The following is a 60,948-nucleotide window of genomic DNA, read 5'->3' as shown; positions in this document are numbered from 1 at the left end:
AAACTATAACCAGAAGAGTGAGGTTTCTTCCCAACCCTGACCTCCAGATCCAATATGGCTGCCACATTATTGCGCTACTCACGGTCTGTTCCACATTATGTTCTCACCAACCCCGACCTCCGGATCCCATTTAGCTGCCAGTTCAGTTTGGCAATAACTCATTCATACACAATTTAATGAAAAACTAGCCTTATGGGTGACTCAATTTGTTCTGAGAATTCTTAAAATGTTCTCTGCTGCACTTCAACGAAGCAAAGATCAACGTGCTTTAACTCGTGGCTTTGCTGCTTATTTCTAAACTTTTGTAATTTTTTTTTACTTCGCAAATAACTGAAACCCAAATTTATCCAAGTGTACCTCTAATGGCAACCCAACTACTTAGTTATTTGCACAAAACTTTCCTTTGGCCCAATCAAAAACTTAATTGCAAACTTGAAATTTATACATATATATTTAGTTTGTTTTCATCTTTGTGGTTATGCTTTTTACCTTCCGACAAGTTTGTACCTACAATAGTTTAACTGTGCATGTAGGTACATCAGTAATTCCCTCACATTTAAGTGTGTAGCTCAAGAAATAGGCTGAATTCTCTTACTTTTATATTCTGAGAAACAGAACACACTTTTGCTACAGCCCAATAAGTTCCCTAAACACAGGTTGAAAGAGAATTTGTGAGTAATGTTTAAATAACGGTAACATCTATAGACAACCTGAACCACAAGGTAACAGACTAGACATCCTGGCTCTCATCTCTGGTTGGATTACCTTTTATTTAATCAGACTGTAAACAAGAGGTATTAGGTCTTGACATTTGAAAGATTCTGTATGAGCAGAAAAACAAAATAAATTCAATTTCAACTTAAAAGATGACAAAATATTTCAATTTTTTTTTCTGTTTTTTTAATTCTGTACATATCTCACAGTCTGGAAATTACCAATGCCAAAATATCCCTTAAAGTGCCATTGCTGGGGTAGCAGATACAAATCCATCTCGTATTAGTATCAGATCAGAAATAGATTTTTATGGCACAGAATACAAGTTTTTTTTCTTTTCTCAGAAAACAAAAATTCACAAGACAACTTACAAATGATCCTATTCCAACCAACATCATTTTCAATGTTTAGTGTACACAGCACTGTTTTAATATATTTCTAGGTACCATACGATGACAAGTTGTGAATACACTTTGATGACTAAAGCACAAGGCAAAACAATCCCGAGGTGTTGGAGTCCAGCAGCCTCGGTGTACAGTCTAAATGCATTCACACTGTAGTAAAAAGGACATTGCCTTTGTGGTAATCAATGCACATTTAGTTAGCAATAACTCAGTTAGTGAGGAAACATTTTAGTGTTGAAGTCTAAAGAAGCAGTTATATGTTTTACAGTCATCTGAAGTCATCCCAGTGGTTTCCAGGCAGCCAACAATTACCTCAAAGTATAAGCTAAAGTACCTCTCTTATAGACGTTGGTCCACATGGGAGGGAGAGCTCACAATGGTGGTGTTTTTACAAAAAAGAATTTTTTTTTTTTTTTACAAATAACAGGAGATGATGGGCACATCTCAACTGGAATGTCCACTGAGACTCAGATGGGATCAAGCATGAAAGTCGGTGTAATGCTGACCTTATGTTACACTCAAAAACAGCCCAACGCCACATCATTTACTTTAAGACCACATTCAGGTACAATAGCAAAAATCATGTAATGGACAGTAAAACAGGGTGGCCAATTAAGAGGAAGTCTGTTAAAAAACAAATAGATTTTAGGAGAAAGGCAGGTGACAGGTGGTTTTGACTGAAACACTGAGTTAGGACATGAGGAACAGGGCTGGGTTTGCTATGATAAAGCACATACATGCAACTTTCAAAAGCCTGCATGCCAATTAAAAAAAGCCATCTTTTTAATAATGCTCAAAAAAACTTCATGTGTACAGATAAATCAAGCCAGTTTATGTTAATAAGAGTCCACATTTATTTTCCACTTTTATTTAAGTATGCACTTTTAACTTTTTTCAAAACATGTTTGGTTGATAAGCATCTCAATAAACATGCTATAACTGTAGTGTCAAAATCATGATAAACAATTTTCAAGGGAGGAAACATAAAAAATATAAAGTGGATGAAGGAGTTAAGCCAACAAAAGACTGTGTATAAAAGGAGACTGGGTAGGAAGTAACACTGTTTGCCACCAAATCCTGGAAGTAGTGTCAACACAATGCGGTGAACGGGAGTGAGCTGCTAAGTTGACCAATGGGTGGCGAGGTTGCTTAGTATCCAGACCTCCTCAGGTACTCAGCCATTGCATGTGCTTTCTTGTTAAGATTTCCACCATGGACCGCCTCCTTTCCCATGACTACAACCAATACTGGAGCACAAGGGGAAAAAAAAAATAAGACAAATGAACAAAAAGAAGACCCCCCCCCCATACAGGATTAAGGAGTAAGAACAAAGGTGACAGTATCTTATCACTCTTCACTGCTATTAAATGTTTCCAAAACATTTGACTGCTTGCAGGAGAAATCTTAACAGCAATATTTTTTTCTCTTTTGTCCCTCAAATTTTTATCTAGGTGCGCTTGAAAACATTAAAACCCTGAATCCCTCAAGTATTTTGCCATTGAGTAAGCCTTCTTATTCAAGCCGCCTCCATGGACCCCTTCTTTGCCCATTACAAGAACCAAAACTGAAAGAGAAAAGATGGAGAAAAAAGGACAGTTAAGAAAAGTAAAAAGGGTAAAGAAAAAGCTTTCAAGGAAAGAAATGTAAATGTGCACCACTTGGAATTTATATCTACTTGAAGCTATTTTTTTGCACTACAGCAGTGATTCACACATTTTCTGTAACAATGCATCTTGGAATTAAAAATCTAGCTTATGACTGGATAAAAGACTAAATTAGCTTCCCCAAGTACACTACAGAAGCTGCAGTAGATGTAGCTACAGAACTTATTTGTAGCATCTCGTTGCAAGGAATGAGTTTAAATGATGAAATGCGTATGCAAAGATCAAAGAAATTGTGAACACTTTCAAAACAACGCTGTAATATCCCGAGAGGTGCGACATTTAATTAAAGATCATTTAACTAAACATCAAGAGTCAGGAAGAGGAGAAAAAAGGTCAGACAGCTAAAGAAAACAGTTTCTCATTCTACCAACTAGAGGCACACTTACGATTACTATTTTACACTGTTTTAAGAAAAAAACAAAACCAACTTTCTCCCAGAGTACTGTTTTAATGTGGCCATTTTCTGTGTTAACCAATAAGCTCATAATCTTTCATGATGAAGTTTGCAGCCATTTTAAAAGTTGCCTTAAGAGGCTTGCCTTACACAGGATGGAGATTACAAATTAGTTCTGCTGTCATGAAGGCTAATAAAACTTTTAGCTTTTTCAAACTTCTGGGAAAAATACTTGCACCCATCATACTGTTTAAGAAATGTTGAATTTGGGTGTGATTTGATAAATTTGTTGAACATAAATAATTAGTTCCTAAACACTGAATGTGAGAAACCTGAAAACCCAAATAGGAGACAAGAGGCTTGTGTTGCAAATGAATTACTTCTTTCAGGATGCATTCTGTTACTAAGGAAAAAACTATGATTTCTTTATGATTTGTTTAGGGCCGTTTTATACAGGTCCTTCTCAAAATATTAGCATATTGTGATAAAGTTCATTATTTTCCATAATGTCATGATGAAAATGTAACATTCATATATTTTAGATTCATTGCACATTAACTGAACTATTTCAGGTCTTTTATTGTCTTAATATGGATGATTTTGGCATACAGCTCATGAAAACCCAAAATTCCTATCTCACAAAATTAGCATATTTCATCCGACCAATAAAAGAAAAGTGTTTTTAATACAAAAAACGTCAACCTTCAAATAATCATGTACAGTTATGCACTCAATATTTGGTCGGGAATCCTTTGGCAGAAATGACTGCTTCAATGCGGCGTGGCATGGAGGCAATCAGCCTGTGGCACTGCTGAGGTCTTATGGAGGCCCAGGATGCTTCGATAGCGGCCTTTAGCTCATCCAGAGTGTTGGGTCTTGAGTCTCTCAACGTTCTCTTCACAATATCCCACAGATTCTCTATGGGGTTCAGGTCAGGAGAGTTGGCAGGCCAATTGAGCACAGTGATACCATGGTCAGTAAACCATTTACCAGTGGTTTTGGCACTGTGAGCAGGTACCAGGTCGTGCTGAAAAATGAAATCTTCATCTCCATAAAGCTTTTCAGCAGATGGAAGCATGAAGTGCTCCAAAATCTCCTGATAGCTAGCTGCATTGACCCTGCCCTTGATAAAACACAGTGGACCAACACCAGCAGCTGACACGGCACCCCAGACCATCACTGACTGTGGGTACTTGGCACTGGACTTCTGGCATTTCCTTCTCCCCAGTCTTCCTCCAGATTCTGGCACCTTGATTTCCGAATGACATGCAGAATTTGCTTTCATCCGAAAAAAGTACTTTGGACCACTGAGCAACAGTCCAGTGCTGCTTCTCTGTAGCCCAGGTCAGGCGCTTCTGCCGCTGTTTCTGGTTCAAAAGTGGCTTGACCTGGGGAATGCGGCACCTGTAGCCCATTTCCTGCACACGCCTGTGCACGGTGGCTCTGGATGTTTCTACTCCAGACTCAGTCCACTGCTTCCGCAGGTCTCCCAAGGTCTGGAATCGGCCCTTCTCCACAATCTTCCTCAGGGTCCGGTCACCTCTTCTCGTTGTGCAGCGTTTTCTGCCACACTTTTTCCTTCCCACAGACTTCCCACTGAGGTGCCTTGATACAGCACTCTGGGAACAGCCTATTCGTTCAGAAATTTCTTTCTGTGTCTTACCCTCTTGCTTGAGGGTGTCAATAGTGGCCTTCTGGACAGCAGTCAGGTCGGCAGTCTTACCCATGATTGGGGTTTTGAGTGATGAACCAGGCTGGGAGTTTTAAAGGCCTCAGGAATCTTTTGCAGGTGTTTAGAGTTAACTCGTTGATTCAGATGATTAGGTTCATAGCTCGTTTAGAGACCCTTTTAATGATATGCTAATTTTGTGAAATAGGAATTTTGGGTTTTCATGAGCTGTATGCCAAAATCATCCGTATTAAGACAATAAAAGACCTGAAATATTTCAGTTAGTGTGCAATGAATCTAAAATATATGAATGTTAAATTTTCATCATTACATTATGGAAAATAATGAACTTTATCACAATATGCTAATATTTTGAGAAGGACCTGTATTGTGCCTATTTTTTTTATTTTCAAAGCCCTGTGTGGTTCTTGATGGGTAAAGGTTTACTTACACTGAATGAAGGCCTCAAGAGTAATCTAAAGCAGGATATTAACTGCTTATGTTTGGACAAAATCTCACTTCAAAAAATTCTGAACCATCTCCTAAATGGAGATCAGGTTGGATAAAGTAGGTTGGACGGTCCTGGTTAGCCAGCAGCTAGTCAGAGCGTGGTCCAGACCTAAGACCGCTAAGCCTGACATAACTCCAGGATCAGAAATACCCTAAACTAAAGAAGGCCAGAGAGAGTCATTGTTGCAGATCTCAACCTACCAGAGTCTTCTGTGTAAAAACACAAACACTAAATAATTTGTGTGCAAATAAACCATTTGCCAAAATACCAAACACTAGTGTATAAAGTCTTATGGTGTTTTTAAAGCTTGGAGTTGTTTGAAGGTGGCCTGTGTTTTGATTGCATTAATCTTCGTCTAAACTGAAGTTGTTAAAAGGAATGATCAACTGCAGGTAAGATACCAACTACTCGCCATAGAACCCTGCTTTGAAGAAAAAACAGCAAGATACCTTTAAAAATCATGTCATTTAACCAGCACTACTGTTTTTGTGCACAAGGGCCAGTTTGATGCTACAGCAAATCTTGAGACAATGAGCTTCAAGAATTCAAAATATACGTTTTTGTTTTTTATTAAATTCATATATTTCTTATATTGATATTGTTTTAATCCACATCCTAGATGCTCAGTGACATCAGGAACAGGGATTATTAATGGAAAACTAGCCTTATGGGCGACTCAGCTCCCTCAATAAACGATGTGCACTGCATCTCTTACATGAATAAAAATAAGCTTGGGTACATAGTTAATACTCTCGTTTTCTCAAAGTATTTGTAAAAAACTGTTACCTTTTCCTGCTTTCCCTACAGAAATATTATATGTAGGTTCTCCTCCCTGGCTCTTCGTCCGGATGTCCATCGTCCAGTCGCCATCATCCTGGAGGCTGTCTCTAAGGACAGAACACTTCTTTGAGCCCAGAGTGAGACCGTTTGTGTAAAACGACTCCCTGTCTTTACCGACAAGGACGTCAATTTCCTGAGACTGAAAGACAAAGCACGAGAAACATTTCATTTAAGACAATCAATTCCTTTTTCTTTTTTTTTCTTGAGGATTAAACATGAGGGGAAAAAAGTGCTGCGGCTTCTTTGATACAAGTAGTCGTTCTAAATTCCAACAGAACAACCTAAAACATTATCTCCATTTGTGCATCAAAGCATGGCATTAAACCTAGATTTCTCTAAACACTCAAAAGTGCATCGAAATGCATGCTACTGTTGCAAAGTTCATACAAACACTGTGGAAGCTTAGCTTTAAACCATTTCATGATGGGAGTACAGGCCTGGCTAGCTGGCAGGTGCATCTCTAAAATACATTTTCATAACATTTTTATTTTGCACTTTTTGTTAGAATGTGATTCTCCATTCTTGCATTTTTCTGTTTTCTGTTGAGAAGGCTGATCAATTAATTCAATAATAAAATGACTGAACACTGTATTTAAAAATCGTCAACGATAATATGCTACGTTTGCGCATTCTTACCTCGTGCATTGCATGAAAAGATACTAGTGCTTTCAGAATTGATAAATTAGTCATTTGAGAAAGAGAACAAGAAGGTTTCATATAAAGATGACGAAAACCAGTGTCGTTATGCACCAAGCTCGCCCCATGGCATTTTCTGAATGAAATAAAACAAAAACACTAATTTCCTTTATGGTTTAAATGCAAACAGGTGGTTGGTCTAACTGAATATCAAGGCGTGTGCCGTCTGCGCTATTAGACTAGCCAGTCATTAGCCTGAGTTAGCCTTTATGAACCACAGGTAGTCGGTAAAGTAGCAGCTTAACTTCAGCTAATCGAAGCAGCTGCGCGCACAAAAGCATGCACGTTCTCCTGCCAGACGCCGTCTGCTAGCTGCTTTTAAATTTGCCCCACGTTCAGTGCTGGAGCTTCAAATCTGTATAAACGCTATCCAGCAGTACATTATTAAAGCCCGAGTCCTGTCTTGTCACAGAAGGTCTAATCTGGCAATGTTTCCTTAGGATGTCTAACATCCAGCGCAGGCCACCTGCCCATAAGCTAGTTAGCCTACTGGGCTAGCTCTGTGCCGTTAGCTCGGTTCATTTAGAGCCTGCGAGATAACGGTTTTAGCGCTGCGGAGCGCCCTCGTGGTGAGGCACACGCCAGTACGGCCAACCAACAGCACCGCTTCTCTCCAGTTAGTTTATTTTTATTACTTACCGTGATATTGTTGAATGTACCACCGGCATGCGCTGCCCAAACATATTTGGCGTCTGTATACCCAACAATGGCGCTATCCTGACAGCTGCCATCGGCCATCAGGTTTTCCACGTAGCTTTGCCAAGACATACTCAAGGACCTGACGCTATAAATTTATATATAAAAACACTATAGCTTGGCGGGAAAGGTTGCGTAGAAAGACACACAGTCAGGAAGGTGAAAGACGTCTCCCGGTGAATTTAGAGTCTCCAATCTAACCCACACTTCGACGTTGACCAACGCGAAGGCTGGGGCAGCAAAGAAAGCCAGGGCAGTGAGGCGGCGGCTGGGTGTAGTCCGTATCAGATCACTCCGCACAATGAGCTCCCGGGCGGTTTTATGGCAGCACGCGGTGGAATAAAGAGGGACTTATCAGCTCAGCCAAGAGTCGGTGCTGTGGGTCAGAGGCGGATGGACATGTGCTCTTTTCATTCAGTTTCATTATTCCTTCTCTCTTCCCCTTTGAGTATTTTTCATGTTGTATAACTGGGTGACAAAGGCAGTCTTGGCAGACATTGTGCACTGTAACGTACTAGTGCAGAAAAGAGCGCTCTTCAGATGTTCATTGAATGTTTATTGGATGTAATCATAAAATAATCTATGCTTTACCTACCAGTAATGTATTACAAGGATTGTTAAACAAAAACATAATATACAAGCATAAAATCTGACTTAAGAGAGGAAATTCTGAAAATGTATAGAATGAACATTCAGATTATTATTAGCTGAATAACGATTTTAATTTATTAAGAAGGCTGCTATTGTTGCTCTCGCTCTCTTTCTCTGAATAATAACCTGAAACTTCTAAAACTACTGTCTTAACTTCAGGGACAGTTTGAGAAGGAATAATGACTCCAACAAAGGAAGGCCTTGAGGTCCAACAGGTCCTGTTGCCAGAAAACAGCCCAATCAGAAGACAGGACAGCAGTAAACTCCAGTTTGTTGACTACCTTGTAACCACCCTGGGCTTATGCTCCAGTCAGCTGTCTCTCTCTTTCGTTATCTGCTGGAAAGATTGTCGCCCTTGGCTCAAAGCTGCTGTCTGCCCGGGGAGGTTACACTGAGGCTTCAAGGCTGTTGGCTTTTTGGCTATTTCATTCTTTGGAATTGCAAATCAATCAGTCCATCATTCTCTGTTCATCTCTCTTGTCTTCTCCCCTCTTTATACATTGCACTGACTCAGCACTAAGAGCACACACTATGGCAGACTAAAGTAGAGTGTAATGCCTTGTGTTTTTTGAACATATCAAAGCAAAGAAAAACCTTTTCAGAGGGTAACATTACTAGATATATTACTAGATGTATAACAACATCTGGAGCCTATGTACTCCTTCAAGATCTGCCAATAAATGCGTTCATTCTGCAAAAAAAACCCCACAAGAATTCATTAATATTCAGCAGCTCAGAGAAAAAGCCTAGCAGGAACAAGACCATTTCTCTAAAGAGCATTGATTTGACATGAATGACATGAATCTACATAAATTGTTTATCATAGTAAATTTAAAGTCACAAACTATGCATCTGGACAATCTGAGGGGCACACTCTGTAAAATAGAGGATTTTTAGCTCAATCTAATCGTCACGATGAAGGCATTTTGGACAGACCCAGTCAGAATAGGGAAATGTTTCCATCTTTATATAAATAAATAGGTCCGAGGTCAGTTTTTGTGTATTTCTTAACACTACAGTTGGTATGAAACCCCTCAACGGATAGCACCAGAGAAAGTAGTGATCCAAACGTTTTGAAGGTATGAAAGGGTGAAGAGACAAAATGACCAGAATTTGTACTGTTCTTATCATATTTTGTACAACAACAAGGATCAGTGCCACAGTCAGTGAAGCTAGGCTTTACGATAGTCTTGATAATATACACTTATATACCAGCGGCAGCAATCCCAGAACCCGTTGGTGGACACCGGCAGTAAGGGATGATGTCAAGCTGAAGAAGGAGTCCTATCGGCTGTGGTTGGCTTGTGGGACTCCTGAGGCGGCTGACGGGTACCGTGAGGCCAAGCGTGCTGTGGCCCGGGCTGTGGCAGAGGCAAAAACTTGGGCCTGGGAGGAGTTCGGTGAGGCCATGGAGAAGGACTACCGTTTGGCCTCGAAGCAATTCTGGCAAACCGTCCGGCGCCTCAGGAGGGGGAAGCACTGCTTCTTCATTTTCAATTCTTCAGTGCTTCGGATTCTTCATAAAATGAAGAACATTATGGAGAACCCTGAGACCGTCCTACAACAACAGAGTATCTTCAGTCAGAGGCTTCTTCAGATCTGCTTTAAGACGGAGCGCTACAGGAGATCCTTCCTGCCCACAGCCATCAGCATCTACAACGGCTCTTTGAGGAAACCGTCATAATGAGCTACAACAACATTTAATTTCCCTTTGGGATTAATAAAGTATTTTTGAATTGAATTGAACTGAATTGCCAACACTGTTTATAGTGGGGGTGGGAGGCTGCTGACCTCGACTGAGGACATTATCGGGCGGTGGAAGGAGTACTTTGAGGATCTCCTCAATCCTGCCATCATGCTTTCCCTGGTGGAAACAGAGGCTGGGGACCCGGGGTTGGACTCCTTCATCACCCAGTCTGAAGCCACCGAGGTGGTTAAAAAGCTCCGTGGTGGCAAGGCTTCGGGGGTGGATGAGATCCACCCTGAGTACCTCAAATTTCTGGATGTTGTGGGGCTGTCATGGTTGACACGCCTCTTCAACATTGCGTGGCGGTCGGGGACAGTGCCTCTGGACTGGCAGACTGGGGTGGTGGTCCCCCTTCATAAGAAGGGTGATCGGAGGGTGTGTTCCAACTACAGGGGGATCACACTCCTCAGCCTCCCTGGTAAGGCCTACGCCTGGGTATTGGAGAGGAGAGTCCGGCCGATAGTTGAACCTCGGCTTCAGGAGGAGCAGTGTAGTTTTCGTCCCGGCCGTGGAACACTGGACCAGCTCTATACCCTCAACAGGGTACTCAAGGGTTTATGGGAGTTTGCCCAACCGGTTCATATGTGTTTTGTGGACCTGGAGAAGGCATTCGACTGTGTCCCTTGTGATGCCCTGTGGGGGGTGCTCCAGGAGTATGGAATCAGGGGCCCTTTATTAGGGGCCATCCGGTCCCTGTATGAGTGGAACAGGTGTTTGGTCCGCATTGCCGGCACTAAGTCGGACCTGTTCACGGTGCATATTGGACTCCGGCATCGCTGCCCTTTGTCACCGGTCCTGTTCATAACTTTTATGGACAGGATTTCTAGATGCAGCCATGGGCCGGAGGGGGTCTGGTTTGGGGACCAGTGGATTTCGTCTCTTCTTTTTGCAGATGACGTGGTCCTGCTGGCCCCCTCTAGCCAAGACCTACAGCATGCGCTGTGGCGGTTCGCAGCCGAGTGTGAAGCGGCTGGGATGAAGATCAGCTCCTCCAAGTCAGAGGCCATGGTACTTGACCGGAAAAGGGTGGCTTGTCCTCTTCAGGTTGGAGGGGAGTTCCTGCCTCAAGTGGAGGAGTTTAAGTATCTCGGGGTCTTGTTCACGAGTGAGGGAACAATAGAGCAGGAGATCGACAGACGAATCGGTGCGGCTGCCGCAGTAATGGGGGCACTGTGCCGGTCCGTTGTGGTGAAGAGAGAGCTGAGCCGAAAAGCAAAGCTCTCGATTTACCGGTCGGTCTACGTTCCTACCCTCACCTATGGCCATGAACTTTGGGTCATGACCGAAAGAACGAGATCCCGGATACAAGCGGCTGAAATGAGCTCGCTCCGTAGGGTGGCCGATCACTCCCCTAGAGAAAGGGTGAGGAGCTCGGCCATCCGGGAGGGGCTCGGAGCAGAGCCGCTGCTCCTCCACATCGAGAAGAGCCAGCTGAGGTGGCTCGGGCATCTATACTGGATGCCTCCTGGACGCCTTCCTCGGGAGGTGTTCCAGGCACATCCCACCGGGAGGAGGCCCAGGGGACAGCCCAGGACACGCTGGAGGGACTATGTCTCTCAGCTGGCCTGAGAACACTTTTTGCAAAGATGGCCAATTGGCAAATCCTCTGATCATAGGAGGGGAGGTGCGTCTAGCTGTTGAGGCTAATCTATCTATCTATCTATCTATCTATCTATCTATCTATCTATCTATCTATCTATCTATCTATCTATCTATCTATCTATCTATCTATCTATCTATCTATCTATCTATCTATCTATCTATCTATCTATCTATCTATCTGTCTGTCTGTCTGTCTGTCTGTCTGTCTGTCTGTCTGTCTGTCTGTCTGTCTGTCTGTCTGTCTGTCTGTCTGTCTGTCTGTCTGTCTGTCTGTCTGTCTGTCTGTCTGTCTGTCTGTCTGTCTGTCTGTCTGTCTGTCTGTCTGTACACTCACCGCCCACTTTATTAGTTACACTGTGCTTCTACCCACTTTTGGACCCACTTTTGCCTTCAGAACTGCCTTAATCCTTTGGGGCATAGATTCAACAAGGTACTGGAAACATTCCTCAGAGAGTTTGGTCCATATTGACATGATAGCATCACAAAGATCCTGCAGATTTGTCAGCTGCACATCCATGATGCGAATCTCCTGTTCCACCACATCCCAAAGGTGCTCTATTGGATTGAGATCTGGTGACTGTGGAGGCCATTTGAGTACAGTGAACTCATTGTCATGTTCAAGAAACCAGTCTGAGATGATTCGTGCTTTATGACATGGCGCGTTGTCCTGCTGAAAGTAACCATCAGAAGATGGGTACACTGTGGTCGCAAAGGGATGGACATGGTCAGCAACAATACTCAGGTAGGCTGTGGCATTGACACGATGCTCAATTGGTACTACGGGGCCTAAAGTGTGCCAAGAAAATATCCCCCACACCATTACCCCAGCACCACCAGACTGAACCGTTGATACAAGGCAGGATGGATCCATGCTTTTATGTTGTTGACGCCAAATTCTGACCCTGCCATCCGAATGTCGCAGCAGAAATCGAGACTCATCAGACCAGGCAACGTTTTTCCGGTCTTCTATTGTCCAATTTTGATGAGCCTGTGCGAATTGTAGCCTCAGTTTCCTGTTCTTAGCTGACAGGAGTGGCACCCGGTGTGGTCTTCTGCTGCTGTAGCCCATCCGTTTCAAGGTTTGACGTGTTGTGCATTCAGAGATGTTCTTCTGCATGCCTTGGTTGTGACAAGTGGTTATTTGAGTTACTGTTGCCTTTCTATCAGCTCAAACCAGGCTGGCCATTCTCCTCTGACCTCTGACATCAACAAGGCATTTGTGCCCACAGAACTGCCGCTCACTGGACCATTCTCTGTAAACCCTAGAAATGGTAGTGCGTGAAAACCCAGTAGATCAGCAGTTTCTGAAATACTCAGACCAGCCCGTCTGGCACCAACAACCTTGCCACGTTCAAAGTCACTTAAATCACCTTTCTTCCCATTCTGATGCTCGGTTTGAACTGCAGCAGGTCATCTTGACCATGTCTACATGTCTAAATGCATTGAGTTGCTGCCATGTGATTGGCTGATTAGAAATTTGCGTTAACGAGCAGTTGGACGTTGGACAGGTGTACCTAATAAAGTGGCCGGTGAGTGTACATCCCGTTTGTGTGCTTCATTATATGCCACTTTTAAATAGCCATCGCCGTTACATTTTGTACGTTTTCTAGAGGCACCCCTGCTGCCATTACTGTTGAAAGATTCCTTTTCCAAAGCTTCAGCAGTTCGGAAAAAATGTTGATATAATACACACGCATCATTGGTAATATAGGTAAATATAGGTAAATAAGCTAATACAGGTCCTTCTCAAAATATTAGCATATTGTGATAAAGTTCATTATTTTCCATAATGTCATGATGAAAATTTAACATTCATATATTTTAGATTCATTGCACACTAACTGAAATATTTCAGGTCTTTTATTGTCTTAATATGGATGATTTTGGCATACAGCTCATGAAAACCCAAAATTCCTATCTCACAAAATTAGCATATTTAATCCGACCAATAAAAGAAAAGTGTTTTTAATACAAAAAACGTCAACCTTCAAATAATCATGTACAGTTATGCACTCAATACTTGGTCGGGAATCCTTTGGCAGAAATGACTGCTTCAATGCGGCGTGGCATGGAGGCAATCAGCCTGTGGCACTGCTGAGGTCTTATGGAGGCCCAGGATGCTTCGATAGCAGCCTTTAGCTCATCCAGAGTGTTGGGTCTTGAGCCTCTCAACGTTCTCTTCACAATATCCCACAGATTCTCTATGGGGTTCAGGTCAGGAGAGTTGGCAGGCCAATTGAGCACAGTGATACCATGGTCAGTAAACCATTTACCAGTGGTTTTGGCACTGTGAGCAGGTGCCAGGTCATGTTGAAAAATGAAATCTTCATCTCCATAAAGCTTTTCAGCAGATGGAAGCATGAAGTGCTCCAAAATCTCCTGATAGCTAGCTGCATTGACCCTGCCCTTGATAAAACACAGTGGACCAACACCAGCAGCTGACACGGCACCCCAGACCATCACTGACTGTGGGTACTTGACACTGGACTTCTGGCATTTTGGCATTTCCTTCTCCCCAGTCTTCCTCCAGACTCTGGCACCTTGATTTCCGAATGACATGCAGAATTTGCTTTCATCCGAAAAAAGTACTTTGGACCACTGAGCAACAGTCCAGTGCTGCTTCTCTGTAGCCCAGGTCAGGCGCTTCTGCTGCTGTTTCTGGTTCAAAAGTGGCTTGACCTGGGGAATGCGGCACCTGTAGCCCATTTCCTGCACACGCCTGTGCACGGTGGCTCTGGATGTTTCTACTCCAGACTCAGTCCACTGCTTCCGCAGGTCCCCCAAGGTCTGGAATCGGCCCTTCTCCACAATCTTCCTCAGGGTCCGGTCACCTCTTCTCGTTGTGCAGCGTTTTCTGCCACACTTTGTCCTTCCCACAGACTTCCCACTGAGGTGCCTTGATACAGCACTCTGGGAACAGCCTATTCGTTCAGAAATGTCTTTCTGTGTCTTACCCTCTTGCTTGAGGGTGTCAATAGTGGCCTTCTGGACAGCAGTCAGGTCGGCAGTCTTACCCATGATTGGGGTTTTGAGTGATGAACCAGGCTGGGAGTTTTAAAGGCCTCAGGAATCTTTTGCAGGTGTTTAGAGTTAACTCGTTGATTCAGATGATTAGGTTCATAGCTCGTTTAGAGACCCTTTTAATGATATGCTAATTTTGTGAAATAGGAATTTTGGGTTTTCATAAGCTGTATGCCAAAATCATCCGTATTAAGACAATAAAAGACCTGAAATATTTCAGTTAGTGTGCAATGAATCTAAAATATATGAATGTTAAATTTTCATCATTACATTATGGAAAATAATTAACTTTATCACAATATGCTAATATTTTGAGAAGGACCTGTACATGTTGCCATGTGTTAACTCATTTTCAGATGATTATTTGATCAGAGCTCTGTGAGATGTTCAAAGCTTGAGATACTGTTTTAGAACCTAACTAGTTTTCTCTCTGATCTCTCCTTGGTCTTCATGATGCTTTGTTCACTAATGTTCTCTAACAAACTTCTGAGGCGAGGCCTTCACAGAAAAGCTGGGCTTATATTGAAATAAATTACACACAGATGTAGTTCATTTTTCAAATTAGGTGAGTTCTGAAAGCCAATAGTTGCACTGGGTGTTAAATAGGGGTATCAGAGTAAATAGGATTAATTATCTACACCGGCTGTAAAAGTTAGCATTAAAATTTATTTCAAGTCAAAGTGTCTCTACTTGGTTATGAACTTTTTGTTTGTGTTGGGGGACTATATGTGTAGAGTTTTCACATATGGAAGTATTAAATCATCTTGTCACCACGTGAAATCTGTGGTCAGATAGTGTTTCAAATAAAGCTGCAACGGTTGTGCAGCAACTGCCATTTCACTGTGCCTTAATTTGTCAATTGTATGGCTCAATCTCGGGAATTTAGTCCCATATATATTTTATGAAACTACTATCATACAGTGAGTGCTTACTTTGGCATACCTGTATAGAAATCACAAAGACATTTTATTTCAGTTACAACTGAGGAAATTTGAAATTACACATGATGGAGATTAAGGGTCCTGTCCTGATAGCTAATAGGCCAGAGGCATGGAAGGTATGTCTAAATAATCACAAGACTCACAACCTTTAAATAGTTGTATCATTTAGAAATACACTTTCTATCTAATAAGGCCTCAGAGGTTTGTTAGAGAACCTTAGTGAACAAACATCATCATGAAGACCTAGAAACATTTCAGACAGATCTGTGGTGGAGGAGTTTAAAGCAGAGTTAGGTTCTAAAACAATATTGTAAGCTTTGAACATTGTTCAATCCACCATTCACCATTAAAACCCCCAGTCGGTCGTGGCAGATGGCCGCTCACACTGAGCCTGGTTCTGGTTCTGCTGGAGGTTTCTTCCTGTTAAAAGGGAGTTTTTCATCTCTGCTGTCGCTACATCAGAATCAGCTTTATTGCCAAGTTCGTACATACAAACAAGGAATTTGCCTCCAGTACACTTTGCTCTTTTGTTCTGTTTTTGCATTACACAATATACAAATTTACAATTTACAATGTACAATATACACATATCTAATAAAAAAGGTGCATTTGCAACATCTGTATGCTGTTGTTCTGTACTGTATTGAATGTTCAACAGAGAAACAGCCTGGGGGAAGAAACTTTCTCTATGGCGGCTGGTTTTAGTGAACAGTGCTCTGTAGCGGCAGCCTGAGGGTAAAACTCTAAACAGTTTATGTGCAGGGTGTGTGGGGTCTGCAGAGACTTTAGCAGCTCTTTTCTTGACCCTAGACCTGTATAAGTCCTGGATGGAGGGAAGGTCAGCCCTGATTATTCTCTCTGCAGTCCTGATTATTCGTTGCAGTCTGGACCTGTCCTGTTTTGTGGATGAACCAAACCACACTGAGATAGATGAAGACAGGACAGATTGAATGATGGCAGTGTAGAAGAGGACCAGCAGCTCCTGTGAAAGGTTGTACTTCTTGAGTTGCCTCAGGAAGTACAGTCTCTGCTGGGCCTTCTTTCGAACAGTGTCTATGTGTGAAGACCATCTCAGGTCCTCAGAGATGGTGGTTCCTAAGAACCTGAAGTGGTCCACGGCCGATACAGTGTTGTTGAGGACGGTGAGGGGGGCGTATGGGGGTGGTGTTCTCCGAAAGTCCACCACCATTTCCACAGTCTTGAGTGGGTTCAGTTCAAGGTAGTTCTGACCGCACCAGTGTACCAGCCGATCCACCTGCTGTCTGTATGCAGACTCATCACCGTCCTGGATCAGTCCAATGACAGTGGTGTCGTCTGCAAACTTAAGGAGTTTCACGGACGAGTCAGATGAGGTGCAGTCATTTGTGTACAGAGAGAAGAGGAGTGGAGATAGAACACACCCCTGGGGGGCACCAGTACTTATTGATCTGGAACGGGAGAAGATGCTCCCCAGTCTCACCTGCTGCTGTCGGTCTGTCAGGAAGCTGTTGATCCACTGACAGGTGGAGGCTGGGACCTTGAGCTGGGTGAGCTTCTGGTGGAGGATGTCTGGTATGATGGTGTTGAAGGCCAAGCTGAAGTCTATAAACAGGATCCTGGCATACGTCCCTGGGTGGTCAAGGTGTTGCTGGATGAAGTGTAGACCTAAGTTAACAGCATCATCTGCCGACCTGTTTGCTCGGTAAGAAAATTGCAGGGGGTCCATGCATGCTTAGTATGAGGGATTGCTGCAAAGTCAACGCCAGTGACTGTCCACTGTCTCTACATGCTCATCCGGGAGGAGTGAATGCTGCAAGTCACTGACTGAATGCAATCTGCTGGGTTTCCTTAGATAGAAAAACTTTTTATCCAATTTGAATAAATAACTAACTTTGACTGCACAGTTCAATGGTTAGGATTAATTGGAATGTATGTATCTGACTTTTGTGAAGTGCCTTGAGACAACATGTGTTGTGAATTGGCGCTATATAAATAAAACTGAATTGAATTGAAAATAAACTGAATTCAGAGCTTGCTGTCCACCTAAACTAACCAGAAGGGCAAGGGGAGCATTACTGTTCGAAACAGTGAAGAGGCGCATGGTAACCCTGAAGGAGCTGCAAAGATCCACAGGTCAGGTTGGGGAATCTGTTGACAGAACAACAACATTTATTAGTTGTGCCTTCTAAATATCTCACTTGGCAAGAAATCAATAAGAAATCCTATATGCAGTTTGCCACAAACTATATAGGGGACACAGCAATGTGGAAGAGGGTGTTCTGGTTGAATGAAACTAAAAGTAAATAAACTATTTAGCCTACATACAAGGCCACCTCAATGGGCTTACCAGGGCTGAAGCCCAGAGGCCTACAACGTTTAACAGCCTATCATTTTGGCTGAAAAAAACCCCAAAAACATTGTTTTATAACATATCATGTTTCTAGTCAATCACCTTATATGCTCATTTTGTCTACTAACTGATCCAAATTACAAGTGACCCAAGTCACATATCAGACTAAACTATGCACTAATGATTATTGGGTGCGTCCCTCTATGATTAAGATAACTTAGAAAATGTCTGGAAAGAAATTCAAGAGCAGTGCTCAAAACAGAAGACACTTAATGAGAAGGAACTTTGTGAAAAGATTACTCCAAAACATACCAAAGTTGACAGAATTCTTCAGATCCATTAATACAGAAGTTAGGGGTTTTTTAGGGGGTGAGGGCCTACGAAACTTCTTAGCCCCATGGCCTATCAGCAGGTTTAGGTCGCCCTGCCTACATGCACAACACTTTGTGATGCAAAACTAACACAGCACATCACTGTTAACGCACCAACCCTACTCTTAAAAATGGTAGTTACTTTATCATCCAGTGGGATGCTTTTCCTTAGCAGAGACAGCAAATAGATGTGTAGAAGATAGAGCTGAGTACAGGGCAGTATTTCAATCTAACTGTGCTTGAACTATTTTGTTAAAAAAGAATGAGCAAAAATGTAAGTCTCTAGACCAGGGGTCTGCAACCTTTACCTTCAGAGCCGCAAGTGGCCCATTGGACCCTCCATGATTTGGCTAAATGATAATTTTATCATTTTGATTTTTTTTTTTTATTACATTTAGTTTCCACAACAGAAAGACACGAACAGTACCAGTAATAATTTTTAGATCTATTATTTTACATGTCATTAGGTCGGCAACTGTGTGCTTTTTTTTTTTTAAATATCAACATAACATAGAAGAAATTGTATCCATCCTTCTTTTTGTATCCATTCTTCTTTTTGCTAAAGTTTTATATTTTTCTTTATTTCAAAACCTAAAAATAGAAATAAAATTGTGGTTCTTGAAAAATTACATAAAATTTCCTATAGTAGATATTTGTCAAAAAATATTTGATGTAAAAATGTGCAAAGCTGGTAGAGACATATTTCAAGTAGTACTAAAGTTCTGGTTTTGACTCAGCTGGGGCTGAATACGTGTGCACTCCAAACTTTTCGAGTTTATATATAAAAAAGGAAAACAATGTTTCAATTTTCCTACATTTACAATTATGCACTACTTTGTGTGGGTCTATTAAATAAAATACCAATAGTCTGTGGTTGCAGCAGTGACTACATTGATTTACAGAGCTGCATCAAAATGCATTCCTAAGAGTAGGACAAATGGTTAAAAGAAAATGGTTCCATGGTGGAGTGATAAATGTAGAGATGCTATAAAAAAAAGTAAACAAGGCATTTAGAATTTTAAGAAAACATTGAAGTCAAGATAATATCCTTAATTATCAAAGAAAGAGAGCTATGGTATGGAAAATCATCAAGATATCTAAAAAGACTGCATAGAGAAATTTCTGCCGTTCCATTGGTAGAGACATAAATTTGGGTGATTGGTCATTGGTTAAAAAGATGTGTGGGAAAAGAAAAAAAATTGAATTCCTGTAATAGTAGATGGAGACTATTTGGCAGTTACAAATTAGGAAAAAGCTGAAATACTGGGTAAGAAGTTTGCAAGTGAACAGTGGTAACCATTTAGATGATTTACATAAACTGCACAGGAAAAAAACCATTTCAAGAACAAGTACTGATATAATAAAAAAGATAGTAATGGCTCAGCACTGGATTTGGAGTTTACAACATATGAGATGAAAATGGCACTAGCGGGAAGTGGATATACAGCTCCAGGTCAAGATCAAGTGCCATGCGATGCTTAGGCATTTACCTGAAAGAGCTTGGAGCATTATATTAGAACTGCTAAACAAAATATGGAGACAAGGAGAAATGCCTAGCAACTGGAAAAGGGCTGTTGTTTACCTTTTTAAAAGCCTGGTAAAGACACAGCTGATGCAGATAACTATAGGCCTGTGACGTTGACATCGCATCTGTGTAAGTGGATGGAAAAGATCATTGTTAGAAGATTATCGTATCATTTAGAACAAAGAGGAGATGCTTTAGTAAAAGTTAGCAAGGATATTGAGAAAGCTAATGATTCAATGTGGAGAGAAGGGCTGCTGATTAAAATAAGTAAAATGGGTATTGGTGGTAGACTTTACAATACGGTTTTGAACTTTCCCCCAGTAGAACATTCAGAGTTAAAGTAGGTGACGCTTTTTCATATAAGTTTGGTATTATAAATGGTATTCCTCAAGGGAGTGTTATAAGTCCTATTCTCTTTAACACAATGATCAATGATATCTTTTTAAATGTTGGTTGTCACGGTATGATATTTTGGACTTTCTTTGTGGTTTTTGGTTTGTGTCTTTTTATTAATTAATCCCTTCGCCCATGTTTAGTCTATGCATTAGTTTCCCCTGTTCCTTCTGTCTCCCTGCCTCCTTATCTCACCTGTTCCCTCTTCCTTTTGATTAACTGCCCTTTGTATTCCCTTAGTATATTAGTTAGTCTGTTTCATGTGTTGATTGCTGGTTCCTCGTCTCTCAACTCGGGTCTCTATCCTTGACTGCCATGTGTTTCATGTTCCTGCAGTGATTTATGTTACGTTTGGATACCTCTGAATAAAGCTGAAGATCACTCAACATGCGGCTACCCAGCTCTTACCTGCACTTTGGTCCGACAACAAATATTAATGTGACATTATTAAAGATATTGGATCATCACTTTATGCAGATGATGGGGCTGTATGGAAAAGAGGGAAAACATTAAACATGTAATTAATAGAGAGCTATACTGAAGGTTGAAAGATGGTCATTTGACTGGGGATTTAAAATGTCAATTACAAAATCTTTCTTTATGCTGTTTACTAAAAAAAAAAAAGAATTTAAAATGTGCATCTTAAATCATATGGTCAGAATATGGAAAGGGTATCAGAGTTTAAGTATCTAGGATTATGATTTGATAAGAAATGTTTATAGAGGACTAATGTTAAAACAGTTGAGAGAAAATGCAAGAAAGTATTAAATCTCATGAGACTGGTGTCTGGGTATCAATGGGAAGCAGACAAACATTCCTTATTGGATATTTATAGGGCTTTGATAAGATCATGATTATGAATGTATGGTGCATGGAGCAACAGCCAAGAGTACTATTAGTACTAGTATTAGTACTATTAGTACTATTAGTAAATTAGACACAATTAATTTCAGAGCGCTTAAACTAATGCACTACTGGTATAAGCTGATGAGTTACCATTAGATTTAAGACGTTCAAAGATGTCAATGGGTTACTGGGTGAAATTACAGGGATCTGGAAAAGAACAACCTACAACAAAGGTTTTATGGGAATGTTGGGAATATTCGTGTCAAAGTAAATACGAAGGATTTGGAAGGAATATTAATGCAGTAGCAGCTAAATAGGGTTTAAATACCTTAGAATATGGACCGAACACTGTATGGGGAAATGTTCCTCCATGGATACTTCCAATACCCAATGTCGACTTACAGCTTATGGAAAAGAGGAGAGAAAGGGAACAAAGAGTACCTTTTATTACATGTATGGTACAAGAATATGTAAAAAGAAATTATTACAATTATATGCCATTATTTACTGATGGTTCGAAAGATCCAGGGAATGAACATGTGGGTTCAGGTGTATTTATACTGGAGTTTAATGTAGAAATATATAGAAGACTGAATGATAAACTGTATGTACAGCTGAAATAATTGCTATAATCTTAGGGTTACAATGGTTAGAGGAGGTAAAACCTGATAGGCCAGTCATTTGTTCAGACTCTACAGCAGCATTAGATAGTTTGATTTCAAAAGAAACAGCAAAAAATTATTTGTTGATGGAAGTATTGATATTACTTTTAAGAATACAAAGGGGTGGAATTGATGTACAATTCTGTTGGGTTCCTGCACATGTTGGTGTGGAGGGAAATGAAAAAGAAGATGAGATTGCAAAGAGAGCATTGAAATTTAAAATGATGAAATAATGAATGTTCCGTTTTGAAAAGGTAAGGCCAGATCACTAATAAAAGCAGTAGTGAGGAACATATGGCAGGAGAGGTGGGACACCGATACTAAAGGAAGACATTACAGAATACAGAAATCAATTAAGGTGAAAGTCTTAAAGGAAAGTGTAGAAGAGAGGAAATAATTTTTTCAAGGTTAAGATCGGGGCATACTGGATTAAAATCAGCTCTTTATTTTATGGATAAGTGTGTATCTAATGCATGTGAAGTTCTGTGGTGCCCCTGAAGATATAGAACATATTATTTTGAGGTGTAGCAAATATGATTATGAGAGGAGTTTAATGCATAATGGGATGTATGAGTAGGGACGGGGGTAACACTTGGAAGGAATATTAGGTATTAATAGAAATGTAAGTGAAGTATGTAAAGTGTTATTTGTATTTCTAAAAGATACAGTTTTAGTCCATATTATATAGTTTTTTTTTATTATTAGAATGTAATTTGAGGTACACGCCCTGAAATTATATACTCCGGTACAGTAGGTGGCGATATGCACCCAAAAAGTTGGATGCGAGATACCAATAAAATTAAAGAAGAAGGACTTGAGCTAGTTTTTCTGACGGTTCATGAACGCAGCACCGAGAGTGATTCACAAACTGGCCGTACGTAAACACTTGCTCGCTGCTTACCCACGATGCAGCGCGGTTGCACACAACATAGCCATCTTGTCAGAAGAGAGGGGGATAGCTGTCGGCGCTGCTAAGATTATCACTTGTTTCAAGTGGAACATTTGGAGCTCTATTCGCTCTTCTACGATAGATAGCGACAAAGTAAAGTGTTCTCGACGGACGTCCCGTCGTCGGTAAAGCAGCTGAAACGTAGGCGCGCTTAAGTGAAGATGTCTCGTATACTTGTACCGACGTAGAGGGGGAGTGTGCGGCGGCAGCCACTTGGCTTGAATTGTTAGCTAGCTCAGTGAGTGAAGGGCTGCGGGGCCTCCTTAGCCTAAAGTAGCTCCTACAGCTTGGCAACACATTCTGCGACAACGGCCGGCCGGCAACTGGACAGCCCGGGAAGCAGCAGGCCGGTCTATAGCAGTCGTTATCCAGGTAGCTTTTATTGGTGTCAGGACCCGCACTGCTGGACAAGGAGACACGAAGTGTGGCGTTGAGCTTCATGAAACGCAACAGGAGACCGAGAGAGGAAGAGGATGGCGCAGATTCATCTTGATTCCAGCTAACTAGGAAGAGGAAAACAGACCTGAGTGTGCTTTTTAATATGATCGAAGCTTAGTTGGAAACAAGACGGAAAGCTTCCACCAGCTCACCGCTTTTTGACGGAGCAGAAAAACACAGCCATACGGGACCCGGAATCAGACTGGCCAACATGTCGAAGATGCCGACCAAGAAGAGCTGCTTTCAGATCACAAGCGTGACCCAGGCCCGGCCCCCGGGTACCACCGACGACACCGAGAGTCTAGACGACCCGGACGAGTCGCGAACTGAAGAAATGTCGACGGAAATATACGACGTGTCCCGGGCGGAATACGAGCCCGCGTGTGACAGGAGTTCCTCCGATGAAGCTCTGAATAACGTTGGAGAGGCGGAGGCGCAATCAAACGCACCTCAGGCCACTCAGCCGCCTGGGCCAGGAGTTAATACGACCGGGGAGTTGAGAAAGGTTGTAACGCCTGGCTCCGTTCACGGTGGTCAGCACCAGTCGGGGATTAGCGTGACAACTGGGTCACCCCTCATGACTCAGCATGGAGGGGTGCAGCATCAGCCCCCTGCTACAGCCAGCCCCAGTGTGTCAGCTAACACATCCTATTCCGCTGCTGGACCGAGCTCTTCCACCTCGACAGTGAGCTGCTCATCACGCTTCAGGGTCATTAAACTGGATCATGGTACTGGAGAGCCATTTAGAAGAGGCAGGTGGACATGTACTGAGTTCTATGAGAAGGACTCCGAGACTTCACATGCTGGACGGACTGACAGTATAAGACATGCCAGTGTAACACTGGATCCTGCTGCAGATAGAGACAGTGGACTTGGACCTTCAGTGGGGTCCACAGTGTCCCCAGCCACACACTCTGGTCCTGGTTTAGGCTCCATGGCAGAAGGATCGCACTCTTCACTATCGCAGCAGGTCTTGCATCAGAGCCACAGCAGCCAGCAGCATGGAAGCAGCAGTTCTTTCTCCAGTGTAAATCCTACAGCTCTCCCACCTCAGTCATCTTTGGGGGGCCTTCAGCTTCATGGTGCTCAGAATGTCCTTCCCATTGGACAGAACGGCCTGCCCCACTCTGAAGTCCACCTACAGAAGTCCCCAATGATGCCTCCTTCCTACCCAACACAGCAGCCGGTTCCTGGGGTCCACCCTATCACCAGCCAGTCGTCAGGACTGGTGCAGCACCAGACAGAGTATTATCAGCAGCCTCAGCCTGCATCCATTCCGCTGGGGCATTCCGGAGGACAGTCTCTTCCAGTGTCGAGCTTCTCTGCAGTGACTGGTGGACACATCCCTGCTCCAGTCATGCCTCCAGTTTCTGGAGCTTCTGTTGTGAGTCAGGTTGGAGATGCTGGTTTAGTTGTAGGGGTGTCTATGTCTGCTGGACCACCAGTTCTTGCTGCCTTACAGCAGTCTCAGACTGTAGGGTTTGGAGTTCCTGGGGGTCCCATGTTGGTTGGTGGATCCACCCTCCTACATCAGACTACAAGCCAGTACGCCCCAGCCGGACAACCTAAGCCCATCGGCCATTCCACGCCTTGTGGTGTGCAAAATGTGCCTGCCATCACCGTGGGTTCAAGCGCACCCACGAGTGTGCCCCCTGCCGTGCTCAGTGCCTCCATTGCAACCATGCCAAATGTGACAACCTCCAGCTTGCCTCCTGGTCAGATAGCGCACAGCAAGACTCCAGGGGCCTCGGTGGAGCTGGTCCTCCCAACAACCGGATTTGGACAGGTGGAGGCAAGTGGTGGAAGGAAGTCAGAGGGCGCAGTCATTGCACAGTCTCCTGTTGTGTCTGGAAGGGAAGCTGCAAAGCCCTTCATGCCTGAGACCCTGCAGCTCACCACTCCTGCTGTCACTAGCCTGTTTGGAATCCACATACCTGTCGACGGGGAGGAGGACAGGTAATGCATTCTTTATGTGACGTTTTTGAAATTTCTCGTAACTTTTTAAGATTGACAGGAGATATTTTACACATTTCCCCATTAGAAGCTCACTTTAAAAAATGACATAAGTGGGGGAAAAACGCAGTGTACACGAATTGGCTGCGATCACAGGAAGTTGAAAGGTCAAAATAAACTGCAGCATTTGTTGCTCATTTCTAGTCAGATAGACCTGGTTTACCTTAACTTCCGTGTTGATGGATGAGAGAAAAAGAGTAGTGGAGCACAGGGAAGAAATGTTTATTTCTTGTTTGGGCCAAAAGAAAGAAAGAAAAGCATAGAGAATGAACACATGAGGCCAGCTCAAGCAACAAGTTGATGAAGGTAGAAAACCTCTTGTTAACAACTGAAAGCCTGTTTGTGTGTGTGCGTGTGTAGGAAAGTGTGCTTGAGTGTTGCAAGTGTAACACCTTCACCCGTTTTCTCTAAGGACCAGGTTATCTAGTCTAATCTCAAACATAGATTTGATTTGGGAAAAAAACGGATGCACAGATAAGGCTTTTCCTGGCTGATGCCACTTTTCAGTTTTCCTTTTCTTTCATTGAGATCATTTAAAATTCCACAGAAAATCAAGGATTTACAAGACTATCCTTAGTTATTCTGTAAAGCAATTGTCCCTAACTTATAAGTTTGATTCAACTCAAAATAAATGGTGTTGGTTGATATTTTCTTTGAAAAACAGATGGTGGTAGTTCTTTGTTTTTGATGCATTTAATGAAGTGGCGTAATAGAACAGTTTTTGTCCTGCTGAACACCAATCAGATCTTATAAAGGGAAGGTTGGCTTATTCTGGTTTCTAGTTTATTGATTGGTCCAACTTTAAAAAGACCATGTTTCTAAGGGTGTATTCACACCTGCCACTTTTGGTCCGCTTAAACGACCAGAGTTCGTTTCCCTTGTTGGTCCGGACTTTGTGCAGGTGTGAATACACTGAAGCGATCCCTGGTCTGGACAAAACAACCGGACCGAGACCCACTTTTTGAGGTGGTCTCAGTCCACTTCCAAACAGACTCTGATGTGGTTCGCTTGTGGTCTGAATACGAAGCGACCCCGATCTGAACCAGCTACAGAAAACGAACGTCTCTTTGGATTTAACAAGCCACTGTATCCGGTAGCAAAGGTTTACGTGGTACGGAAATCATACTTGATTAGCTGTATGTTGCTTAGCAACGCTACTGGCATGTTGTGGGACAGGTAACATAAGTTCTCTGACGCCGTTCCAAAATTATAAATAGAACTTAACAAAGTCTGTGTTGAATGAGCTGCTCTTCACCCTCACAATAATATTGTAGCTTTAATAACGGCACAAATATGCAGAACAGAGGTGCTGCACGCAGAACGTCTACAGCTGTTTTCCTAAATGTCCGGGTCCAGACCAAACAAGCGGACAAAAGACTTTCCTGGTGTGAATACACCCTTAAACCAGTGTAAGAGGAGCAAGGGAAAAGGTAACAGCTACCAGATGAATCACTGGTAAAAATGTGGCCTGTAAATTATCCAGCTGATCAAAGCACGGTTGACAATTATTAGCTGCATAAAACGTGGGTCGGATGTATCATTGACTGTTTTTTTTTTATGCTCTTTGAGTTAAAAAAAGGAATATTTAACCAAATATTATGGCTGTTGCAAAAATGTATTCATTCTAAATGTAGAATAATTATTCGAGATGCACTAATCAGTCAGTCAATGATGGGAATCAGCCAGATTTGAAGAGCCAGCCAACAGCTTTGATTCACTTATTTAAGTTAAGTGAAAATCAGATAAATGTATGTTTCATCTCATAAACTGGGATAATAACTTAATTTTCTGTTGCATTCAAAGAACCTGCAACATGTTTTTAAATTTTTTGTTAAAAGGAAATCGCCATCATCAGGTCAGACCTCAAATAAAACTGAAAATCAGTGTTGGTCTGAAAAAGCACAATGGTTGTATTTATAAATAAAATGATTAAAAGATGTTATATTTTTTAATATCTTATTAAATTTCATGCAGATTTGTGAGACATGAGCATTTCTCTTTGTATAGATGCTTTTCTGAGGAAAATTCGAGCAGTTTCACTTTGAGAGATGAAAAAGAGAAGAGACTTTTCTCGAGCAAGCACTGGTCTCACATTTTTTTCGTCCCCCTTAGAATTTATTGGTCTGGACATAGGGCGATCTCTTATCTTGAGGTCTGCAGCAGAAGTTGCCATGGCGATGCACGCCTGTAAAATGTGAACCGACCTCATGAGGTGAACCTGAGCACAGCCACTTCTGTTTCCTAACACAGGTCCCAGGATGGTGTGTGTGTTCTGATGGCCTCTAAGGCACAGCTAAAAAAGTGCACCCCTGGTTGCTGTGACTTGGCTCACTGTTCGGGTAGCCTTGGGCTAATCACGGCCTCCCTGTAAATGAGCTGCATGCCTGACCTTTTAATAAGCCAGTTCCTGCTCAGGAAAATACTTTGGAATGTAAACAAGCAACGAGTGTTTGAGTTAGTGTTGGCACACTCGTGACAACATAGTTTGCTCTTTTACCTGAGGTTTTTACTGCATTCAAACAAACACAGTTGGAGCCAATATGCCACAGAGACCTTTTTTTTTTTGTACAGATATATCGGCAAACACTTCCGGTAGAAAACACTATGGGTGCTGCTTGCTTTATTTTCGCCAGATACAAGCAATGTCTCAGTTCTCAGCTGTAGTAGATGGCACCCATAAGCGGAAATGATACAATGCCTGAAATCTCTGTGGTTTCCATATACAGTCACATAGAGATGCCAGAATCTAGAGCAGGCAGGAAATGCAGACCTGGCAGTAACAATTTGGTTGTATGTGGCTAGTTTAGTAAACTGTAACCAATTTTAAACTTTAATTTGGCTTTTTTTTTTATCAGTTATTCGTTCTCATGTGGTACCATGTGTAAGTAAACTGGTTTCCATTTGGCATGGGATCAACATGAGATTAATACCATGTAACCTTGACTAATTATACCACAGTATTAAAAAAATGTATGCCCTAATTAGTTGATAATTGCCTTTTATTTAAAACAAAACAGTTATTATAATAGTTCCATTTTGTGACATTGATTTATTTTTATTTTGACACATAAGCAAAAATATCCAGAATTCTAAAATCATAAAAAAAAAAAAAAGCATTGTTATATTGGAGAATATCATATCTGCCAATTTTCCCGTGATCGGTTTTGAACGGTGATCAGCCGGTCAAATATAAACAAATCAATAAAAATGCATTGAATGCATGTAAAAATACAAACTCATGTTATAGTCTATAAACTAGTGGCAGGACATGATTTAAAAATTAATCTAATTAATTAGAGGCTTTGTAGTTTAAAAAGGTTTTCGTGTCAGATGGAAATATTTGATCCAATAAGGTTCATTTTTGTTCATTGAATCAATAAATAGGGACAAAGGCTTCAGATGATGATGTACAGCAATTTCTACCTCAGTTTGTTGGAAACTGGAATGTGGTTTGTTCATCCAACCATTCAGATCCAGATGTGGGTAGACTTAAAATCTCTTAGTTCTATTAAACCTGCAGTTTTACTCTCCATGCTCATCTAAAGCACCCATCTATAATGGAGGAAGAAGTTCTTTATTTTTTTAATTTACAGAACGCGTTTCTGCCGTGCAGTTCTATATTCAGAAGTGTTCAACTTCTCTCTCACTTTTTACAGTCACTGCATTTTAGTGGAAATGAGGTTTTCATTTTTCCACTACATGTGATGTATTTTTCTCAACATTTCACCCTTCAGTGTGAATGCTGCATAAATGACCAAGAAGGTAAAAAACGGAGAAACTTTCTAGATTAAATGCATGTTGGCATAGCGACACAGATGCATATTCAGCTGTTTTTTCCCTCACCTCCTCAGGATGTTTCATTCCTCCACAGACATTACCTGGCCTTAGATTTAATGTTTTTTATTTGTGAGGTTTTCTCTCAAAAGCAATGCTCAGCTTAATTTACCCTCCTGTCATTCAGTGCTCTGACAAAATACCCTACCTGTCCACGCAGCCCTCTGCTCTCATTGGTTGCTCGCTAACATGATGGGAGGGCAGCGATCATTCTGTGCTGCATTCAATTGCACTCAGACAGCTTTTATTCAGTCTGAGGCATACAACCTCAGTCAGCCTTTATGTTTCAACTCCACAGTGCGGTTTAATGCATACATATTTTTTATTACTTATTTTGTTCTGTAATGAATTCATCTCAATGAAATAGTTCCAGGACTACTATAAAACACATCAGCCAACAACATGGACTTTGATGCATTCTGTTTTGAGTCTAATAAAATTCAGATGAAGCTTATGGAAATATGCTTTGATGCATGAACTGGGATTATCTTCTAATACCTTTGTTTTCTGTTGGAATCAAACATCACTACCTTTCGTCAGGAAACCTGCAGCACATCATCTGATTTTATCTCTTAAAGTTCTTTGGGGAAAAACCTGCAGGTCTAACCTTTTAAAGAAAGCTTTAAATCTGCCTCAACCGGGAAAAGCCAGATTGGCGCATCTCCGTTGTAGAGCCCAACAAGCCGACATTAGCTGGTTCATTAGTTGGGCTATCTGCTGAGGTAGCCAAGCTGCTTAAGGTTTATGTCACCTGCAGCTTCCCAACTGTAGGTTTTAAATGGCCTTGCTTTAAGAGTGATGGATGGTGTTGCTTTACTTCCACAGTATGGCTGTATGGAAATATTTACAAACAGCCACTTAGATCTGTCTTGTGAGGGGAAAGTGTGACTCCTTTTTTATTTCCCGTCGGCTGACAGGCAGTGTGCAGCAATAGGTGAAGGAAGGGCAGTGTTGAGTTGCTCTATAGAACCAGAACACTCTGATCACTGCTACTTTCTCTGGCGTCTCATTGGAATGACTTTAAACTGCAGAAACTGTATGATGAGAAATTTAACCAACTTTTTAACCCTTGACATACCTTCATACCAGTGACTCAAACCAGAGCCATAAACCAGCCTGTTGTGTATTTTCCCTGTGTAAATTTGTTTAAATTTTTTTTTATACTGAAATGTCATAGAGCTGGTTTCTACTTCCTGTTTCTACCCAGCTATCTGAGGAAGATTAGGTTCTTGAGTTTGACGACTCTCTGCAGTCCATACCTGTGTTTCTGGTCATGGTAGCTGGAGAAAATAACCTGTTAGAAGCCTCATGTATACGTGTTATGTCTTTGTTGTTATTTAGAGAAGAACCAGGTTTTTCATGCATATTGCAGCAGTCAGGGCCTCATTCCTCTACAGGCTGCGTGTTACAGATGTTGACCCTGATGATATCCGGGTTACGGTACAGTAGTACAACTTACAGCAGCAGCAGCATATTTTATCACATTTAATATGATGATGGCTGCCTGTTATTCTGTAGGATGCTCACTCTGTAGCAGGGAGGTGTGTCCCACAGTTTGAAAGCTCCAAAACAGACCAGGACTTTGAACACTTTTGGATAAACAGGATTTTTAATATTCTTATAATCTTCAGTGCCAGATAATTACTCTGCCATGGGCTGCTGCAGACTTTCAGGTTCTGAGACCATGCTGCCTCATGCAGTATGTGTTTGGATCGCCTGTTTTACTTTTATTGTGCATGTACGTACACGTTTTGCTTGTAAGAGGTCTTCCATGGTGATAAGAGGAGGGGGCTCTTATGACAGCTAGCCCCTATCATACTTGCAGCAGTGGTCTTTCCACTGTGCCCCAATTCTCCTGATAAGAGACCTAACAGAGGGGTGTGTCAGCCAACTTTACTTGTTGTCTTGCTGTGATGTGTTGTCCCTCTCAGTTCAGTCTTTGGGTAACATTTTGAAGGTTAGGTTTGGTGATACTGATCAATCTGAGTTGCTGGTGGTAGTAGACCTTCATTTCTCTTCTGCCATTCACTGGTGCAGCATCTGACCTTTGAACCAACAACTCCACCGATTGATTGTCAAATAAGGCATGACAATGTGTTCCTGTACAGATGACCTGCTGAACGACAGTCTTTTGCAGCAGCAGCTGTGTTATGCTCATAATAGGTAGAGGAAGCTGCAGAGTGAAACCAAGCGTGTCCTCTTTAAACAGTGTTTTGGCTTTATTTCTGCAACAAGCCTTTGAGCATTTACTTTACAGCCGCTCATCCGGCATTAAAAAAAGATTTATTTCAGTTCAAATGGCTGATTATAGTGGTGAACAGTACAAATGATGAATTACACCATTGTCAAATTAATGCTAACATCTCAAAATGCATCATTATATTTTGTAAAAACTGTGAGATTAAAGATTGAGGTCTCAGTGGGAATCAGTGGGACATTTTTTTACCCTCAAATGACTTTAATGGCTACTAATAGTGTCATTTCTAATTAATCATAATAACATATAATGGCTGTAAATGTACATATTTATTTCTATTCTAAAGAGATGAACAAAAATGTGTTTAAAAACAAGGTTTGTGTGATTTATGAGAAATAGGTCAGTTGTTTCTGAACTCAGGCTACAGCCGATTCATATCAGTTATAACCGATTCCTTTGGCATGTAGTACCTTGCAATAAAATTTCATACCCTTTGAAAATGTTTTCTTTTTATCAAGTGCCAACCACAAAGTCCAGCATATTTTATTGGGGTTTAATATGAGAGCCCAACAAATAGTCGAGAAGTGAAATAAAAGTATAAACGGGTTTTGAAGATATTTTCTGAAAAGTGCGGTGTGCATTTGTACTCAGCTCCTCTGATTCTTAAGTACTGCGTTGCACATATAGAAACTGAAGTAGCCATAGGTCAGTTAGACTGGATGAGGAACATCTGTAAATGTTCAACTTGCCACAGATTCTCAGTTAGAGTAAGGTCTAAACTTTGACTGCGTTATTCTAACACGTGGATATGCTTTTCATGTATACCATTCCAGTGCAGCTCTGGCTGGATGTGCAGAGTTCAGCTTTGCCCTTTTTTAACTCTAGAAATGCTGGAAGCCTGTTGGAAATCTCAAAGTTAAGGTGATCTACACTCTCTAGGGGATACACACAGGGACTGTTTTTGGTAATGCTAGCCTGAGTCTAACTAAGCTCGAGCAGAGGAGGTATGGCTTAGTGTCACCACATGAAGGGAGCCTATGTAAGATCATACTTCTAAGGAAAGTTAGGTCTGAGGTATAGTTGCCACTGTAAACAGAGAGGATAAGTGTGAGGCAATAGGTGGGAGTGGGGGTGTCTTTAGGGAGGGACGGGTTAGCTGTACCAGTGCTCATGTCTTGGCAGTTAGGGACTCTGACATAACCACTACAGCCTTTCAGAGCTTATTCCTGGTCTGTGTGTGTGTTGCAGTGACACTGGGACACCATGTACAACTGGGTTTTTCCCTTAGTGACCTCTACTCTTTTCTGCTAAATCCTGTTTTCAGCCTGCATCCCTCACATGGCTCTCCAACTTCTGTTTGCTTGATATTCCTCAGCTTACTCCCTGCTTCCACACTGAGGCTTCCTGCTCATATCATATGACATTTGGTGGGCACATTTTATCTGGACCACCTCACAGAGGTCCAAGTCAGAACTTCTGGCTTGTGTGTGTAAGCAAACTGAATTTGACATGCTCTGTGGATCCTGCTGCCTCTCAGCCTCTGAGCCCTTTCCAACAAGACAAAGGTGTTGTTCTGGTCTGACCAATCCTGCTAGCTTGTACATCTGTTTTGTCCACTTCAGTCATCACCTACATGCCCTGTGCAGAGGCCCCCGTAGAGCGTTCTGACAAGCAGAAGAACATCACCCACTCAGGTCAAGGTTTAAGTGGGGTGTGCTGTTGTGTGGTATAGATAAGTTAGTTTCTCAGCTAAGTGGGTCTTGATTGTGAACTAAAGACACTCAAACGATTGAGAATTACTTTCCACTGCTTTAAATCAGTTGTTAGAATATAATACTTGCTTAAATTCCAATTTTCTTTGGATTTAAAATAACCAATTTTTAAATCATATGAAATGGGACAGATGTCAGGCACATGTCTGTTTGCTTTATCAGGAGAGATGCTTTGATCAGAGAGCCATGGCTGATTTCTGATCTGTTTTTAACCCAGTTTAGATTTCCCTTGAATAGCTCTAAGCAACAGTGTAGAGATATTTTATTCTAGTTATTCTGCTTTGAGCGGTCATGAATCTATCGGGAGCAGAGGCAATGTCCAAATGTGTACATGACAGAGCAGTCGCTGTAGAACATGGTTTTACGTGTTTAACACAAAGACAAATAGTATTTGGACCCAACTTTTTACACTTTCTTTAGCAGTGTTGTCCAATGTGTGTCCTGAAGAAAAACTGTCCTGCATATTTTGCCCAAGTGAATGGTTTATTACCAGACCTTTGAAGAACTTGACAACATGCTAAGGGGGCGATTAGGCCATTTGATCAGGGGTACATGTAAAACATGCATGACCCCGATAGGACTGGAGTTAGATACCCAGCTTATCATCATCCTCTGTTAGAGGTTAGCGTGGTTTGTATTTGTTACTGTAAAGAGCTTTCCCTGTGGGTATTTCCTATTGTGAATGCAAACCCTTACCTTAACTCTGATCACCAACATTGCCAACAAGTCCAAAGGATAAACTGAGCAACTTTTCTGTAATGCGATCAGCTTTCCTGTTACCTGCTGAAGTTGGGCCAGATCAACACACTTTGACATTTGGACAAAATGCCCCAGGTTGGGTACAAGCTGACATCATATGACAGATGAGTCTTCTTCTTTCATGAGAAAGTCGAGCATTAATGACTAACACCACACAGCTACAAAACTGCTAAGTTGCAAAAGGATCACAATCTTTGTAGTCTAGTTTACTATTGTAGCAGCCAGCAAACATCAGTAGAAGAGATTTCCCTTTTTAAATGGCTTTTGGTTTTGTTCTACCCCTGGCCTTATTCTAAGCACCTCAATGATAGTGAAAATTACTAATTTAAAATCATTTTCCACAATAACGACATCAAGAACTGTTAGCACTTAGATACTGCGTGTTTACTGATCAGAACACAATCTGATCTTTGATTTTACAACGAGCTAATTATGTCCAGTCAAGCTGAAAATCAGCATATTCCAACAGGGCTGCCGCGATTCATCGACATCATTGACCAGGTCGGCTGTAAAAATCAGTACAGATCAAGAATTTTAGATGCTGCGTGATTTTCTTTTTTTATTATTTCCCCAGCTTCTGCTCCCAATTACCAGCTGCAGCAGCATATTGAATGAAGGTGGCAGAGATCGGTTAGGGGCTGACGTTGCAGCCAGGATAGCTGCTTAATGCTCCCTGAGGTTAGACAGGTTGTTGGTCTGTTTCCCTGTTTTTCCTCATACATTTGAATGAATAGATTCCTGCATGGTTAATGTGCAGACTTTATGCTGAAGGCCAAATTAATTTGACATAATCTCATTTTAATTACATTGAAGTGTGTAGATAATGTCTAAATGAATTAGATTTTAACAAGACCGATTCATAAAAAAGTACATTCACCTGAGGAATCCCAGTTATTTTAGAGTTTCAGTCTCTGGTGTCAGATTTTTGGCTTAAGTTTCCAGTTCAGTCTCATCATGTTTGGCGATGTGGGATGCAAATTAAAAAAAAAACAACTTTTGAACAAAAACAAAATTCATCTTAACAGATGAATTAGAGTAATCATAGTTATGAAGAGTGTTGTTTCTAAAGAACATTCCACGTTGGTGTCGAGCTGTAATATCAGTAAGTTCAGTCTTTTTGTTACTGCGCAGTAAACTGAGCAGCAGAGCACACCTTTTTAGAAACGTTGTTCCATATATATATGGATCAGGCTGAATATCGGCCAGTTCTGGTCATTTGCGGGTCACTCAGTCAAGCAACGTTGAATCGGTGGTGGGAATCTTCTGTAGGATAGGATTACAATGGAGAAGGCTACGATGCGATTCTAAATTGATTATTGACGTAACAACCCTGGTTTGGTAAGAAAAACAAAAACAAAACAGGCTAATATTCAGCTTGATACCGATAGAAAATATATGGACTATGCTTGAAAACTGAGTCTGTGACAGGAGACGATTTAAATACCTTCTAGTTCTGATTAGACTGGTCGCAAATCCAGACAGAATCATGCCAACTTCCTCAGCGACATTAATGAAATATTCGTTGGGATGTATGTATAATTTCAACCTTTTCAAACATGTTCTCCCAGTTACCGGTTTTGAAATTCATGGAAGCTGTCTTGTATTGTCAGACATTCCTGGATAAAGAACACTACATTTCTGACCAGCACCATCAGTTCTAATGTTTCACTTCGTTGATGAAAAGCCTCAGAAAACATTTGAGAATGTTCTCTTTTCTCACCTCGAACTATTTGTACTTGATGGTTGCTCTTCTGCCCCCTGCAAGCTCCTCATTTACAGCACTGGCCCCCGGCTGCTCTTAGGTTTTATGTTATTAGTGACTTAGCAGGGCAATTAAGAGAACCAGTGTGTTGCGGAAAAGAGAAGGGTGAAAAAAAGTATCATGTCCTGGTCAGATGACATCAACTTCAAACATGTGCCAAAAAGTTATTTTGGTTTTTTGCCAAGTCTTAGTTGCTTTTGGACTTTTTTTTTCAGATCATTGATCCTCCAGATTAGTCTTATTTGCTTTAAGCCATGAGGTCTAAACCAAAGGGGAAAAAGGGTTCTTTGTGTTGTAAATATCTGCCAGTATGTGTTTTCGTCCTTCCATGCTTATCATTGCTCATATTAGGGGTTTTTGGATTTCACATTTGGCACTGTTGAACACAGTGGTATACAAGGGAGCTTTTATAAATGATATTGACATGTTGTGTTTCAAACTTACAAAGAGAACCATTGAGAGGCGAGCGCTTGCTTCAAAACAGGGAACGATGACTTGGGTTCTTGCCTCGTTCATGTAGAGGACTTTGGGTCATCTGATTTAGTTGATTTAGGCCGATAGACATACAGAGGTCTCCAAGTTTCAGCTGATGGAAGTAAGGAAGGGGTTTCTCTCTGGAGGTGTACACCCGCCACATGTGTGGATGTGTGTAGTTTTTGTTCCAATGCCCATAAAGTGATTTTAAGCAGAGCCGTAGGAGAGAACGAGAGTGTTTAGTCATGAGGTAATGTGACAAAGGCAGTTTGTGCCAGAGGTTTCTAGGAATGGGCCTTGGCTGCTGTAATATTCACACACATGCTGTAGATCAACTCTTCATTCCCCTGTGTGTGTGTTTGTGTGTGTGGAGGTGGGAGAGAACTGGTTAGTTTTGTAAAAGACAACCAGGCAGTGTGTGTATGTAAAATGAGTGGGGGTCAACAGGGCAGGAGGAGGATTTCCTTCCCCAACCCCAACCCCAACACCCAAACCTTGGCATGGGACACAGTGTTCCTGTAACTGAAAGTAATGTTAAATGTAGGATTGCACCGATCTGAGAATTGTGGCCGATTTCTGATGTCTGTTTTTTTGTAAAATGTTGACCTGCCAATACTGATTTTATACAATTCTTTTAAAGAATTATTCACATTTTATACGATATGTCTTCCCTGTTTATATTAGTATCTTGATTCAAACATAGTTTTAGAACATAGAGTTAGAAACAGAACTGGTGTTTCCTCTGTCTTCCTTTTTAAGTGCTTTGCTGATGGAAACTGCCAACTTTGAGTCTTCTTCTATAAGGAACAACTTCCTCACCGAAGAGTGTTGTTGTTTGCACAGGCGGTTTGCACCTAGGTGTGGTGTGCTCACTGTTAGGCCTCTTCATGATTCGATTACGGTTAAATAGCCTACGATGCGAGGCTAAATCGATCATTGATGTAACATTCTTATACAGCTCATTCCTATTTCTTCCCCTATGGCTCTTCTTCACTGCTCTCATCTGCAGTACAGAACACATTAGCCGCCACAAATCGGAAATTCACAGTTATGGTAACATAAGATTCCATGGTGATACCAGTCCATACATCACACATAACGGCTGTCTTGCCTGCTTGTGATCCTTAGTTTTGGTCTCGTCGTAGTGTGTGGTCATCACAGTTGCAGTGAAATATCTTAGAGTTGAGATTTTATATGCAAAGAGCGCTTTATAGCACAAAATCCCTGATTCTCAGCAACTCCAGATGGTCGTAGGTCCTTTGTGGTAAATGTTACATTGGAGTGAGTAATAAGCTTCGCCTTCTCTTTGTCAGGCGTAAGGTTTAGCATCTATAGCTCTAGTCTTCTGGTTTACCACCTATGGTAAGATCGTTTTACGATCTCCACCAGGTGGAGCTGGGTAATAGTTCCTTCTGCTTTGTCATGTTTCAAAATAATTTATCTTAATTTTCCACAGCATGCCTTTGGTGTGGTTTTTGTCCAAGTCATTTTTCCTCTGGTGCAGAGTAGGGATAATATGATTAACCAGTTAAAGTTTGGGGGATTAAATTTAGATTATTGGGTTTAACGCATTGCATCAATAAAACTGGAACACTTTTAATAATGCAATGGTTTTATTTTAGAAAGATGGCTCTCCCAATTATTTAATTTAGGGGGTTGTTCCTCTTGACAGAGCATAAACTCTAGCAAGTGGAGGAAGACTCGTTCTGCTAAGGAGGCGGAGCCTGAGTAAGGCGTGTGGATCAAACAAGAAAAAGCAGGTAAAGATGCCAGATGTTAAATCTGCACAAACCATGGCGTGGCAGAGGTAAAACCAGGGCGTGGCAGAGGTACAGGGGTAAAGCGTGCGCCCCATATAAGGACAATACAGTCCTTGATGCAGCTGTCACGGGTTCCAGTCCCGGCCCGTTGACCTTTGGCTGCCCCTCTCTATCCACCCCATTTCCTGTCGGTCAGCTTACAAAATAAAGGCCACTGGTGATACAAAATGAAAAAAGTGCAAACACCAAATGACTATAAATTAGCACAGCTTGCCTTATTACAAAGTTGATACAGCGACATGCTGTGAATGTGGAGGTCTGCCTGTAACCCTGATTTAGCTGCCTCAGGTTCAGACTTGTTTCGCTTGAGGACCTCCAGAGGTACTCAGCAACTTTTTTCCTGACCTCCTTTATACCAACTCTTCACATATGCAATCTCTTTCTTTCAAGATATCTCTTCTTACAGTGTTAGAGAGAACAAGGCTTTCAATAAATCCTCCATGTTTTCTTTTACCTTTTTATTCCTTGTAATTTTTAATGACCTCCTCATGTCTTGGATCCAAGGAACATTTTCAGCACAGCTGGCTACCGCTGTCATTCCAGTTAACTTTCATAAGCCATAATACTATTAGTTTGAATAAGCATTGAATGTTTAACAAAATATAAAGCAAGGAGTTATAAAATAAAATGTTTTGAAAGTGAATCTTTGGATTTTACTATTGAAATAGAAAATGCAATTTTTCGCTCACTGCTGAGTTACTCAAATCTGTAGCCTGAGTTTGTGAAAGGATGTTTTATTACGATAATTAATTGGGTTTAATCATTGACACCAGCCAATCTATTGGTTCATCTCTGGTTAAAAGGTAAATCGGATTAGAAGAATTGATACTTGTTTGTTTAGTTATAAAAATACTGACTTGTACATAATAGTCAGTTTTTTCACATCTGATTACATTTTTGAAAGGCCTTTTGTCTAGTTTAAGAAGTACAGAATACAGTGCCTTGCAAATGTATTCACACCCGTGGCTTTTTACCTATTTTGATACATTTAAATTGGTAATTTAAATGTTTTTAAATCGTGTTTTGTCTGATGGATCTGCACCAAATAGTTGCTAAGTTGGTGAAGTGAAATGAGAAAAATATATATAAAAAAGAACAAACAAAAAAAAAAATTGTCATTTGCATGTGTATATATGTCACCCCCTTTGCTATGAAGCCCCTGAGAGGTTCTAGTGGAACCAGTTACTTTCAAAAGTCACATAATTAGTGAAACGAAGTCCACCTGTGTGCAATCTAAGTGTCACATGATCTGTCAGTATAAACTCATCTTTCCCAGAGGCTGCAACAGCACTAAGCAAGAGGCATCACACCATGAAGACCAAGGAGCTCTCCAAACAGGTCAGGGACAAAGTTGCTGAGAAGTATAAGTCAGGGTGGGGTTATAAGAAATAGCAAAATATTTGATGTTCTCCTGGAGCACTGTCAGATCCATCCTCTTCAAATGGAAGGCACAACAGACCTGCCAAGAGAGGGGCACCCACCAAAACTCACAGCCTGGGCAAGGAGGGCACTATTCAGAGAGGCGGAGAGACCAAAGGTAACCTTGGAGGAGTTGCAGAGTTCCACAGCAGAGACTGGAGTATGTGTCCATAGGACCACAATAAGCTGTACACTCCGTAGAGCCTAGCTTCATGGAAGAGTGGTAGATAAAAGCCATTGATTAGTATTAAAATAAAAAAACATGTTTTGAGTTAGCCAATAGACACGTAGTCAACTCCCCAAATGTATGGAGGAAGGTAATCTGGTCAAATGAAACTAAAATTGAACTTTTCTGCCACGAAGGATAACAGAACACCATCCCACTTCTGAAACATGGTGGTGGCATCATCATACTGTGGGGATGTTTTTCAGCAGCAGGTACTGAGAAACGGGTCCTAGTCCAGGGAAAGATGGATGGTGCTAAATACAGAGATATTCTTGATTAAAACTTGTGCCAGTCTGCCTTTTGATTGGGGGCTGGCAAAGGTCTATAGCAACATTCGAGAGGTTTAAGGGGAAACCTTTAAATGTGTTGGAAAGGCCTACTTAGGTCCAGACCTAAATCCAATTGAGAATCTGTGGTTAGACTTAAAGATCACAGTTAACAGGTGAAAACCATCCAGCATGAAGGAGCTGGAGCAGCTTTTCCTGGAGAAATGGGTGAAAATACCAGTGACAAGACATGTCAATCTCATAGAGACTAATGCAAAGGCACTTGCAGCTGTAACTGCTGCATAAGGTGGCTCTACAAAGTACTGACTTTAGAGGGGTGAACAGTCATGCATGCTGAAGTTTTGTTATGTTGTCCTATTAGTTGTTTGCGTCACAAAAAATAATGTTTTCAGAATTGTAGGATTGTTCTGTAATTGAAGTGCTGTAAACCCTCAAACCATCCATTTTAATTCCAGGATGTGAGGCATAAAAATGGGGTGAATACTTTTGCAGGGCACTGTATCTGATTGTGCAAATATTTTTCATACCGAAATGTTTCTAGCTCAAGCATTTGAAGCCAGCCTTGTGTCGCCATCGTCACATGCACTTTTATACGATGAAACCCTCAGACTAATGCTCCGGAAATGCTGCAGGGTAAAACTTTTACATGTGATTACACTTTAGATATACCCTTTTTTAAGTAGCACAGCGTTTGTAACTCCAGTTAACTGGCTGGAGGAAGGAGGCCCATAAAGTTTAAATAGCTGCCTCTACCTTTCAACATCCATTCCTGCTCCACTCCACTTAGCTTTGCATTTCTGCGCGTCCTTAAAGTATCACTGAAAACATTACATTGTTACCAGCAACCTCTGAGTCTTCTAATGGGATTTAAAGTTGGTAAAAGCATTGCCAAAACCAATTCAGTCTGTTTACACTGTTTTATCTCTTCACTTTTTCTCTTCTCTCTTCCTGGGATGTGGTTGACACAGGAACCCCTCCATGGCTTTCTACCAGGCCTTCCAGTCTGGCAGCAGATTAAGAGACTCAAAGGCTCACAGTGATAGGTACAGTACTGTGCTGGATTGGACCGGGCAGGCCTGCCAAAGTGTAACAAAGCGCCTGCAGTGTTCAGCAGCAGTGAGCTTTGCTTTTGACACGTGCATGGGTTGAGTTTGGAAACAAAGCTTGGCAGTGAGTGCAGCATTGGCCAGTAGCCTTCTCCATAAGATCTGTCTCTCTCTCTAACTCCCTGCAGTCATTCTTCAGTGCTTGCTGTGATATCATGTAACACCTTTGTCACAGGGAAATTATGAGGGGTTGCTTTCACCAGCTTTTCTAACATTTCTACAGACCTGTGTACCAGGATAATTGCTCGGATCTTGAGTTTCAAAGATGAACAAAAGTACATTGCGTCCAATGAGACAAAGAGCACAAATGGTCAGACGGGATTGTAAACCAGTTCAGCCAGTCCTTTATGGGTGAATTTCTCTTCTTTCTATTCATCCCTTAAACAGCTGGAGGCACTTTTCATGTTTTGACAAGAGCAATAATAGGAGATCCTTATCGATCCTGGCGAAAAAAAGTCAAGCCCCTTGAAATGTCAATACATTTTGTCACAATACAACCACAAAGTTGAATGTATTTAATTGCAATTCTACTTGAAACACGTGTACATGTCATAGCACATAATTGTGAAGGTAAAGACAAATGCATACTTGTACAAATAAAAAGCTGAAAGTGAGGTATGTTTATATAATGCTCAAAAAAATAAAGGGAACACTCAAATAACACATCCTAGATCTGAATGAATGAAATATTCTTATTGAATACTTTGTTCTGTACAAAGTTGAATGTGTAGACAACAAAATTAGACAAATCGTCAATAGAAATCAAATTTATTAACCAATGGAGGCCTGGATTTGGAGTCACACACAAAATTAAAGAGGAAAAACACACTACAGGCTGATCCAACTTTGATGTAATGTCCTTAAAACAAGTCAAAATGAGGCTCAGTATTGTGTGTGGCCTCCATGTGCCTGTATGACCTCCCTACAACACCTGGACATGCTCCTGGTGAGACGGAGGATGGTCTCCTGAGGGATCTCCTCCCAGACCTGGACTAAAGCATCCACCAACTCCTGGACATTCTGTGGTGCAACGTGACGTTGGTGGATGGAGCGAGACATGATGTCCCAGATGTGCTCAATCGGATTCAGGTCTGGGTAACGGGCGGGCCAGTCCATAGCTTCAATGTCTTCATCTTGCAGGAACTGCTGACACACTCCAGCCACATGAGGTCTAGCATTGTCCTGCATTAGGAGGAACCCAGGGCCAACCGCACCAGCATATGGTCTCACAAGGGGTCTGAGGATCTCATCTCGGTACTTAATGGCAGTCAGGCTACCTCTGGCGAGCACATGGAAAGAAATGGCACCCCGCACCATTACTGACCCACTGCCAAACCAGTCATGCTGAAGGATGTTGCAGGCAGCAGATCGTTCTCCACGGTGTCTCCAGACTCTGTCACGTCTGTCACATGTGCTCAGTGTGAACCTGCTTTCATCTGAGAAGAGCACAGGGCACCAGTGGTGAATCTGCCAATCCTGGTGTTCTCTGGCAAATGCCAAGCGTCCTGCACAGTGTTGGGCTGTGACCACAACCCCCATTTGTGGACGTCGGGCCCTCATACCATCCTCATGGAGTCGGTTTCTAACCGTTTATGCAGACACATGCACATTTGTGGCCTGCTGGAGGTCATTTTGCAGGGCTCTGGTAGTGCTCCTCCAGTTCCTCCTTGCACAAAGACGGAGGTAGTGGTCCTGCTGCTGGGTTGTTGCCCTCCTACAGCCTCCTCCACGTCTCCTGATGTACTGGCCTGTCTCCTGGTAGCGCCTCCAGACTCTGGACACTAAGCTGACAGACACAGCAAACCTTCTTGCCACAGCTCACATTGATGTGTCATCCTGGATGAGCTGCACTACCTGAGCCACTTGTGTGGCTTGTAGAGTCCGTCTCATGCTACCACGAGTGTGAAAGCACCACCAACATTCAAAAGTGACCAAAACATCAGCCAGAAAGCATAGGTACTGAGAAGTGGTCTGTGGTCCCCACCTGCAGAACCACTCCTTTATTGAGTGTCTTGCTAATCACCAAAGATTTCCCCCTGTTGTCTTTTCCATTTGAACAACAACATGTGAAACTGATTGTCAATCAGTGTTGCTTCCTAAGTGGACAGTTTGATTTCACAGAAGTTTGATTTACTTGGAGTTATATTGTGTTGTTTAAGTGTTCCCTTTATTTTTTTGAGCAGTGTATATACAGCCATCCACCTCCCTGAGTCAGAACCCTGTAGTTTTTGCCCATTTCACTTAACAGTAGTTTAAACTCTGTCAGATTAGGTGGAGAGCAAAGTTAAGTCTTGGCACAGATTCTCAGTTGGATTTAGGTTAGGACTTTGAAAGGGCCATTTTAACACATGAACATGCTTCCAATGTAGTTCTGACTGGAGTTTTTTTCCATCATTGGAATGTTTTCGGCATGTTTTCTCTGAATAATGCTCTCATTGCCTGGTCTGTTGGTTTCGGTGGGCGTAATATATAGGCTTGTAGCGGTGACGTCGTCTTACCATTTTCAGATGATAATTTGAACAGAACTCAAAGATGCTCTAGGCTTGGACGATTGTTTTATATCCTAATCCTGCTTTAAAAATCTCCCCACTTTTCTAACATGGCTGCTGTGAACCTTGTTCTTCATGATACTATTGGATCTGCATGGATCTGCTGTCTTCATTGCTCTGCAAATACAACCAGAGAGAGCTAATTATAGAGACTGTTAAAACCATTGTATTAGGAAGAGATCATAAATATATGCAAAGGGTATCAGTCTATCGGTAAGTTTGCTTATTCGATGTTTGCTCTGACCTGTTTTCATTCACATTTGTTTTTGTACCCTCTCAGCATGCAGTACACCCAAAATGAATCTCCCGGAAGCAGATGTTTTACTGTGATACCTCTGTGCTCAGGCTATGATTCCTGAAGACCTTTAAATTTACTGCCTGCAGGTGTTGACATGTTTATAACTCCAGGTTCCTAAGCTTTTAGTAAAAGTTGTTCAAGCGAGTGGAATAATTTGATGAAAATTAATGTTTATGTTCTTTCATGCCCAAATTTTCAAGTTACCCAGCAAGACATGAGGTGGAGGTTCACTAATGAGCATCATCAGGGTCATGATGAGGGACCTTCACCTGTGCTACAGGCGAAGTTAAATGGCCTGGCTGTGATAGAAAACAGTAGAACCCTCTCTGTGAGGTTCTAGTTGGATCCGCATCATGATGTGAAAAATATCTGATCTTTAGTCAAAAGGTTTATGAAAGAAGAAAAAGGAAAAAGAGTCAGACTGATTGGTCAATATGTGATTGCACATCTGTTGACTTGTCACGCATCAGTCAGCCAGCCAAGGGTTGAAATTAGCCAGTTGTCTCTTGACGGGCTCGAACGTGGAGCTGCAGTTCATAAACAGATCTGATTAGTTACATGTTCATTAAACACATTAAAAGCTCCTTTGTGTGGTCTGACAAAGCAACAAAAATATTTATATCACGTCATTTTTTGAGTTTAGTGCAGTTCAGATAAAGGTTAAGGCATACGCTTTGATGCCTTAAATTTTTTGGGGGCTATAAATCTACCTCAATCAAGGACACCTGCAGCACTTTTTTCCTTGTGCTTGGAACATTTCCAGTGCTCTCCACACTGGAGATGTGGGAGTTCTTCCTCTCTCCAGTCCCCAGTTTAAGCTGGATATCCGTACCTTCAGTGATACCAGGTATGGAATCCAAGTGTAAAACAGGGATTCATAGCAGAATATTATAAATCTGCCTTTTCTCAGCAAGTTCTGCTCAAATTGACTGTTTTAAGATTTAATGCACTTTTTTTTTTTTTATATCTGGGCCTTTGAAACTAAGATTTCTCATCATATAACATCTAAGGGCGAACAAAGCAGAAACAGTTAAATCATTAAGCCAATACCAAATGAACTTTTTTTATTTTTATTAAATACATCTCTTCAATTTCATGCATTTTTTAAAAATACCCATACCTGGTAAGTAGGTGGCATTAAAAATCAGTCATAATGATCTGAATACAGAAGAATACATTATTTGGAGTGAGCCTATATACCATCTCCAAACTGATGGCGAAGTTTCATACAGTGGAGGTTTGACAGACAGACTGCAAGGTTGGTGGTCAAAGCAGACGCCACAAAACGGCTCTCCTTACCCAGGCAGCAACGGGGAACCAAAGGCAGTTTGACCAAGCTGGTGTCGTTGGAAACGGATCCCAAACAAACCTGAGCAAAACTGGACAATTATGGGTCAACACCACTAAGGGTCAACACTGTGCTTTACCAAACAACAGTGACAGGAAATGAAAGTGCTTTAAGAGGAATACACAGCTGACACACCAGCAGCAGCCGTGGAGGAACTGTTCACTCAGAAAAAATAATCGCTCAGTTTCCTGCTTTAATGCCTTTAGTTTTCGTGAAAGCGGATCGGAACTGTGTGTGTGTGTGTGTTATCTGAACCCAAGCAGCCAGCCCGATCTCCGCTCTCAGGAGAAGGTAGCAGCATGCTGAGATGACCTAACAGCCTCGTTACAAGCGTTAAGCTGCACCTCTGATTCGCTGAATGCTGCTGTTGTGGAGACGCCTTTCACCCGAGTGCTTGCGTTTCCATGGAAGCTGGGATAACTAATGGTGTGTTTGGTAAAGCACAGTGTTGACCCTTAGTGGTGTTGACCCATAATTGTCCAGTTTTGCTCAGGTTTGTTTGGGATCCGTTTCCAACGACACACGATGAAGTCATGGAATGGGTTGAGTGTGAAATCCTAAAAAAAGACACAGATTTTACCTTTCCAGCAGAACAAGTTTCAACATGTTTATTCTCTTCTGTAGCTTTTTCTGCTGATGCTCGCTGTCCATTAGAATCTAGCTACATGGTCAGCTTTTTAACTTCTATTGGCGACTAAAACGGCGATCAGAGATTTAGTGGCAGATTTCAGATCGCTGCTTTTCTCAAGCTCTGACTGGCTGCTAACAATTTTAACTGATTGAACTATAAAACAACTCGATACTTTCTGGAGAATTTAAAAACCGAATGGTGTGAAGAATACAATGCTTATATTAAAGTAAATGGACTGAATTTATACAGCATGTTTCAAGTCACATGGCCTCTCAGAGTGCTTCAGACTAGAGCCACTTGCACTTACAAACACACTCACATTCATACACAGAGACCCAGATCAGTAGGCGACCTGAGGTTAAGTGTCGATGTGGACCTGGGAATATTTATTATAGAGCACCCTGGTTTTAGCTTTTTAACCAACTGTAGACAAAAAACAACCACCTGTAAGTCTTGTTTTCATAGAGCTGTTAGGTTCCCACCATTGGTTGCTAAACTGGTGACCTCAGCTATTTCTAGTTATAGTACAGACCCATTCAATAAATTAGAATATTGTTAAATGTTCCTTTTTTTTCTGTAACTTAGCTCATTAACAGTGTTGCCAAGTCTGCTTATTAAAGGCAACTTTGGGCTTGTATTTCTATAAAGTTGCTTTCAAATCTCGTGAGTCACGGGTTGCGATTTCTGGGCTTGTTTTTGAACGTGAAGATTCTTATTTGGGCTTGGCTTTCTTTCCGAGTGAAACCCCTTTATTATCTCTCAGCTCCCCCGCAATAAAGCAAAGCACGAATGGTAGGTGGTTTGTCCTTTCCATGTCTCCGTCTCCTGGTTATTGTGGCCATCCGAGTTGACTCAGCACACGCCAGAGCCCACGTTTTTAGAAGTACAAGTTATTCAAAGAATTAAGTTATTCAAAATTTGTATGGTAAAAGTCTTTAGCATCATTTTGCTTATGTGTAATGCCATGATTAATGTATACATTTAGACTTTCTAGCAAACTTTCTAGTGCTGGGTTGAGGATTTTCTGCTTACAGCCTAATGAAAACACAACATTTTAGATTTTAGAATATTACATAAGACCAATAAAAAAAACATCCTTCTTGACACAGAAATGGATCAATTCAAGATGGCTGTCTAGTGCAGTTCTTAATTTAATGCTTGCAAGAAAAAAAATAACACACCAGTTGCACATTATATAGAAAAAAATGCATGTTGGTATTAAAGTTCAACTTTGCTGTCTTGTTTAATAAGAGGGTCAAAAATAATGTGTGAATTTTCTCCCTAATGCTCGAGATACTTAAAGAAGCCTCTCGTCTGCTAGTTGTTCCTTTTTAAAATGACTTCTGTGTTACAGACATGTTAATATGTTCCATCACAACTTTGAACAGCAGCTGTGCTACAGCGGATGTGAAAACAAGACAGGCCGCTAACATCAGTGATGGGGAGTTCTGTGTGGCCAGCGACTCTGATAGCAATCATTTAGAAATGTCTTGATCCAATGCTTGAGATCAGTTTAAAGATATGCTGCACCATGTCAGAAAGACATGCAGTTACGATATTTCTGAATACTTTAACAATATCCGTTGCAATTAACCCATCTTCCAGTTCTTTTCCATTATAATGATAACCTCGCCACTCTCTGTGAGCCTTAGCATCTTGGTCTCTAGAATCTGGATCAGGATTTAGCACCAAGGGCAGCGGGAGCTTATCCAACCGGTCTAATGAATTGCTGGCATGCAGAATTCATCTAGAAAGATGACAAAGTCATAACGTCCAAACAGATGATGACTACTTACAGTTACTGCCGCTTTAAAGGGGATGGTCAAGCTATTCAGTAGGTTTTCCCGACAGTCATTGAACAGTGTAATACTCTGACAAGAGAAAGAATAAAACTAACTCTTCCTAGTAACTGGGCTGCTCTTTTTTTTTCATTCGTCAGTGTGTCCACAGTGCTGCTGTGGCTTAGAGTTCGATCCATTCAATCAATATCAATGGATGATCTACTGAAATGCTTTGGGGCAAATAGAAGAGCTGAATTGTCTTCAGGGAAACTAAACCACAGCAGAAGCCAAGGGCCAAAGGAAGGTAGTCAAAGACTGTAAGCTCTGTCCAGTACACCCAGCTCTTCTGTGGGTTAATATGGGACACGCAGGAATGGGCAGAGTTAAGTCAAATAAGCACCTCTGTAGTAATATGTCAGAACTTTCCAGACTCACATCTGAAACATTTAATCTTTCCCTAAGATTATCTCATCTTAGACAAGAAAGCAGACGACCATCGAGGCTGAGCTTGTCCTTTTTAAATGACAAGTTTACTATAATGTAAAAGTAACTATAACAATGGGCAGAAATGGTTTCAGTGAATACTTTATAAACTGAGCTACAGAACAGTCTTTAAACTACTTCCTATTTTTTCAGTCTTGGCTTTTCACCACAATCCCACCAGCTCACTTTCATTTGGTGAGATGAAGCTCTCACTCTGATCTGACCCTCGTTAGTTCACACCTGTATGCATCTGCATGACATTAACACCCAAATAATGCTTTGAGGCCTGCTTAGTTGGAAGTTTTGCACTTCCTCTTTGTGTTGTCTGTTGACTCATAGTGCGTGCTTGTGAAAAGACTCGTTCAACATGACTGGTGGAAGTTGTCTGTCAGCTAAAATAAGAAGTAGAAGACGGGTCCTACACTCCTAAACAGATGAATTTAGTCTTTTACGATAGAGGAGGGGAAAGCAGCTCTCAAAGTTCTCACATCTTTTGAACTTTTTCACTAAGCTAAATGTCTTCTGGAGGATTTTACGCGATAATCCAACACAAAGTAGGTGAGAACTGTGGAGTGGAGGGAACATGTTCCGTTGTTTTCACATTTCTCTCAAGGAATTCTGAAAGGTGTGGCTGGCATGTTTTAGGCTCCTTCTGATACCTCTAGATAAAATCCAAACCAGAAGTCTCTTGACTAGTAAATGGAGTTGATCTGTGTCTCCTGCTGTAACCCTAACCCTTCAAATAGCCACTACTGGTGTTGATCTGTCACATAAATCCCAGTAAAATATATCGACGTTTTTGGTTTTGAATCAACAATATGAGAGGAAGAAGTTGAAGGGGTGTCAATATTTGCAAGGCACTGCATCTATTGGCGATGACCAGGTGAACTTATGCAATGCTGTAACGTCAGGAGCAGCTTGTTGATCTCTGCACTTATCATGTGGGAAGCTGGCCAAAACCGGCTCTGTTGGGACTGCTGCAGAGGAAAACCTGCTGCTCTTCAACATGCCAGCAGATCTGTCAGAAATGAGAACTATTTGATGGCCCGATGAGATCTCAACCCTCGCTGCTCCCTTTCTATACTTTGCTATCTCTAATTGACTTTTATTGACATTCCTGTCTTACAGCCAAGCTGGATGGGAAACTGTATGCAGAGCTTGTAACTGTCAGCCATGTTGATGTAGAGGTTTACAGAAGTATCTGTTGCACAATCAGAGTAAGCTGAAACATTCATTAGCATTCTGTTTCATCCCATCCCAGCCCCAGAGGCTCAGCTTTACACACTGCAGTGCTTACACTCGGCACAGATAGCTAAAACAAGTTGCTCCACAACCACTCGTCCCTCCTCCTTCTCACCTGCGCCAGTTGTTCTTGGAAGTTCTACGTAGATGTCCAGATGGTGTCCTAATATGGTATTGATTAGATTTGTTTTTCTGTTTGCATCAGTGTAACCATTACTTTTGCAGCTAAAGTCGTGAGTATCAGCCTAAACCTCCATGATTTTGACAAGAATCTCCCCCACTGTGGTTCCAGGCCGCAGAGCCACAGTTCATCCTGAAAGCCTTGGCTCCAATCACTGAAGATCTGTGACTTCATAGGAACAGTTGTTGTGTTATTGATGTTTCAGTCGCCATAGTTACAGATCCTTCCCTGGCACGTGTCCCACTAACGGTACACACAAGTGTTTCGGATTTTCCTCGTCTTTTAGTCCCTGATGTGATTACAGGAGTTCTGCTCCACCTCTGAAACCTGCTGCAGGAAAACCTCCAGAGAATAAGGCTTCATTCCCTTTATTGCTGTAGAAGTGAGGTCATTGAGAGTTGTGGGATGGGATCTGTTGCAGTTTGAGTAATCTGTGAAGGATTTTAGAGTGAAGACATAACTAGGCTTTTTGACGTTGTCCAACCAAAATCACAGGAATGTTTGAGTAAACGAAATAAATGTTGATCATTAATGATTAATGTGGTCTGTGAGGGTAAAGAATATTAGGACCGTTCAAGTGTAATTTATGTCTCTCAGTGATGGGTGTGTGTCACAGAGTAGATCTCTGGTAGAGCATGTTTGTGCATCGGAGCAGTGAAAGGCTGTGGCGTGTAACTGGGACTGGGAATGGTTGTGTCTGAGGAACAGCTTCGTGAAGCCGGGCGCTGTGAGCGACAGGGCTTCATAGCAGCGGAGGTATGAGAAACATTCCTCCCCACTACATCCCACTGAAAACAATCAAATGAGAGCTTCTGCCCTTCTTGCGAACAGCAGCCAGACTGTGCAAGAACAGAACATCTCTTCCCCAAGGGGGGGAGCTGTTCTTCAAGGCAACTTCTCACCACATGGTGGGATTAAGCTTCAGGTCTTAAAAAAAGTGTGTTTGAAAATGTCTTCTGATTTTCTTTTTTTCAAAAACCATTTACTGATGTTTAAATGACTCCTGCTACAGTTCAAGCATATTCATTGACAGATACAGCTAGGCAGGAAGGTTAATGTCGCCCTCTAGTGGAGAAAATAGGTTTGCTCTTACTTTTGCTCATATCCAGTGCCTTGCAAAAGTAGTCATATTTCTTGAACTTGGTCACATTTTGCCACATCACAGCCACAAATTTCAGTGTGTTTTATCTAAACGTTACGTGACAGACCAACACAAACAGTCTATAATTGTGAAGTGGAAGGGAGATGATGCATGGTTGTCAATATGAAGATGTGAGATGTTTAGAGCTTGGGGTATTGTTGTTCTTGTTCCACATCTTTCTCCTTGACCTGTCTGCAGTGTTCCTTGGTCTCCATGATGCTGTTTGTGCTTAATTGACTTTTTAATGCTGCTGCTGCTTTTACTGGGTTTTATTTAGGTTTATTTGAGTAGAGGGGGCTGAATACAAATGCTGCCACACTTTTCAGGTAGAAAACATTTAGAAAATCCTCCTCCTCAGAATGATGCATTACTACGTGTTGGTCTATCATATCACGTCCCAATAAGTGGCCCGTGTTTGGGGCTGTAACGTGGCAACCTGTGAATAAGTTCAGGGAGTATGAACGCTGTTAAAAGGCTCTGGAACTTGAGCCGGTACCGTCTGCGGGTTATATCATCATTTTGAAATATTGCCAGAGATATTAAATGATCTCCTAAAAACCCATCTACCATTACAACCGAGTTTGTCTTCTCCATCTTGTTCATGTTTGTTCAAGTTTCCTTTATATGTTCAGTGCTGCCTCTAGGAGCCAGGAAATGCCAAAGGCTGGAATATCAGTGTGGTGTTCCTGATTTTCTTGTGAAATATTTACATTGATGTGTTGAAAAAGCAACGTTTACCCTCTATAGTTATGGCAGGTTATTTTCCTTAAATCTGCAGTGACTGATGCCATCTAGTGTCTAGTTTAATTTCCTCTGTTGGGCGTTTTTTTTCTAGTGTTATTAAGTGTTGGAGCAGGAAAAGGGTGGATAAATGGCCCAACAGGGAAACTAAAACTGATCTAATTCTTTCATTCTTTTTCTTTCAGTGCCTCTGGAACCAACATTGTTGCCATTGATAATAAAATTGAACAGGCAATGGTAAGTCATCAGTTTACCTATTCAGTGATTTTGTCTTCTAATTAAAATAGCATCCATGTGCTTCTCAGTTAATTGATCAAAATAAAAAGTTTCATTAATTTATTGCAAAAAGTTAATGTTGCTACCTATTTAGATTTATTAAACACAAAATGAAAAATGTTCAAGCCCTTATTTTTATTGTGATGATTATGGCTTACTGCTAACAAAATCCACAATTCAGTTTGCAAGAAACTAAAATATTAAATCAGATCAAATAAAACAAGGACTGTAACAAAGAAACAGGGGCCTACTGAAAGTATGTCCATGTGTTGTACAGCCAACGCACTCAATACCTGGTAGGGCCTCCTGTTGCATGAATTACTGCATCAGTGCAGTGGGGCATGAAGGACATCAGCCTGTGGTTCTGCTGAGGGGTTCAGGAAGCCCAGGTTGCCTTAATTGCGACCTTCACCTTGTGTGCATCGTTGACTCTGCATCTTCCCCAACCTGTCAAAGCTCTGGGTTGCACTTTGTGTGTGTCTTTTTCTCCACAAGTTGGACCTTTGCCTTGTTAGTCGAAAGGATCATTTCCCAGATGTTTTCTGTTGTAGCCAAAATAAAAAAAGAATTAGTCTGTGCTCCGCAACTCTCTCTCTCTCTCTCTCCCTACATACTATGAAAGTCAAATGTGCTTAATAAAAGACAAATACTTTCATTTCAAAAAGATCTCAATTTGAGTAAAAAGTCTCACCCTAAATAGTAAAAACAAAAAATAAGGTTTCTGCAATTAGGGGCCCCAACAAATTGTTGAAAGGGCCGCAAATGGCCCCCAGTGTGCACTTAGGACACACCTGACAAAAAACTATTTGTTTTAAATTAACTTAATGTTGTACTGAAATTTTTGAAGAACCCTAATTTAAAAAAAAATTTTTTTAGCTGTAAGATGCTTGGAATATATCGGTGTGTGAGCAATGAATCATATTGTTTCTATTAAATTACTGAAATGAATTAGCTTTTAAAAAGACAGATGACAGATGTTAAGTTCTTAGGTTGTTCATAGGAGCCAGCGATTGCTTACACAGCTTGAACACTGTTGACCCAGCAGCACATTTCATGTGTTCTTCAGGACCTGGTGAAAAGCCATCTGATGTATGCTGTGCGTGAAGAAGTGGAGGTCTTAAAGGAGCAGATCAAGGAGCTGTTTGAGAGGAACTCTGTGCTGGAGAGGGAAAACGCTGTGCTAAAATCTCTGGCCAACAGCGAGCAGCTGTCTCAGTTAACAGCTCAGACAGGCGCCACCGCAGCCACCCCTGGGTCCTCCTCCACCTCCACCCTCCAGCAGCTTCAGCCTGTACCCCAGCAGCTCCAGCCACCGCCCCAGCCTCAACCCCAGACTCAACTTGATGCTAGCCAACAACCGCAGCCCAACGTCACCTCCGCTTGAAGATCATCTGCCCTGCTTTGAACAGGGCAGAACTAAAGAAGAGAATCTTCTTGTACAACTTAATCTAATTAGTATATGTGAAATTAAAAAGAAAAACACTGTCTTAGCCACCAGCTTGGCCACAAAGTACAGTGCTTGTGTGTGTGAGTGTGTGTGTTAGCAAGCAATCGAGACTGTGTACAGGTTTTGGAATGTATGTGTGTGTCTGTACTGTGGGCCTTTCCAGTGTTAATGCAATCAAGAGTGACTGAGGGGCTTACAAGAAGTGGGACAGAGGGGAGATTTCAGGCAGGATAGGGTAGCTTGTCATCATTCAGCTTGCTCCAACGCTGGTTCACTTCTGGCTCTGAACATGTGATCTCTGATCAGAACCGATCCAAACCTCCCAGCCTGACCTGAAACTTGCTCAAAGTGGGGGTACAGAAAGCAGAGGGGTTCACTGTATGAAAGAAACAGACAGGAAGTAGAAAAAGTGTTTATTTTTTTAAATGAGACAGAGTGGGGGTAGATGGGGTTATTTTTGCGTGGAGGCTTCATATCGGGATCCGAGAACTGGGAATCTTTTGGTTTTGGTTTTTTTTTTCCGGAGCGCCACACTGCTGCCGTTACCTTGTATCAAGTCCAACTCTTGCATCAGTCCCTTTTGAGTTTTACTGTTAATAGTGTTTTATTTATTACAGGGCTGCTATTTCCACAAATGAACAATTTCATGAAACCTGTTAAACAGTAGCCCCTTGACTCGTTTCTTCTGTTTTTTAGTGTTTAAACAGCTCAGCCACACTTCCAGGCTGCCCTCTGTGAAGACAAATAAAATGTAGGCAAAGAAAAGAAATACAAATCTGACAAATGTTTAACACTAACTCAGATATTACGCTGCAATTGCCAATTCTTAGCTTGAGCTCGAATGAATGTACATTTTTGTATAGTATAAAGTATTAGTTGACATCAGATGTTAATATAAGCCAGCAGAGGGGGCAGTTTAAGAGAAGCCAGTTATTTCATCTTAAACTGAATTTAAGAGTATTACCATGCCCCCTGTTTACTTTCAGATTTATCTCCACTGGTTTTCCTGAGGGCAGGGGGGCCAATGGGGAGAGGGGAGGGGAGAAGCTGTGAAATCATCCAACATACTTCAACGTACGTCAACCAAAGATAAAAAGCTGTGTAAAATGATTTTCTCTGAAATGCACACAATTCTTTTCTTTTTATTTCCTCCTACACAAAATAGTATCGTTGCTGTTCAGCATGTTCTGCATGATCCGTAACCTTCAAACCACTTTCTTACCTCATTTTTATTCAGCACTCTTAATGTAAGATAGTCTGAACATTGTAAATGGGTCGGGGGGGGGGGGTGTATGTTGCCGAGCAGCAAGCTGAAAATAAAACCTAGTGTTGCTGACACTAGTCCCAGAAAAATGAAGTGAGCCATGTTTTGTTCATTTAAATGGTGTTTGAATTTCATATGCCAATAGTTTTGTTACTTTGCAAATTTTATTGTATTTAAATAAAAGCAATATTTCGATTCCAAGATGTCCTTTTACTCGCTCTGGAGGGCTGCGTGGTTCTGCTCATATTTATTGTTACAGTACTTACCAAGTTGCAGAGAAATCACTTGATTCTTGTAGCTTCTGGCTACATATTTGACCTCGGTTCTTATTGACATTTGTTGGTTTTCTGGCAGGGAGCCCATTTTTGAACCAGGGTGGAGTTATGAGCCATAATGTTAGCCTGCTTGGAATACCAATTTTCTTTAAAGGTTTCACTCATCTGACCCAAAAGGTGACCTCTGAGAATAGGAAATTGGTTCAGATGTTGAGGAACCATCAAGGTTCAAGCCTATCATAAACTAGAAAATGTAAGGTCACTGGCCACAGTGAAGGAAGTTCAACATACAGGTCCTTCTCGAAAAATTAGCATATTGTGATAAAGTTCATTATTTTCCATAATGTCATGATGAAAATTTAACATTCATATATTTTAGATTCATTGCACACTAACTGAAATATTTCAGGTCTTTTATTGTTTTAATACGGATGATTTTGGCATACAGCTCATGAAAACCCAAAATTCCTATCTCACAAAATTAGCATATCATTAAAAGGGTCTCTAAACGAGCTATGAACCTAATCATCTGAATCAACGAGTTAACTCTAAACACCTGCAAAAGATTCCTGAGGCCTTTAAAACTCCCAGCCTGGTTCATCACTCAAAACCCCAATCATGGGTAAGACTGCCGACTTGACTGCTGTCCAGAAGGCCACTATTGACACCCTCAAGCAAGAGGGTAAGACACAGAAAGACATTTCTGAACGAATAGGCTGTTCCCAGAGTGCTGTATCAAGGCACCTCAGTGGGAAGTCTGTGGGAAGGAAAAAGTGTGGCAGAAAATGCTGCACAACGAGAAGAGGTGACCGGACCCTGAGGAAGATTGTGGAGAAGGGCCGATTCCAGACCTTGGGGGACCTGCGGAAGCAGTGGACTGAGTCTGGAGTAGAAACATCCAGAGCCACCGTGCACAGGCGTGTGCAGGAAATGGGCTACAGGTGCCGCATTCCCCAGACCTGGGCTACAGAGAAGCAGCACTGGACTGTTGCTCAGTGGTCCAAACTACTTTTTTCGGATGAAAGCAAATTCTGCATGTCATTCGGAAATCAAGGTGCCAGAGTCTGGAGGAAGACTGGGGAGAAGGAAATGCCAAAATGCCAGAAGTCCAGTGTCAAGTACCCACAGTCAGTGATGGTCTGGGGTGCCGTGTCAGCTGCTGTTGTTGGTCCACTGTGTTTTATCAAGGGCAGGGTCAATGCAGCTAGCTATCAGGAGATTTTGGAGCACTTCATGCTTCCATCTGCTGAAAAGCTTTATGGAGATGAAGATTTCATTTTTCAGCACGACCTGGCACCTGCTCACAGTGCCAAAACCACTGGTAAATGGTTTACTGACCATGGTATCACTGTGCTCAATTGGTCTGCCAACTCTCCTGACCTGAACCCCATAGAGAATCTGTGGGATATTGTGAAGAGAACGATGAGAGACTCAAGACCCAACACTCTGGATGAGCTAAAGGCCGCTATCGAAGCATCCTGGGCCTCCATAAGACCTCAGCAGTGCCACAGGCTGATTGCCTCCATGCCACGCCGCATTGAAGCAGTCATTTCTGCAAAAGGATTCCCGACCAAGTATTGAGTGCATAACTGTACATGATTATTTGAAGGTTGACGTTTTTTATATTAAAAACACTTTTCTTTTATTGGTCGGATGAAATATGCTAATTTTGTGAGATAGGAATTTTGGGTTTTCATGAGCTGTATGCCAAAATCATCCATATTAAGACAATAAAAGACCTGAAATATTTCAGTTAGTGTGCAATGAATCTAAAATATATGAATGTTAAATTTTCATCATGACATTATGGAAAATAATTAACTTTATCACAATATGCTAATATTTTGAGAAGGACCTGTAAATGTGAGCTGAGAGGGTACAGATTAGGAAATAAGGCCCTGAGGTTGGAGGCCGGGAGAAGGAGCGGGCCTCCTGGGCTGGGGTTGGGAGTTGGGTCTTGAGGGTCAATTGGTTCTGGGGCTGGCGTTTCTATTCCCTCTGGATCATTTGTGTTTTTTGGATCTCGGTCCCTGGCATCTGTGCCCGGTCTGTCGGCTGGGGGAGACACTGCGCAGGGCCCTTGCCATTGCAGCACGAGGTGTGGTGCAGGGCAGTTTGGAGCAGGTAGGTCCCTTTTTTGTTCGTGACCCCCTCTTCAGCGGCGTTCAGGTTCGGGCGGTGCCAGCACTAGTCTGGGCTGGTGCCTGTCTCCACCACAAAATAAAGGGGACAACCTCCTGGCTCTGGGGGTTGGCTGCCCCGCTGGGGTATCAGTACCTGGACCTGGGAATATAGAATATGTATGGTGAGTGAGAGTTGTTGGGTGTGAGTTTTTTTATGTGTATGCATGAGGGTGGGAATGTGTGATTGTGACTGTGTGCCTGTTTTTGTGTCAGGTTGGGTCTTGTACTGCTCCCTCTCCTGGATCAGCTTTGGCCACCCATCAAATGTAGGGCCTATTTCGTCCCCGCTGGCGGCTGTCTGCCCGCTGGTGTATTGGTTTTTGGTGTGCTGGCTCACTCCCGGTGGCTGCTTCCCAGGCCCCAGATCCCCTGGGCTTGTCGAGCCTTTGCTTGGGTGGTAATGTGCCCCAGGGTCTCAGGTCTCTGGGTCCATGGGCAGATCTGCTCCGGCGTAGATGGCTGCCGGCAGGGCCCGTGGGCTCGCAGCTGCAGCTCCCTGGGGCTTCTGCACTGTGGCTGCTAGGTAGTTCCCCTGGGGCTCTCCTCTGGGGGGGTTAAGGTAGTCCTTCTGAGATTACGTGCTCTGGGCCTTTAGATGTGCATCTCAGGTCCAAGGGGGCAGGTCTATGGCTCCTCACACTCACTATTGCATATTTTTATGGAGAAACCATATATACAGGTTCATTATTTTCCATAATGTAATGATGAAAATTTAACATTCATATATTTTAGATTCATTGCACACTAACTGAAATATTTCAGGTCTTTTATTGTCTTAATACGGATGATTTTGGCATACAGCTCATGAAAACCCAAAATTCCTATCTCACTAAATTAGCATATTTCATCCGACCAATAAAAGAAAAGTGTTTTTAATACAAAAAACATCAACCTTCAAATAATCATGTACAGTTATGCACTCAATACTTGGTCGGGAATCCTTTTGCAGAAATGACTGCTTCAATGCGGCGTGGCATGGAGGCAATCAGCCTGTGGCACTGCTGAGGTCTTATGGAGGCCCAGGATGCTTCGATAGCGGCCTTTAGCTCATCCAGAGTGTTGGGTCTTGAGTCTCTCAACGTTCTCTTCACAATATCCCACAGATTCTCTATGGGGTTCAGGTCAGGAGAGTTGGCAGGCCAATTGAGCACAGTGATACCATGGTCAGTAAACCATTTACCACTGGTTTTGGCACTGTGAGCAGGTGCCAGGTCGTGCTGAAAAATGAAATCTTCATCTCCATAAAGCTTTTCAGCAGATGGAAACATGAAGTGCTCCAAAATCTCCTGATAGCTAGCTGCATTGACCCTGCCCTTGATAAAACACAGTGGACCAACACCAGCAGCTGACACGGCACCCCAGACCATCACTGACTGTGGGTACTTGACACTGGACTTCTGGCATTTTGGCATTTCCTTCTCCCCAGTCTTCCTCCAGACTCTGGCACCTTGATTTCCGAATGACATGCAGAATTTGCTTTCATCCGAAAAAAGTACTTTGGACCACTGAGCAACAGTCCAGTGCTGCTTCTCTGTAGCCCAGGTCAGGCGCTTCTGCCGCTGTTTCTGGTTCAAAAGTGGCTTGACCTGGGGAATGCGGCACCTGTAGCCCATTTCCTGCACACGCCTGTGCACGGTGGCTCTGGATGTTTCTACTCCAGACTCAGTCCACTGCTTCCGCAGGTCCCCCAAGGTCTGGAATCGGCCCTTCTCCACAATCTTCCTCAGGGTCCGGTCACCTCTTCTCGTTGTGCAGCGTTTTCTGCCACACTTTTTCCTTCCCACAGACTTCCCACTGAGGTGCCTTGATACAGCACTCTGGGAACAACCTATTCGTTCAGAAATTTCTTTCTGTGTCTTACCCTCTTGCTTGAGGGTGTCAATAGTGGCCTTCTGGACAGCAGTCAGGTCGGCAGTCTTACCCATGATTGGGGTTTTGAGTGATGAACCAGGCTGGGAGTTTTAAAGGCCTCAGGAATCTTTTCCAGGTGTTTAAAGTTAACTCGTTGATTCAGATGATTAGGTTATAATTATACTTATTTCATGCACACGACTAGGGCTATCAGAAAAATATATATTATATATATATGTATATACATACACCCCCGACAGGACACATTAAAACAAAACTAGGAAAGAAGGCCCTGCTCCAATATTGACACTTGCAGCTGCCCACATGGACAAACCAAGATTTTTCCGGAGAAAGTTTTAATTTCAACCAAATAATTACCAGCACCCAAGGTGGACGACTAAATGCTGTTGTTGGTGCATTTAGTTGAAACCCGTCCACTTTGCCCACATTGAAGATAAAAAGGAAAAACCAGAAATGGAGAGGACAGAAAGCAAAGGCAGAAAGGCATTAGGACAAAAAAGTAATAAAGGGTAAAGAAGGAAGCAAAGATACAAGGAAGTAAAGAAAGAACAGTAACAGAAAATTAAAAGAGCATAAGAAGAAATAGAAGGAGGAACATGAGGGAGAAACAAAGGTGGGATGGCAGTAAGAAAGGATACATTATTTTGACAATAGGATAAAGACTGGAAATAAACACTTCATTTTTATGAGACTTTTCCAAACAGCATAGAAACCCTGAAACATACATCTTTGAACATCCGAATGCTTTAAATAAACATATCTGAATTTATATTCTGCAGTTTGAAGATTTAAAAGTTTGAGTCATGATGCTCTACAAGGATCAGTATTAAGTCAAAGTATTTTATTTGAAGAAATTACAAAACTCATGTCAGAAAAGAGTGTTTTCCACGTGCTATCCTAGCAAATCCATCATCATCGTCTCTGAAAACAAAGGGTTTTAAAAAGTGTTCTTATTGTTAACAGTTCCGAATCAGAACGGGGAGAAGAAAATACAAAATATTCCCCTTCACAACACAAAATGCTGCTTACACCGACATGAACAAAAATGGGAGCTTTTTCTGAAGCCACTCTTCCAACAACACTGAGCAGTTAATGTGAATCCTGCTTATTTGTCCCAGGTTAGAGTTCCCTCTCAGTGACATCACAGCGACTCAGCACAGTCCCATCCTTCAAGTGGGCTTCATTTCAGGTGGGTCAGAACAGGATGGAGGAGCTCCTGGACATCTCCCGAGCTTTAGGTTGGTTAACCCACGGTAACAAACCTGCTGCCTCTACTGCTTTGGGCCGTGGCGACGCGCCGATCTTTGAGGATACGGAATCGCTCGTTCAAAGTCATCGACGTTTGCTGGAGAACAAAGGCCAGAGGGCGACAGGCTGATTTCAACCAATGACAGGAAATCATCTGCAGGAATAAATCAAATGGTGTTCTTACGGGCTTCCCAACACTGTTGATGTCAAACTGCAGAGGTACTCCTTTAGGGACCTTCTTCTCCACCGTCTCCACTTTAACAGGAGCTGAGCTGACAGGAGGGGGGTGTAGAGTCCACGCCGTGGGGGGCCTACAAAGCAACACAGATGCTGTTGGAGGTGGACGCATGTTAAATATATTACTACTACACAGACTTGGAGGGGTTGTACTGAACGCTCACTCAGGTTGAGTCCTAGCTGTTGGGTTGTCAATCGAGACGGTCAAGATTCCACTGCCAGCTGTGGTTGTGCGCCACCTAATGGACAAACAGAAGAACTGTCTCGTACCTGGGATGGCAAATTTTAGCTTCCTCCTTCAGCATGAATACATTGGGTGAGGAAACTTACTGGTGTGTTCTGACTGGAGGAGTGTGAGGAGGTGGCTTCTGCACCTGGGCTTGCACCTGCAGAGCACAGAAAACACTGAATTTTAATGCACTGGGAAGTGTTGAAAGCTCTGATTGAAACATCGTGTAAACGGCTGCCAACTGTACGCACCTTGAGCCCTCTGCGAAAAAGGAACGTGGCTTGACGAGCCTCCCGCTGTGTCTGCTGGACCGGCGGCAGTTGTCTGCAGGAAGAAACCAAAAACTGAGAAACAGCTGTGCAAACACTCCCTGTCTATCAAATTAAGTTGTTTGGGTAAAATCAAACTTTCCTCATGTTGTGTTAGAATGACCACAAGCCATCTGGTCTTACCGTCGTTGAAGCTGAAAAGGTCTTCTGGACATGGTTGTGTTCTGGCCTCTCTGTGGATCGGGCTGCCGGTACAGTCGCCTCTGAACCTCCGGCCTCCTGTACTGGGCCTCTGAGCGCTGAATGAAGGGTCTCGTCCTCTGCTGCGTTTTCGGAGGAAAGAGGTGAAAAGAGGATCAGGTTAGAACAGATTTGTCTCAAATTATCAGAAAGCTGATTCAGTAATTCAGTTTAGAAAGTCATTACACAGAGTGACATGAATGATGTTTATTTCTGCTAATGTTGATTATGGCTTACAGCTAATAAAAAGCATAAATTTATCTTCTCAGATAATTTAAAGA

The 60,948-nt window shown here is 42.0% G+C and overlaps 3 protein-coding genes across 6 annotated transcripts in view; 1 reads left to right on the top strand and 2 right to left on the bottom strand.

Moving 5' to 3' along the window:
• Positions 1–751: 751 nt before the first annotated feature.
• On the bottom strand, positions 752–7,922 carry LOC124869698 (profilin-2-like). 2 transcript variants are annotated; one of them, XM_047367740.1, is made up of 3 exons: positions 7,532–7,922; positions 6,143–6,335; positions 752–2,682 (listed from the first exon to the last, which is right to left on the bottom strand). In XM_047367740.1, the coding sequence occupies exons 1-3, from the start codon at positions 7,658–7,660 to the stop codon at positions 2,585–2,587; spliced, it is 420 nt and encodes a 139-aa protein (XP_047223696.1). In that variant the 5' UTR covers positions 7,661–7,922; the 3' UTR covers positions 752–2,584. The 2 variants fall into 2 exon arrangements, with proteins under 2 accessions (XP_047223696.1, XP_047223695.1); XM_047367739.1 differs by having other exon boundaries at positions 752–2,365; positions 7,532–7,911.
• Positions 7,923–22,569: 14,647 nt separating this feature from the next.
• LOC124870106 (TSC22 domain family protein 2-like) lies at positions 22,570–54,315 on the top strand. Of its 2 annotated transcripts, XM_047368603.1 has the most exons (4): positions 22,570–25,019; positions 40,595–40,669; positions 51,313–51,364; positions 52,470–54,315. In XM_047368603.1, exons 1-4 carry the CDS (start codon positions 23,275–23,277, stop codon positions 52,785–52,787), a joined length of 2,190 nt encoding a protein of 729 aa, XP_047224559.1. In that variant the 5' UTR covers positions 22,570–23,274; the 3' UTR covers positions 52,788–54,315. The 2 variants fall into 2 exon arrangements, with proteins under 2 accessions (XP_047224559.1, XP_047224560.1); XM_047368604.1 differs by lacking the exon at positions 40,595–40,669 and having other exon boundaries at positions 22,573–25,019.
• Positions 54,316–59,270: 4,955 nt separating this feature from the next.
• The window catches only part of LOC124869402 (UAP56-interacting factor-like), a 3,521-nt gene continuing 1,843 nt past the window's right edge, over positions 59,271–60,948 (bottom strand). Inside the window, exons 4-9 of one of the 2 annotated variants that reach the window (XM_047367214.1) lie at positions 60,611–60,750; positions 60,410–60,482; positions 60,260–60,315; positions 60,094–60,168; positions 59,877–60,003; positions 59,271–59,789 (exon numbers count right to left, since the gene is read on the bottom strand). In XM_047367214.1, the coding sequence (XP_047223170.1) occupies positions 59,688–59,789; positions 59,877–60,003; positions 60,094–60,168; positions 60,260–60,315; positions 60,410–60,482; positions 60,611–60,750 (573 nt within the window). In that variant the 3' untranslated portion in view covers positions 59,271–59,687. Of the gene's footprint in view, positions 60,004–60,093; positions 60,169–60,259; positions 60,316–60,409; positions 60,483–60,610; positions 60,751–60,948 lie in introns of both variants that reach the window. The other variant, XM_047367213.1, reaches the window with a different exon arrangement.

This window comes from Girardinichthys multiradiatus, chromosome 6, assembly GCF_021462225.1.
Source record: "Girardinichthys multiradiatus isolate DD_20200921_A chromosome 6, DD_fGirMul_XY1, whole genome shotgun sequence".
Classification (NCBI taxonomy): domain Eukaryota; kingdom Metazoa; phylum Chordata; class Actinopteri; order Cyprinodontiformes; family Goodeidae; genus Girardinichthys; species Girardinichthys multiradiatus.
The sequence above is the reverse complement of the archived record's forward strand: the minus strand, read 5'-3'. Positions and strand labels throughout refer to the sequence as shown.

What these genes read in the sequence shown, in the direction of transcription:
- LOC124869698 (XM_047367740.1), bottom strand. Translation starts at nt 7,660, where the DNA reads ATGTCTTGGCAAAGCTACGTGGAAAACCTGATGGCCGATGGCAGCTGT. An exon ending in GTACATTCAACAATATCACG is followed by an intron (nt 6,336 to 7,531) that starts GTAAGTAATAAA and finishes TTTGTCTTTCAG; the next exon opens with TCTCAGGAAATTGACGTCCT. An exon ending in TGTAGGGAAAGCAGGAAAAG is followed by an intron (nt 2,683 to 6,142) that starts GTAACAGTTTTT and finishes TTTCTCTTTCAG; the next exon opens with TTTTGGTTCTTGTAATGGGC.
- LOC124870106 (XM_047368603.1), top strand. Translation starts at nt 23,275, where the DNA reads ATGTCGAAGATGCCGACCAAGAAGAGCTGCTTTCAGATCACAAGCGTG. An exon ending in GTCGACGGGGAGGAGGACAG is followed by an intron (nt 25,020 to 40,594) that starts GTAATGCATTCT and finishes TGGTTGACACAG; the next exon opens with GAACCCCTCCATGGCTTTCT. An exon ending in ATAAAATTGAACAGGCAATG is followed by an intron (nt 51,365 to 52,469) that starts GTAAGTCATCAG and finishes TGTGTTCTTCAG; the next exon opens with GACCTGGTGAAAAGCCATCT.